The sequence below is a fragment of the Dendrobates tinctorius genome, unplaced genomic scaffold (genome assembly GCF_039654945.1).
Source record: "Dendrobates tinctorius isolate UK_male_01 unplaced genomic scaffold, ASM3965494v1 ptg000120l, whole genome shotgun sequence".
NCBI lineage: Eukaryota > Metazoa > Chordata > Amphibia > Anura > Dendrobatidae > Dendrobates > Dendrobates tinctorius.
This window is the reverse complement of record NW_027361788.1, coordinates 45,081,789-45,153,877: the sequence shown is the minus strand read 5'-3', so window position 1 is coordinate 45,153,877 and position 72,089 is coordinate 45,081,789. Positions and strand designations below refer to the sequence as shown.

At 45.5% G+C, this 72,089-nt stretch overlaps 2 protein-coding genes across 6 annotated transcripts; one reads left to right on the top strand and one right to left on the bottom strand.

Annotated features, from left to right (window-relative positions):
• Positions 1-16,198: 16,198 nt before the first annotated feature.
• LOC141046720 (methyl-CpG-binding domain protein 1-like) lies at positions 16,199-62,724 on the bottom strand. Of its 5 annotated transcripts, none has more exons than XM_073541345.1 (17): positions 62,536-62,724; positions 50,158-50,282; positions 49,697-49,808; positions 36,927-37,066; positions 36,627-36,712; positions 36,216-36,256; positions 35,963-36,106; positions 35,097-35,231; positions 34,854-34,907; positions 34,632-34,766; positions 32,576-32,620; positions 32,152-32,316; positions 31,557-31,649; positions 19,932-20,018; positions 19,743-19,841; positions 19,570-19,650; positions 16,199-18,460 (listed from the first exon to the last, which is right to left on the bottom strand). In XM_073541345.1, the coding sequence occupies exons 2-17, from the start codon at positions 50,265-50,267 to the stop codon at positions 18,014-18,016; spliced, it is 1,974 nt and encodes a 657-aa protein (XP_073397446.1). In that variant the 5' UTR covers positions 50,268-50,282; positions 62,536-62,724; the 3' UTR covers positions 16,199-18,013. The 5 variants fall into 5 exon arrangements, with proteins under 5 accessions (XP_073397446.1, XP_073397447.1, XP_073397445.1 ...); XM_073541346.1 differs by lacking the exon at positions 62,536-62,724 and adding an exon at positions 57,027-57,205; XM_073541344.1 differs by lacking the exon at positions 62,536-62,724 and adding an exon at positions 50,365-50,461 and having other exon boundaries at positions 32,152-32,313.
• A 4,040-nt stretch (positions 62,725-66,764) lies between these two features.
• LOC141046719 (uncharacterized) lies at positions 66,765-71,038 on the top strand. Its single transcript, XM_073541342.1, has 2 exons — positions 66,765-70,634; positions 70,850-71,038. Exons 1-2 carry the CDS (start codon positions 68,039-68,041, stop codon positions 70,897-70,899), a joined length of 2,646 nt encoding a protein of 881 aa, XP_073397443.1. The 5' UTR covers positions 66,765-68,038; the 3' UTR covers positions 70,900-71,038.
• Positions 71,039-72,089: the final 1,051 nt, after the last annotated feature.

Genomic DNA, 72,089 nt, shown 5'->3' with positions numbered 1-72,089 from the left:
TAGGTACTCAGGCCGCATGCAGACGTAGGCAGAGCTGACCGGTGGAGGTGCGGCAGTGGGCGGAGCTTCACGGAGGAAGTCCGCAGCCCTCCGCAGTTTGTCCAAACGCTAGTGTGAAACTAGCCTAATGGAGCCTGTGTGTTTGGCACATGTGGCAGTGCTGGCTAGTCTGAGCCAGAGGAAGGAGGGCTATGAGATACCTCCAGAGTGGACGGTCTGACAACCGTGAGTGTTACTGACCGCGGTCAGTGAGAGATGTTGTGGGATACCTCTGAGGATAAGAAGCATCCGGGAACCTGTGTGGCTGACACCAACAGGTAACGGACAGGGATCCGTGGTATGCTGACCGGGGTCAGAAAGACTGTGTTTAGGCTATAGAGCCTGCGTGCTGGACATGGCACAGCCTGTGTGCCCACAGGTCTGACGGAGCCAAGCCCTGTTTGTGGACATTGTTATTTTGTTTTGCTGGATCTAAAGGCTGTTTTACTTTGTGTTTGGGCTGCTGGGGACATGGAGCATTAAACCTAGGTAGAAAATTAGAGTCCTCCTGCATGTTATATCGCTGCTGAGCAAGTACTCCCCAACCCGCTAGTGATCACTACGTCACTATATACTGTATATGTCACACAGATACTTTGATATGAGGAAATCGCATCCTCGCATTGCACATGGATGACATATGGATCACTGTTCATGAAACATTTGTGCGATTCTTGTCCGTGAAAAACGGATCGATTTTTTTTATATACGTCTAGTGTTTACTCCGGCCTTAAAGGGATAATCATTCAAAGTTTGAAAATTGCAAATTTTTTTCACATTTCCGTGAAATTTCTGATATTTTTTATAAACACAAAACATATCGACCCAAATCTACCATTATCATAAAGTATAATGTGCCACAAAAAAACAGTCTCAAAATCACTGGGATTTAATGAAGCATTCCAAAGTCACTACTACATACAGTGACACTGTTCAGATTTTAAAAATTTGGCCCTGTCACTAAGGGCCGGGGTTAAATCTATATATATATATATATATATACAGTCATATGTAAAAGTTTGGGCACCCCTATTAATGTTAACCTTTTTTCTTTATAACAATTTTGTTTTTTGCAACAGGTATTTCCGTTTCATATATCTAATAACTGATGGACTCAGTTATATTTCTGGATTCAAATGAGGTTTATTGTACTAACAGAAAATGTGCAATCTGCATTTAAACAAAATTTGACCGGTGCAAAAGTATGGGCACCCTTATCATTTTCTTGATTTGAACAATCCTAACTACTTTTTACTGACTTCCTTAAGCACTAAATTGGTTTTGTAACCTCATTGATCTTTGAACTTCATAGCCAGGTGTATCAAATCATGAGAAAAGGTATTTAAAGTGGCCACTTGCAAGTAGTTCTCCTATTTGATTTTCCTATGAAGAGTGGCATCATGGGCTCCTCAAAACAACTCTCAAATGATCTGAAAACAAAGATTATTCAACATAGCTTTTCAGGGGAAGGATACAAAAAGTTGTCTCAGAGATTTAACCAGTCAGTTTCCACTGTGAGGAACATAGTAAGGAAATGGAAGAACACAGGTACAGTTCTTGTTAAGCCCAGAAGTGGCAGGCCAAGAAAAATATCAGAAAGGCAGAGAAGAAGAATGGTGAGAACAGTCAAGGACAATCCACAGACCACCTCCAAAGACCTGCAGCATCATCTTGCTGCAGATGGTGTCACTGTGCATCGGTCAACAATACAGCGCATGCATAACGCCTTTTTGTATGACCAAACAACTCAATCTTTGTTTCATCAGTTCACAGGACCTTCTTCCAAAATGTAACTGGCTTGTCCAAATGTGCTTTTGCATACCTCAGGCGACTCTGTTTGTGGCGTGCTTGCAGAAACGGCTTCTTTCGCATCACTCTCCCATACAGCTTCTCCTTGTGCAAAGTGCGCTGTATTGTTGACCGATGCACAGTGACACCATCTGCAGCAAGATGATGCTGCAGGTCTTTGGAGGTGGTCTGTGGATTGTCCTTGACTGTTCTCACCATTCTTCTTCTCTGCCTTTCTGATATTTTTCTTGGCCTGCCACTTCTGGGCTTAACAAGAACTGTACCTGTGTTCTTCAATTTCCTTACTATGTTCCTCACAGTGGAAACTGACTGGTTAAATCTCTGAGACAACTTTTTGTATCCTTCCCCTGAAAAGCTATGTTGAATAATCTTTGTTTTCAGATCATTTGAGAGTTGTTTTGAGGAGCCCATGATGCCACTCTTCATAGGAGAATCAAATAGGAGAACTACTTGCAAGTGGCCACTTTAAATACCTTTTCTCGTGATTTGATACACCTGGCTATGAAGTTCAAAGATCAATGAGGTTACAAAACCAATTTAGTGCTTCAGGAAGTCAGTAAAATGTAGTTAGGAGTGTTCAAATCAAGAAAATGATAAGGGTGCCCATACTTTTGCACCGGTCAAATTTTGTTTAAATGCAGATTGCACATTTTCTGTTAGTACAATAAACCTCATTTGAATCCAGAAATATAACTGAGTCCATCAGTTATTAGATATATGAAACTGAAATACCTGTTGCAAAAACCAAAATTGTGATAAAGAAAAAAGGTTAACATTAATAGGGGTGCCCAAACTTTTACATAAGACTGTACTTGCTGCTACAAGCAGAAACGGAGCTCTGCGCCTCACTACTGTGCTCTGTACTCTCCCCGCGCCTTTGCACTGGATCCACAGCAGAACCCGGGCTGGGCTGGGCAACGGGGTTTATACAGCAAGCTGACCCTGCAGCTGACTCAGGGCGTACAGGGATGGGGGCATACACGTAGCTTACCGCTTCCTGCAGCTTTGGCATGGTCTTCTTTGCCTTTTCTTCTGGCCTCTAGGTGCCTCCTCTGGTAAATCGTCACCAAGGTGGAATTTCGGAAGGCACACTGGGGACTCCAGGAGCTTGGTCTCCGCCATTAGTGCCACTCCCTGGCCACTGTTATCACTGTCTTCCCTAGAGCCAGCAGAACTGCAACCAGATGCCAATGTCGCCTGTCCTGCAGAGAGCTCACTGCACGTGGCCTGCAGGTGACTTTGCAGGCTGCCTGGTGGGGCTTTCTGCTGATCTTCATCAATCATCATCCACCTGGCACTCAGGCTGCAGCCCTATATGCCTTTGCTCTCGGTTATCAGCCATTTCTCTAAATCTGTCTTCATTCATCAGTTTTTCCTTAAAGGGACCACTCTTCTCTTTTATTAAGGTTTTCCTCACCTCCAGCTCATTAATTTCAAGCTTTAGTCTCTTTACCTCTACCTGGAGATGATTCTTTCTTGCCTTGGAGGAACCTGCAGTTTTGGCGCTTGTGCAGCGCAGCTCCTCCCAGAGCCTCCTGATGGTCTTACTCAACTCTTCATACTCACAGAGGTGGCTCATGACCCAGGAGCCATAGATGGACAAAGACTCCCAGGGTCTCTGCAGCCCCCAACTTTCCTCAGTGAGGTCAACCTCACCTCAGTGAGCATTCAGCTTTCCTCCGGAAGGGTCGCCATCTTGCACACTAGCAGGCTTCTCCTCCATGATGGAAACCTTGCAGCTTCTCTGGGTCTCTGCAGACCTGGAGGGAGTAGGAGCCACATTGCTGCGACTCCTTGTGGAGCGTCTCACCCCCAAGTCCTCTGGTGTGCAGGCAAGTAGCTGGTTTCTTCTTGTTTTGAAAAATTGTGGAGTATCTAGCCCACTATATCAGCATCCGCCGTGATTCTTCTGTGTCGTACAACTATTGGGTATTCAAGCTGGACACGTGGCAGAAACTATCCCGATACGCCTTGGAAGTGCTAACATGCCCTGACAGTAGCGTTTTGTCAGAATGTGTCAGAATGTGTTTTCAGTGCCGCTGGGGGCACAATAACTGATTAGTGCTTCAGCCTGTCAACTGAAATTGTCGACAAGCTGAACATCAAAATAGACAAGACCTGGATTGGTCCAGACTAACCAACGCTAAAAGGACGATAGCAGTGCAACATAAAACTCATTCAAATGTTCCTTTCTTTTCTGATGTAATCCCATGCACCCCTTCCCACCAAAAAAAGGGTATACGGTTCAAGATTTCTTCTTTTTATTGTCCTCCTCCTTCGCCGCCTCCATATCAACAGAGTTATCAGGCGCCCTTTCTCCAAATTTTTAGAGGGTCATCATTCAGCCTTTGCTTCAAATTTTTACATGGTCATCATGAGACCTTCACTCCAAATTTTTACAGGGTCATCATGTAGCTCTAACCACAAAATTTGAGGGTCATCAGGCGGCCCTAACTCAATTTTTATAGGGTCATCACGCGGTCATCGCTCCCAAGTTTTAGTGGGTCATTATGTGGCCCACGTTCCAAATATTTACAGGGTTAGATGGCCTCCATCGCTCCAAATTTTTACAAGGTCATCATGAGGCCCTCACTCCAAATTTTTACGTTGTCATCATGCGGCTCTTGCTCCAAATTTTACAGGGTCAGCAGGCGTTCCTCACTCCAAATTTTTACAAGGCCTTCATGCAACCCAAGCTCCAAATTTCTACAAGGTCATGTGGACCTCACTGCAAATTTTTAGAGGGTCATCATGCGGCCCATGCTCCAAATTTTTATAGGGTCAGCAGGCGGCCCTCACTCAATTTTTAAAGGGTCATCATACAGACCATACTCCAAATTTTTAGAGGGTAAACAGGCAGCCTTAGCTCATAATTTTTAGAGGGTCATCATGCGACCCTGTCTCTTAATATTTCCATGGTGTGTATGATGCCAGTATTTATAATTTTTACAAGATATGTATGAGGTCTACCTCTACAATTCTCTTGCATATACTGTATATATGTATAACCCCCAGGGTAAATGTTTTTCAGCCCTTGCACTTAGTGCATAGGTTTTATGAGTCTAGGAGTTCCACTACCTAATAATTTTAACAGAATGTGTATGAGGCCCTACTTTATGTCCAATACAAGGTATATTGGAGTCCATCTTCATTCTAATTTTTGTCAGCTCTTGCATAGTCTGCATAGGCTTTGGGAGTTTCAGAGTTCCTCCTTCATAAATTAAACAGGTGTGTCTGACCATGTCACACACACCACATGCTCAGATAAGGTAGAACAATGTTAAAATTATATTTAGTGGTGACTACCGGTATGTATAGTTTTATTTACCCCTCTACTATGTCATCTACTGTAGTCACACGCCTGGGAAATACAGTGAGAGATGGCCCAGCTATTAAGGGGTGGAGGAGGTGTTTTTCTTTTCTACTTTTAATTTTGCCTTATATACAAGTCATTATACAGGAAAAATGTTTTCTAACAGTTTTTCCATATAAGTCCATTTCATCTTCGGTTCTGTAGGTTTTATAGTCAGTCCACAAAAGTCCATAAATGAGGAATAATACTCTGAAAAGTGTTCCCAACAGCGACCTTGGAGTCAGAGATGCGTCCAGGATTCCATTTCAGCATGGTTTCCAGCCATTTTAGTGATTTTCTTCCAGCCCGCCCTCTTGTTAGAGTCTTCCAGAACAATGATTGAGTTTCCCATTGACTTCCATTATGCTTGGTACTCAAATCAAGCACCCAAGCGTGCGACCTGCTCGGTTTGAGTATCGACCATTTTAGAGCTCGCTGATCACTAGTATGTATCGTTTCTTCCATGAACTTCTTTGGGCCAAATAAGGTCCGAGAGCACTTCTGTGCCCTACCACCATTGTTTGCTTTGTCCTGCTTGGATCGGATAAGTCTCAATATGACCTGTGAAATTAAGTGTCCTGACACTAAGTTTTTAATCTCTGTGGGTCCGGAGGCAGAAGAGCTCCAGCGAAGTATTTATGTGTAACTGTGCTCGCTCTGTTAATTGTACCCTGAGCGGGCGGTTTCCCTCAAACCTAAGGACTGTGCTATGCATTGTCTTTTTGTTTCCTGGTTCTGCCAGAAAGCCCTTGTTTATTTTGTTAAATCCTGCACTGGTTTATGCCATGATTTAAATAAACCAGCAGAAGAAATGTTCCTGTGTCTACCTCTTTGAGCAGCTGAGTGAATCGACCTACCACACTTGGTGGAGAATGCGGGCAATGTTCCAGAAACACAAGTAGCTGCTATGCATAGCTTGCATGTCTTAGGTGAAATTGGCAGTGAACCAGGAAGCAAAGTAAGGCTGGTTTCACATTCGCGCTTTTTAAGCGCACGCACGGCCGGGGGTAGCTCCGCCCCCGAGCCGGCTCTCTGCCCGGCGTGCCCGCCCCTTCCTTGTAGCGCCGCCTCCTAGCGCACAGCGGCGCCTGCGATCGGCGCACCCTATCTTTAGCATAGGGTGCACAGATCGTGCGCAGGCCGTACGCTAGTTGCGCTTTGACCTGCGCTGCGCACTTTTGACGGTGCGCCGTGCGCGCCAAAATCCGAAAAGTTTGATTTTGGCGCGCACGGCGCACCGTCAAAAGTGCGCAGCGCAGGTCAAAGCGCAACTAGCGCACGGCCTGCGCACGATCTGCGCACCCTATGCTAAAGATAGGGTGCGCCGATCGCAGGCGCCGCTGTGCGCTAGGAGGCGGCGCTACAAGGAAGGGGCGGGCACGCCGGGCAGAGAGCCGGCTCGGGGGCGGAGCTACCCCCGGCCGTGCGTGCGCTTAAAAAGCGCGAATGTGAAACCAGCCTTAGACAGCATGGATGACATAATTAGGCACCTTGTAAAAGCACAGCAGCAACAGCTGACACATCAGGAGCCAAGTCAGCTGCTTATACAACAGATTCAGCAGCAGCTCCAACAACAGTGGCAGCAGACACCAGGTTCCCACTCTTTGCACTCAATGAGTTGCTATATCGGGTGACTAAACTGAGGAGAGGGTAAATTGTGGAGCAGCTGTTGGTTCCTGGTCCCCATTGGCAGAGAGTTCTAGACATGGCCCATTCACATGTTTTGAGAGGTGTAGAAAAAAAAACTCAGGAGAGGATAATATGGAGGTTCTTTTGGTGCAGATGTCACCGCAAGATCCTTTATTATTGTAGATCCTGCCCCACATGCCAAGTAATCACTCCCTCTTCTCACAAAGTCCATTAGTCCCATTACCTTTTATAGAGGTCCCATTTGAGAGAATTGTGATGGACCTAGTAGGTCCCCCAGTTAAAGTCTGCACAGGGTTGTCATGCTTGTGCGACCCGTAACCCAGAGATGGTACTACTGAGGAACTCATCACCCAACTGTATAGCCCGATAACTTATCCATATTTTTTCTAGGACCGCCTGACAAATGAGATCTTGATGAACCAAGGGACACTCTTCATGAGAAAAGTGATGAAGAAGCTGTGTAGGGTCCTCCAGATTGCGGATGATCGACGGAGATTCACAGCTGGGCAGACGGCCGGCCTAGAGGAGCGCTTCAATAAGACCTTAAAGGCTATGCTCAAGAAAGTCATTGAGAAGGATGGTCAAGACTGGGACTATCTGCTTTCGTTTCTGCTCTTCTGTCAAGGAGGTTCCTTTACCCCTTTACCCCCAAGGGTGGTTTGCACGTTCATGACCAGGCCAATTTTTCAATTCTGTGAAACAAAACACCGTGAGCACAACTAAAGGGTGGTGCTAAACTTAGGTTCCCAAACCGTGTAGTAAGTATGTAGAAACTTAGCACTCAACTTAAGTATAAACAAGGCGAACTTATTGTAGTATTCCTTCATACTACAATAAATTTGCCTTGTTTACACTTAAGTTGAGTGCTAAGTTTCTACATACTTAATTTTTACAATTCTGACCACTGTCCCTTTATGAGGTAATAACTCTGAAACGCTTCCATGGATCCCACTGATTCTGACAATGTTTTCTTGTGACATATTGTACTTCATGTTAGTGGTAAAATTTCATTCAAATAACTTGCATTTATTTGTGAAAAAAACAAATTTATTTTGCAATTTTCCAACTTTGAATTTTTATGCCCTTAAATCACAGAAATATGGCACACAAAAAACTTAATAAATAACATTTCCCACATGTTTACTTTACATCAGCACAATTTTGGAACCAACATTTTTTTTTTTGTTAGGAAGTTATAAGGGTTAAAAATTGACCAGCGATTTCTCATTTTTGCAACACCATTTTATTTTTACGGACCACATCACATTTGAAGTTACTTTGAGGGGTCTATATGATAGAAAATACCCAAAAGTGACACCATTCTAAAAACTGCACCCCTCAATGTGCTCAAAACCATATTCAAAAAGTTTATTAACCCTTCAGGTGCTTCACAGGAATTTTTGAATGTTTAAAAAAAAATGAACATCTAACTTTTTGTTCACAAAATAATTACTTCAGGTCCAATTTTTTTTATTTTACCAAGGGTAACAGGAGAAATTGGACTGCAAAAGTTATTGTGCAATTTGTCCTGAGTATGCCAATACCTGATATGTGGGGGGGAACCACTGTTTGGGCGCATGGCAGAGCTCAGAAGGAGCGCTGTTTGACTTTTTCAATGCAAAATTGGCTGGAATTCAGATCGGACGCTATGTCACATTTGGAGAGCCCCTGATGTACCTAAACAGTGGAAACCCCCCACAAGTGACCCCATTTTGGAATCTAGACCCCCGAAGGAACTTATCTAGGTATGTGGCGAGAACTTTGAACCCCCAAGGGCTTCACAGAAGTTTATAACGTACAGCTGTACAATTAAAAAATCATTTTTTCCACAAAAATGGTCTTTTCAACACCAATTTTTATTTTCCTAAGGGTAACAGGACCCTAAAAGTTATTGTGCAATTTGTCCTGAGTACGCTGATACCCCATATGTGTGCGTAAACGACTATTTGGGCGCATGGCAGAGCTCGGAAGGGAAGCAGAGTCATTTGACTTTTTTGGCTGGAATTGAGATCGGACTCCATGTCACGTTTGGAAAGCCCCTGATGTGCCAAAACAGTGGAAACCCCCAACCCAACATATGACACCATTTTCGAAACTAGACCCCCCCAAGGAACTTATCTAGATGTGTGGTGAGAACTTTAAACCCCCAAAGGCTTCACAGAAGTTTATAACGTACAGCCGTAAAATTAAAAAATCATATTTTTTCCACAAAAATGATCTTTTCACCCCCAATTTTTATGTTCCCAAGGGTAACAGGACCCTAAAAGTTATTGTGCAATTTGTCCTGAGTATGCCGATACCCCACATGTGGGGGTAAACCAATATATATGGGCGCAGAGCTCGGAAGGGAAATAGTGACGTTTTGGAATGCAGACTTTGGTCTGCGGGTGTCATGTCGCGTTTGGAGAGCCTCTGATGTGCCTAAACTGTTGAAACTCCCCACAAGTGACCCCATTTTGAAAACTAGACCCCCTAAGGAACTTATTTAAATGTGTAGTGAGAACTTTGAACCCCCAAGTACTTCACAGAAGTTTATAATGCCCGGGGTGAAAATAAAAAAAATCATTTTTTTTCCACAAAAATATTTTTGCCCCCAATTTTTTATTTTCCTAAGGGTAACAGGAGAAATTGGACCCCAAAAGTTGTTTTGCAATTTGTCCTGAGAAGACTGATACCCCATACGTGGGGGTAAAACAGTTTGGGCACATGGCAGAGCTTGGAAGAGAAGGAGCACCATTTGACTTTTTCAACGCAGAATTGGCTGGAATTGAGATCAGACGCCATGTTGCGTTTGGAGAGCACCTGATGTGCCCAAACAGTGGAAACCCCCAATTCTAACTCCAACCCTAACCCCGGCACACCCCTAACCCTAATCTCAGCCCTAACCCTAGCCCTAACCCTAATGGGAAAATGGAAATAAATACTTTAATTTTTTATTTTTCCCTAACTAAGGGGGTGACAAAGGGGGGTGTTATGATTGGGTTACCGAGGAGGAAAGCAAGACCAAGCTAAGCCACAGAAAACCAGAGAGGTTGGTAACTAAGCGGATTGCAGACCCCTGATCCTATCTACACAACTAGCAGTAGCCGTGGAGTGTGCCTACGATGATCCTAGACGCCTCGACACAGCCGGAGAACTAAATAAGCCTAAAGCAAGAAAGGGGAAATCTAAACTGCCCCAGAGCAGACCCCAAAGGAAGATAGCCCCCAAACATATATTGTCGGTGAGACAAGATGAAAACACAAACGCAGGTAGGAAAATAGACTGAGCAAACGATGGGGCCCACACTGCCTAGGCAGGACAGGAAAGACTGTCTGCAATCACGCAAAAAAAGCCTGCAAAAAAATGCCCAACACGTCTGATAGAAAAATACTGAAGTCACTAGACTTCGCCCACTATATCAGCACTCTGGTATATTCTGAAAGTAGAGCAAAAAGAGGCCAATCTAATAAGGGACATAAACAAACTGGCAGAAGCAGGAACATAAGGATGGAAATTCAGCACAGCCCCAGCCGGAGCTGGCTGAACACACAAAACTGAAATAGACAAAACCAGATCAAATGTGAACATTAGCAAAAGAACACTTAGCTGAGGATGCAGGGACTGAGCTGGAAACTAAGACCTCAGGAGGCAGGAAAAAAATCACCAGCAGCGATAGAGGGAGTCGGCTGTCTTAAATCCATTGCTCTAGATCACTGCGTTGAGAAACATGTGATGGTGTCTCCGCAGTGTTGGATGTTGATCTCCATGAGGTCACTCATCCTTATGTTCATAGCCTTTCACTAGGCATTGCTCCTACTAGCCAGTTTCCTACTCCACACTGATGAGGGGCAATACCCCGAAACAGCTGTCTGTGGATGGATACCATGTTTTGGCATAGGTGGTTTCCTTCATTGGAGACTGCCCTTCCCGTGGTTGTTCCTTCCCGGGGAAAGACCTGGCTAGTCATTGCTTGCGTGAGAAACATGTGATGGTGTCTCCGCGGCTGTTGATTTACATGCTTTTGCATATTTCCCATAAGGGATGGGGGCATTGCTCTAGATCACTGCGTTGAGAAACATGTGATGGTGTCTCCGCAGTGTTGGATGTTGATCTCCATGAGGTCACTCATCCTTATGTTCATAGCCTTTCACTAGGCATTGCTCCTACTAGCCAGTTTCCTACTCCACACTGATGAGGGGCAATACCCCGAAACAGCTGTCTGTGGATGGATACCATGTTTTGGCATAGGTGGTTTCCTTCATTGGAGACTGCCCTTCCCGTGGTTGTTCCTTCCCGGGGAAAGACCTGGCTAGTCATTGCTTGCGTTGAGAAACATGTGATGGTGTCTCCGCGGCTGTTGATTTACATGCTTTTGCATATTTCCCATAAGGGATGGGGGCATTGCTCTAGATCACTGCGTTGAGAAACATGTGATGGTGTCTCCGCAGTGTTGGATGTTGATCTCCATGAGGTCACTCATCCTTATGTTCATATATTAAATCCAGTCAGAAACTCCAGATCATCCTCCTCATTATCAGGTGGCAGGCCTCTGTTAATTAGATCAGCTCCATTACCTCCAGTAAGCACCAGAGGGAGCCCAGAAAGAGAACTCGCGACCCTTCTGTCTATATAACCAGCTCCACTACCTTCACCAGTAACCAGTGGTAGGCCAGAAAGTGAATTCACAACAGGTGGGTTTGATTTACTATTTATGGCGGGTTTTTATGTTTGGCAGCTGTCACACGCTAAATGACGCTTTTATTGTAAAAATAGTTTTTGCCTCACCACATTTTCAGAGCTATAACTTTTCCGTATTTTGACCCACCGAGTCATGTGAGGTCTTTTTTTTTGCTGGACGAGTTGATGTATTTATTGGTACCATTTTTGGGCACGTGACATTTTTTGATTGCTTTTTATTCCGATTTTTGGGACGCAGAATGAACAAAACCCAGCATTTCAAGAATTTCTTTTGGGGGGGTGCGTTTACACCGTTCCGCGTGCGGTAAAATTGATAAAGCGGTTTTATTCTTCGGGTCGGTACGGTTACAGCGATACCTCATTTATGTCTTTTTTTATGTTTTGTCGATTTTATGCAATGAAAACAATTTATATAAAAAATAATTATTTTTGCATCACTTTATTCTGCGAGCTATAACTTTATTTTTTTGCTGATGACGCTGTGTGTCAGCTCGTTTTTTGCGGGGCAAGATGACATTTTCAGCAGTGCCATGGTTATTTATATCCGTCTTTTTGATCGCGCATTATTGCACTTTTTGTTCGGCATTTTTTGCTTTTTTATTTTTTTAAGGGGTTCGCTATAGGGGTTAACTAATGGGAGTTTTATAGGGCGGGTCGTTACGGACGCGGCGATACTAAATGTGTACTTTTGTTTGTTTTTTTTTTTCCAAAATATGAATTTATTAAGGAACATATATAGATTTTTTTTTATTTTATTTGGCGATTTTTTTATAAATTAATTTTACACTTTTTTTTTTAACTTTATTACATTGTCCCCGGGGGGACATAACTGTCATATGACAGATCGCTGATCTGTCACATCACAGATCGCTGTGACAGATCAGGGATCTGTCACAGGCAGTGCAGAAGGCTTCCTCATGCCTGCGCTTTGCAGGCAGTGAGAAAGCCAGCTCCCTGCAGGCCCCCAAAGGTCCCCGCAGCCATTTTGGATCCGGGGACGGGTAGGGAAGGAGCGCAATGTGCAGCACTGCTGCGGGGTTCTCATCGCAGTGTGCCAGGGGTTAACGTGTCGGGGGCGGTCCGTGACCGCCCCTGAAACATAGTGCCGCGTGTCAGCTGTGATAATCAAGGCCCATACTGTCTTGCTACTGTAGTACAGTATAGCGTAACGTCCACCAGGGGGTGCTGGTGAGGGAAGAAGTTGCACACACACAGTGGTCAGACAAGACGAGTCAGAAACAGCCAGGAGCAGAAGTACCAGAGGTCACAGCAGTACATGTGGACAGAAACAAGCCAGTGGTCAGCAAAGGTCGGAAGCAGATAAGACAAAGACAAAACACAGAAGCAGGTCTGAATGCAAGCCAAGTCAAAACCAGGGAGTCAACAAACTTACAGGGAAACAGTGAGTCAGGACAGACAGAGGGAATAAACAGACACGGGGAAAGTCAGGGATCACAGCAGGACTAATCAGGATATACCAGAGTCAGATACACACGCCAAAGGCAGAACTATAGCTGACACCACCTGCAGGATGCAGCAGAGCTAAATAGCAAACCTGAGATCAGACTGAGGCTGGGAAAAGTTAACCCCTGAAATGACCAGACCGGGAACATGGAAAGACAGGACTCAAAACACGGTCTGGATCTTGACACATACGAGATGGTGAAAACACTGGGCAAAGTAAATTACAAGATCCACCAGCCAGTTCGAAGGAAGCTTTACCAAGTATACTACGTGACCATGGACCACTGAGGAGGTTAAGAGAAAAGAAGGTTAAGAATGCCTGGTGACTAGATGGTTCTTAGGTCTCCAGGACTTCAGCTTACACACAGAACATAGACCTGGGAAGTTGCATGGTAACGCCAATGCCCTCTCCAGAATTTCGTTTGGTATCTGAAGGTATCAAAACCCCCCCCGACTCCGGGCAGGGGGGGGGGGTATGTGACAGGGTCACTGAATGTATGCAAGGGGAGATATGTATCACAATTGTCATCTTCTGTGATGTGAAAACCCAGAAGTTTCTCTCCAGCATGTTATGTGCCGAGAAAGGATAATTGGCCATGGCAGGATTGAGTTTTTTGTGAGTAGTTGTATGAGATGGTAGGGGCAGCTACTCACCATATCTCCACACAAAGTGTGTGGTTTGACAAGTTAAATGTCCAGCTACTGAGTTTTTTTTTTCTGTCTGTGGGTCTGGAGGTGGGAAAGCTCCAGAGAAGTATTTATGTGCAACTGTGTTGGACTCTGTTGATTGTACTCTGAGTGGGCAGATTTCCACAGGCCTAAGCACTGTTCTATACGTTATCATTTTGTTTCCTGGTTATGCCAGAAAGGCCATGTTTATTTTGTTGAACCCTGCACTGGTTTATGCTAGGATTTAAATAAACCAGAAGAAACGATCCTGTGTCTACCTCTGTGTGCAGCTGAATGAGTCTACCTACCACAGACCTTTTGGGGTTTACCAAAGGCTCTATGGTCACAATGAATCAATTAGTTTTCGTAGTCTTCTCCTATTGTAGTATCCTCAAAACCATCTATGTTCATCCTCCAGAAGACACCAGGCTTTCTCCACATCTAACTTCTGTAGGAATTTTCTTTGGCATCGTCTTTTTCACATATTTCTGTTCTTCCCTGTCAAAAACAATGGAAGACAACAGATCGATGACAGTTGTGTATTCCACCCTCACTCTTCTTCTCAACCCTTTTATTTACAGTCTAAGGAACAAGCAAGTTAAGGAGTCTCTGAAGAAGACCATCGCTCCACCTGTGAGGTCCATATTTGAAGTCAAGTTGTTACGATGATTGTCACAAGTAAAACAAATTCTGGACACATAAAAATAAAGAGGGGAAACTTGCTCATTGTAAACGAAAAAAATTTATTGGAGAAAACACGAACATCCTGGAAAGGAGAAACTCAAGTTAGTTACTTATGGCAAATCAAACAAAACCTGAAGCCATAGAGTGGATCCATAACTTATGCATTCGCCGAAAGCGGACATTTTTGTTGGTAAGCTAAAAAGATAATGTTACCCATTGCATAACTGGAATAAAAAGTCTATGGTAGTTGGGAAATGTCCCAGTGACATCAGCGGTCAGTACAACAGCTGCCTCTGCGATGTGCTTATGACTAGTCCATGGTAACAATGGTTTCCCAAGCTGCTAATATATCTGTCTGGGAAGATAATACTGTACATGGGATCGGCAGTGCAAACTTTTGTTTCTTAGGTGGTGGAATTATACATCTTAAAAACAAATAAGACATTTACTCCGCTATGGACGTGCTCCAGTGTCTTATACTATGGCACCCACACAGAAGAGTGGTCCTTCAAAGACGAGTGCATGGAATGATGCAAAATACATATCTGAGCTAATACATCTAAGTTGTCAAAATGAAGGACAACTTCATCTGACATATATTAAGTATTCATGGTCTTCATTATTTGGATTATTCTGAGACTTCAAGCTACTAAGTGGCATTAAAAGGCATGTATTGCTAAGACGGTCCTCTTAAAGGGGATGCCCACCTTTAAAAAACTTAATAGTTTTATTATATGCAAACTAAATAGAATGGAACGTTTTAGGCATATTAATAATCCTGTACTGATCCTGAATAACCTCCTGTATTATACCCCAGAGCTGCACTCAATGTGTACATGCATTACTTATCCTGTACTGATCACAAGTTACATCCTGTATTATACTCCAAAGCAGCACTCAGTATTCTGCTGGGTCAGTCACTGTGTGCATACATAACTGACCCGGAGTTACATTCTGTATTATACTCCAGAGCTGCACTCACTATTCTGCTGGTGCAGTCACTGTGTACATACATTACATTACTAATCCTGTACTGATCCCGAGTTACATCCTGTATTATACTCCAGAGCTGCACTCACTATTCTGTTGGTGTAGTCACTGTGTACACACATTAAATTACTTATCCTGTACTGATCCTGAGTTACAGCCTGTATTTCACTCCAGCAGAATAGTGAGTTCAGCTCTGGTTGTCAATTTAAATAGTCAGACACCCCAACAGCTTAGTTAAGAGGAATTTGCTACATTAGAAATCAGTATAGTGCCAGGTATAAATACTAACAAGGAGATTTCAGCTCTGAAGCCTGCAACATTGTTAATGTAGCTCTGGAGTATAATACTGGATGTAACTCAGGATCAGTATAGGATAAGTAATGTAATGTAAGTACACAGTGACTGCACCAGCAGAAAATGAGTGCAGCTCTAGGGCTTAATACACTACTGATCCTGGTTTACATCCTGTATGTACACAGAGACTGCACCAGCAGAATAGTGAGTGCAGCTCTGGAGTATAATACAAGATGTAATTCAGGATCAGTGATGTAAGGTATGTACACAGTGACCGCACCAATAGTGAGTTCAGCTCTGGGATATAATACAGGATCAGTAATGTAATGTATGTGTACAGTGACTGCACCAGAAGAATAGTGAGTGGAGCTCTGGAGTATACTATAGGTTGTAATTTTATCGGGGGATCTTGTGTGTGGCCTAACTGTAGGGAGTTTGTGCAGATGGCTATTAGGCAATAACAAATAGAGGACCATTAACAAGATACTGGCGCGTGTTCACAGCTATACACCACTGTTAGGTCAACACGACATACAAATCAGACATTTCTGTACAGAATAACAAATATAAAGATATTTATCTTTTATTTAAAAAGCAGCAACTTTTTTTTGTTTATAACGAGAGCTACAGTGAGGAGAGGTCCTACTGTCAGCAAAACAAAAAAGCAGTCCGTCTCTGGAGAGGCTGAAAGGAAGACTAGTCAGACGGGTCCTGGATAAAAGATTACATGTAATGACATAAAACCAACTCTCCGAAAAACCTGAAAATTGATAAACGAAGAACTTAATATCTGCGGCCCAGCCTCAGTTACGTCCAGTGTAGAAAGAGAAAAATCAGAGTCCAAAGAGCCATTCCCCTAAAATATCATCTATTCCCTATAAATCTGAGAACGTTACAAGAAAACACAAAATCACAAAACCACTACAGGTCCAGCTTATAAGACTCCATAGGGACCCCCCCGATCCCCCACAATGACCCCCAGTAATCGTCTCGATGGAAACATCACTGAAACAAGTGGAGAGACCAATCTCATTGATGATATAACTCCCACCAGCAGTCAGGTCCTCCCCAATGCAACTTTTTGACTCCTCTCAATGTAAAAAAAATACTTAAAATGGAGAGTGCCTTAAAGAAGGACAGGTCCTGTCTTATTGGCACTAGGTGATCACCACTGGCCAAGTCTTGGCCGAATGCTTGTTTCGCCAAGTTATCCCTTCACACCTCTCCTAATATGTGCACTGTCAGTTTAGTCAAACATGCATGTGTTTTGAGTGGGAAGAACAGTGTTCGACCAGTTTCACACAGCTATGTTGCATGACTTCATTACGGACCACCTGACAGTCTCCTCACCTGAACTCTACACCCTCATCGACAGAAATGCAGCTTTTGAGTTAATAAAGTCTATACTTGGCCCATGAAACAAGGATATGTAAAACCGGCCTAATCACCTCTAGTAACCTCTTTTGACAAAGGATTGAGCATGTTAATAAAAGGGATTGGGCATGTTGAATTTAATTACAAGACAGGCAGAACAATGGTAGGTTGATTACAACACATTAAGAGGGTTGGAAGGAGAAGGTCAGACTGACCTTCGTGCTATGTATATGGCCACTTTAACCCCCCCCCCCCCGGTGATCAGCTTACAGCAGCGGGACAGCTCTGTGAAATCTTAATGAGCTCCCCGATACTATAAAGTTTCCTCATTGGAAGAAGGGAAGGGGGGGGGGGTCTTGTTAAGTTAAAGGGGTTGTATCAAGATTGCATGTCAGGATAAGTGATAATTTATTGATCATTGGGGGTCCTAATAATCACAAGAATGGGGGTCCCAGAGCAGCGTTTCAGCAAGTATACTGCCTAGACTGTTCTGCTACCTCTGTCAGACTTTGAATGCAGCAGCAGTGCACAGGCTGGATGACAAGGGGCTCAGGGTCACTGTTCTGTGATTTGTGGGGGTCCAAGAAATCTTGAGTACAGCCCGTGACCCCACATCTTACATCTAGCATCATGCCTCTAAACAAAATACATGGCTTTTATTTGGTCCCTATGACTTAAGCTGGGTGGAAGCTTTAGGCTGATGTATGCTTACATACACCTACAGCTAAAAATCGCCTACACCTCTGGGCTATCGGGAAGCCCACACTAATTACCAGAGAGCGAGATGACCCTCGCTCTCTGTTCTTTGGAGACCTACGTGTACTGTACACTGAGGTGGCAAGTTTTATTGGAAGGCGGGATGTTAAACCATCCTCCATGCTGAACCGCGGCTGCCAGATACACAGGGTTATCAATACAGGCTCCTTCCTTCCATTTCTGCTGTTCTACAGCTAGTTTCACGAGTAGTCTCTTGTCCCTGAGCGTTGGCCCACCCTTGTCCCACCGGCATCAGTGATAAATGCCTGACGGCCAGGGCACTGTGCAACATTCAGGGCACCGTTCCTCGTACACCAACACCAAACAGTTTGGAGAACGTGGCCCGCTTTTTGGAAGACCTCCACAAGGACGATAAGCTTCCAGGTCACAGATGAGCTCCACAACCTCATCCACGGTGGTGAGCCGGCTCGGATGCTTGCTGAAGAGTTCGTGGGAGGAGGGGACAGGGTAATTCCTCACTGCAATATTAAAGTGAAGTCCCGGGAGTATGTGGATGATTGTCTCTGCCATGGTGGACACCGGGGACCTCTGGATTAGATGTAGGTTGGGGCCGCTGGGAGCAAGGACTATCCAATGAGCTGGTAAGGGGATCTCATTCAGTTCGTCCATAAATTCCTGCAGGAGTGGATCCAGATCATTCCTAGTGTTGTAAGAGCCCAGGCTGTAGATCTCCATGATCTGCAGAGCAAAAGGAAGCAATGAGGGTTTAGTCAAACAGAAAAACGTCCATTAATGAAAAGCAAACGTGCTTAGATAAGGTGTTAACTGAGTGTTATCCAAGCATGCTGGGGTTCTGAGTGTTTTAGGTGTGCTCGAAAAATATGTTCAAGTCCCCGCGGCTGCATGTCTCGTGAACAGCCGTTCGACAGCCGAAACACATGCAGAGATTGCCTAACAAACAGGTTATCCCCACATATGTTGTCAAACAGCCGTGAGACATGCAGCAATAGGACTTGAACACATTTTTCGAGCACGCCGCAGACCCTCGTCTAGCACCTTAACGGAGCACGTTCGCTCATCACTAACATCCATCCTGCAAACCACCGCAGGAGATAATAATGATGTCAGATGACTGGCACTGACCCCGTGCAATATCCACAGCATCTACCATTGCCTTCAACCTAAATACTTTCCCACAGCAGCCATCCAGTTTTCATTTGTTTACGCTTTCGCTTTTTCCACCACTTCCTTCGAGAGCCATGATTTATTTATTTCTGCCATGAACCCCTGTATGAGGACTTGTTTTTATGGGGTCCATATGACTTTATAATGTTTTTTTTTTATTCCTTTTTTGGAGGGTAGGTAGGATAGAAAAAAAAAATACATCGTTTTATACTTTATTAGTTCAGACTATTACACATGCAATGATACCAAATGTGTTAATTTTTTACATCTGTTTTTTTTTTTTTTTACTTTTGGGGTACTAGGTTGTGAAAGGGAAGGATAGTTAAGTGAATTTTATTATATAAATATATTTTAACATAATATAATTTTTAATGGCTTCTACCAGTTCTCCTTGATGGACTTGGACTCCTGAGATCATTTGATCATCTCTATGGTACACTGCAATACCATAATATTGCAGTTTACTGTGTAATTACTGATCACCTATGATGCCCAGCCGCAGACACAGAGGCTTTCAACAGGACCCTGAATGCCACATTAACCCATCGGCACTCAATCACTGATGGCTGCAGCCTCCTGCCATACCGCTGGCATTGGTGATGGGAATCAACTGTGCATGTGACCACTATGGATCTTCTGCTTATAGACATGTAAAGTCTCACCACCGGAGCATTATCATCCGCCAGCATCACATCATTGTCCTCCACCATGAACTCTTCTGATTTCACCGGGCAATGGAGATCCTGTAAAACAAAGTGGGGGGGGTATAACACAGGAGGAACACAGAAAAAACTCCACATTGCAAAAATGTGAGGAATAAAAACAGAGGGCGTACCAGGGGCTGCTCGTCATCGTCGTCGTCAATGACGGAGATGATCTCTTCTTCCATCCCTTTGCCATCCATGCCACCTATGACCCAGCCACCACGTGTGCCCTGTAACAATAAATGGGGCAGTGCCAGGCTGCTGTATTGCAAGGTGGGTGCCCAGACGCTCCATGTATTTATATGTCACACAATTCTTACATCGGCAGAAGGGTATCCTCCATTTTTCAGTGCCAGTCGTATCACCGGTATCTTGGGTGGCAATAACTCCACATCTTCATCTAGACACTAAAGAAGGGGAAAATATTAAAAAAAACACAAAACAATGCATACACTTAAATGGCATGTATTCATTTCATAGATCCGCCCATTCTGTGCACGCAACTCCTACACAGAACTATGCGCCTTAACCCCTTCATCATCGCTTGATTTCTCTCTTTTACCTTTTCATTTTTTCCTCCCCTTTTACCAACATGCATAACTTTAATCTTCTTTTTGTTCTTTTCCATCCCCATTGCTGTACGTGGATTTTTTTTTTTTTTACGGAAGGAGATGAAGTTTTGAATGGCGCCATTCATAGCAATCCAGTCATTGTTTTTTTATTTTTCTAGATTTTATTTTTAAGGCATTTGTTGTGCGGTAAAATTGACCTGGTAATCCGAATCTCCAGGTCAGTGTGATTACAGAGAGGCCAAGCTGAAGGTTTTATTATATTTTAGTTATTTTACAGAATAAATACAATTCGGAAATTTGTAAAAATAAATCAATAATTCTCAGTTTGTGTCGCCATTTTCTGAGATCAGTAACTTTTTTTTTTTATTTCTCCGTCAATGTAGCGGTGTGTAGTAGTATCTACTGTCTCCCTTTTGGGGTAAATGATATTTCGATCACTTTTTATTACATTTTTAAAAAAGTGCGGCAACAGGAAAGCAACAATTGTGGTGTTTCAATTTTTCTTTTTTAAGGGAACTTGTCACCCCTCCAGGGCGTTTTTAAGTAAAAGAGCCACCTTCAGCAGCACTAAGGCTGCATTCTGTGAAGGTGGCTCTTATGTTTGTGATCCCTAGTAACGCTGAAATATAGGGATTTTTGTGTACTCACCGTAAAATCCTTTTCTCCGAGCCAATCATTGGGGAACACAGGACCATGGGGGTTATGCTGCTTGATACTAGGAGGACACTAAGTGAAACACAGAAAAGTTAACTCCTCTGCAGTATACACCCGCCCACAGGCTGAGATTGAACCAGTTCGGTAACAAAGCAGTAGGAGATCTTAAACAAATAACAATAACTATAAATTATGTCTAAACTTAAGGCGAAGCAATAAGCCAATAGGCTATAAGGGTGGGTGCTGTGTCCCCCAATGATTGGCTCGGAGAAAAGGATTTTACGGTGAGTACACAAAAATCCCTATTTCTCCTACGCCTCATTGGGGGACACAGGACCATGGGACATCCTAAAGCAGTCCCTGGGTGGGGAGCAATACAACTGCAAATACCCCATGTACCACTGGCTGATAGATGTGGTACTGTCGGTTGCAGCAAGCGCCTGCCAAGAGCTGCATCTGCTGTGACCTGAAAATGTATGCAATTGAGTTTTGAAAGGTATGCGAGCTGGACCCAGACACAGCTTTGCAGGTCTATTCTGCTGACGCCGATGTCGAATGGTCCAAGAGGCGTCTATTGACCGAGTAGAATACGCCGTAATCCCTACTGGGACAGGTGTGCCCTTGACACAGTAGGGGTCCTGAATAGCCGAGCGAATCCACTCGGCTAGTGTGGCGTTGGGAGAGGCTAGAGCCGTCCCATGCCCTTCTGAAAATCCGAACAATACATCTAGCTTGTGCAGGGAAGATGTACGCGAGATGTACTGACTAAGGGCCCTAACCACATTCAGAGTGGTAGAGGTCCTTTGATACAATGGACTGGTGCCGGAGAGAATGAAGGCAAAAAACAATGTCCTTGTGAAGATGAAAAAGGAAACAATGTTGGTAGAAAAAATGGCGACGTCCTCAAAATTGCCTTGTCTTGCTGAAAAATCAGGAACGGAGGTTGGCAGGATGGAACCACCAAGTTAGAGACTCGTCTGATTGAAGTAATTGCCACCAAGAGGAAACATGGATTTTTGTGAGTACCGTAAAATCCTTTTCTCCGAGACACTCATTGGGGGACACAGGAACTGTGGTGTATGTTACTGCCACCTGGAGGCTGACACTAAGTGAACAAAAAATAGGTTAGCTCCTCCGCCGCATACACCCTCGCCTCGATTGCAGGCGGAAACCAGTTTAGTGCAACAGCAGTAGGAGAACACAAAATAAATCAGCCTTAATGCAGAATACAATATGTCTGGAAAAGGGCCACCCTAATCTCAAAAAGGAAATATATTAAATAAACAAGAGCCAACTGGCTAATAGGGTGGGTGCTGTGTCCCCCAATGAGCGTCTCGGAAAGAAGGATTTTACGGCGAGTACTCACAAAAATCCATGTTTCTCCGTCTCATTGGGGGACACAGGTACTGTGGGACGTCCTAAAGCAGTCCCTGGGTGGTAGATTGACTCACCGATCCAAGCCACATGCACCTCCTGTCTAAAGGTGCGCCACTGCTGCTTGGAGAACTCTTCTACCCAGGCTCGCATCTGACGAAGCCTGAGTATGCACATTGTAATATTTAGAAAGTGTGTGCAGGCTGGACCAGGTTGCTGCCTTGCATACCTGCCCTGCCGAAGCCTGGTGACGAAGCGCCCAAGAGGCGCCCACTGCCCGAGTAGAGAGCGCACTGATCCCTGCTGGAATCGGCGTGCCTCTAATACGGTAAGCCTCTTGAATAGTTAGACAGATCCATCGGGCTATGGTTGACTTTGAGGTTGTGAGTCGCTTCCTGCACCGTTCGGGGAGCACAAACGGCGTGTCCGTCTGGCGAAAGGGTGCCGTCCGCGACAAGTACCTTCTGAGCGCTCTCACTAGGTCTAACGTGTGAGCGCTTTTTCCACCTGATGTACTGGCGCTGGACAAAATGAAGGCAGGACAATGTCCTCATTAATGTGAAATGAGGACACAACCTTCGGCAGAAAGGGGGGGGGGGAGCTGGCCTGACAACCACTTTTATCCTTGAAAAAAGTGAGAAACGGAGCTCGGCATGTCAGGGCCGCCAACTCCGAGACTCGCCTAATGGAAGTTATGGCTACCAATATCACCTTCCTGGAAAGGTACAACGAAATTTTTCGTAATGGCTCAAAAGGAGCCTCCTGCAGGACACACAAGACCAGGTTAAGGTCCCAGGAATCTAGAGGCGCTCTATAGGGAGGTACCAAATGTGAGACCCCCTGGATGAACGTCCTCACCTGCATATTAGTAGCGATTTTTCGCTGGAAGACGACAGACAAGGCCGATATCTGTCTCCTAAGGGAACTCGGGGCAAACCCTGCGTCTAGTCCTGACTGAAAAAAAGCCAAGATGTTGGGAACCGAAAAAAATCAGTGGAGCAAGCCCGCGATCTCGACACCAACCAAAGAAGACTTTACAAGTGTGATGGTAAATTTTTGCCGAGGTAGGCTTTCGGGCGCTAACCATCGTAGCGACCACTTCACGCCCAAACCCCGCCTGGGTCAGAATCCAAGATTCAACGGCCATGCCGTCAAACACAGGGCCCCTAAGTTCGGGTGGCAGATCGGCCCCTGAGACAATAAGTCTGGTCGTTCTGGCAGACGCCATGGAACGTCTGCGAGGAGCTGCACTAGATCCGCGTACCATGCCCGACGGGGCCAGTCTGGGGCCAGCAGAATTGCCGGAACCCCCTCTGTTTTGATTTTTCTGATGACCCTCTGAAGTAGAGGCAGCGGGGGAAACAAGTATGGAAGGCGAAACTGGTTCCATGGCAGAACCAACGCATCCACTGCAATCGCTCGCAGGTCCCGAGCGACAAACACGGGCACCTTGGCGTTCATCCGGGAGGCCATCAGATCTACATCCGGTGTTCCCCACAGTTGGCAAATCTGCTGGAAGACCTGCAGGGCCCATTCCCCGGGTACGACATCCTGCCGACTGAGGAAGTCCGCCGCCCAGTTTTCCACACCTGGTATGTGGACTGCTGAAATTACCGAGTGGTTCTACTCGGCCCAGCGAAGTACGTATTCCATCTCGCGCATGGTTGCTTTGCTGCGCATGCCCCCTTGATGATTTACATAAGCCACTGCCGTGGCGTTGTCTGATTGAATCCGGACAGGACGATCTGCTAGAAAGTGCTGGAAATGTTGCAGTGCCAACCGCACCGCTCGTATCTCCAACAAGTTGATCGGGAGGCATGCCTCCTGTTGCGACCATTGCCCCTGAGTCGTGTGATGGTGGAACACTGCTCCCCAACAGAGTAGGCTCGCATCGGTTGTGACCACCAACCACTGATCTGGGGGGGGGGGGGAAGGGTTTCCCCTGAAGGAGGGAGGAGACGAGCGTCCACCACTGCAGTGACTGTTTGACTTGAGAGGACAACCTGCACTGATGATTGAGCATGAATGGGCTTTTGTCCCAGGCTGTCAAGAGGGCGTGCTGCAGGGGACGAAGATGAAATTGGGCAAACGGGATTGCTTCCATTGCCGCCACCATCTTCCCTAGGACCCTCATCCCGAACCAAATGGTGTAAGGAACTGGTTGTTGAAGTTTCCGGACTCCCTGCCGGAGCGCTAGAGCCTTGTCCTGAGGGAGAATCACCAACCCTCGGGAGGTGTCGAAAATCATCCCCAAGAAAGAAATCCTCTGAGCTGGGACAAGGGATGACTTCTTCCCGTTGACCAACCATCCTAGGCGGGATAGGGTATCCAGCATGATGCTGACATTTTCCTTGCAAGCCCGAAATGAAAGACCTTTCACCAAGAGGTCGTCTAAGTACGGCAAGACCACTATGCGCCGAGAGTGTAGAATGGCCATGACGACCGCCATTACCTTCGTGAACACTCAGGGGGCGGTGGCCAACCCGAAAGGCAGAGCTGCAAATTGGAAATGCCGACCATCGATCACAAAACGCAGGAACCTTTGATGCGGAGGAAAAATAGGGACGTGCAGGTATGCATCCTGGACGTCGATCGAGGCCAAGTATTCTCCCTGCTCCATGGCCGATATAACTGAACGGAGGGATTCCATTCGAAAGTGTTTGATCCTGATGAACTTGTTCAGGAGCTTTAGGTCCAGTACCGGCCTTACTGTCCCGTCCTTTTTGGGGACCGCGAATAGATTGGAATAAAACCCTGAGTTCTCTCGTACGGGGACAATGACCCCGTTGCGCTGGAGTACCTCGATGGCTCCCAGCAATGCCTCTGCCCGGGACTTCGCTTTGGGAAGCCGGGAAAGAAAAAATCGTTTTGGGGGATACTCGATAAATTCTATTTTGTACCCGGAAGACACTAATTCTGCCACCCACGTGTCGCGTGCCACCGTGACCCAGACATGGCAGAACCGGAGCAGACGGCCGCCTACCCTGTCGTCTTCGGGTAACAGATGCCCCGAGTCATTTAGCTGAGGGTCTCTGGGACCCGGCTCGCCTTGACCTGGGCAGGCGGGCTCGCATCCTGCCCAGTGGGTTTGGCTCTATACGTGACCTGACGATCCTTGTCTTGGTTGTAGCGAGCTGGAGCGGAGGAACTGGCCGCTGCCATCCACCCGGGATTGCGAAATGCCCGAAAGCGTGCCTGAGGCTGACGAAACGGCAGTTTGATTTTCTGCTGCAGGAGAAAACTGCTTTTTCCCCCCGTAGCATCCGAGATGAACTTGTCTAATTTTTCCCCAAATAGGCGGTTACCCTGATAAGGCAGGGAAGTCAAAGACTTCTTGGAAATCGAATCAGCCCGCCACAACCTTAACCACAGGGCTCTCCTATTGGCGATTGCATTTGCCACCGCTAGTGCTACGCAATTAGCCGCATCTAAGGAGGCATTAAGTAGTCACCCGCCATCGCGATCTGACTTGCTATCTCTGACGCCTCCGTCGGCGGGTCCTTATCCTGCAGGACTTTATTTAATAACTCTGACCAGGACATCATGGCCTTGGCCACCCATGTTGCCACAAATGAGGGAGAGAGTGCTGATCCTGATGCTTCATATACTGAGCGGGCCAAGCTCTCTATGAAGCGATCCGTGGGATCTTTAATGGAAGAAACACTAGGCACAGATAAAGTTTGAGGCCATGCGTGATACTGGGGGATCCACGACTGGAGATTCCGCCCATTTCTTACAGAGCTCTGGTGCAAACGGATATCTTGCTTCCAGCGTCTTCTGGCCCGAAAAATGCCTGTCTGGTCGTTCCCTGTGACGCTGCACTATGTCCTCGAACTGCTAAACACTCTATGCGGTCGCTTGGCCCTCTTAAAGGACACCTTATGACCTTATGTTTTTGCATATTTCCCATAAGGGATGGGCGCATTGCTCTAGAATCACTCCGTTGAGAAACATGTGACGGTGTTTCCGCAGTGTTGGATGAGTGTTGGTTCCATGAGTTCATTCATCCTCATTTTTCACAGTTTTTTACTAGGCATTGCTCCTACTAGTCAGTTTCCTACTCCACACTGATGAGGGGCAATACCCCGAAGCAGCTGTCTGTGGATGGATACCATGTTTTGGCATAGGTGGTTTCCTTCATTGGAGACTGCCCTTCCCGTGGTTGTTCCTTCCCGGGGAAAGACCTGGCTAGTCATTGCTTGCGTTGAGAAACGTGTTTCACATAACTTTTTAGTCTACGCTCGTGGGAACACAGCCCCACAGGAAATGCATGCGGTATAAAGGAACGTATGCGGTTTTCCTTTTCCGGTCATATTGCTGCTAGGCCCAATCTGAGAGTAGAGGGAAAAGGGAGGAGGAGGACAACCCTTTGACGCACGTAGCGCGGCTCCAGGGTCGGGGGTCGCACTTACCCTGATCCTATGTCCCCCCGCGCTCCTGCTGCTGCTTCTGTGCTGCGCTCCCTTCTCCTCTGGGTAGGCCGAGACATCCTCTCCCGGTCGAGGCCTACTCCGCACTGAAGGCGGGGCCTCAATTTGTTCGGCGCCCGTCCTAGCCACGGGGACAGCGCCGGATATGACATCACACCAGGGGGCGGAACTTCCACCCGCGGCCCAGACACGCCGAAAGCCGCGGGCTAAATTTCTCACTGCCTGCCCGCCCCGCACTGGCGGCCCCACTATCCTGGCGATCCCGCCAGTACCCTTATGAGCCGCTCCCTGGGCGCTGGCGGCCCCCCGCATCAGCAGCCCACGACTGACGAACATGGAAGGTAGGGGAGCGGAAGGAGGAGGGAGGAAGGAAGGGGAAGGAGAACTGCCAGATTGCAGCCTTACCCCCATAACCGGTCTCATTTTCCTGATGGCCTGGAGCCTCCCCCAGAACGCTGCCGCAGGGCCCTCCCCAGCCCTCCATACCTGCGATCCAGCGCACCAGGTAGAGGGCATGGTAATTCTTTGGACGGTGGAGGCACCCTAACTCAGTCTGCCTTGCAGGGGCGAGGAGAGGGACCATCCGCCGCCATGCAGCACCGCCGTCTTGCGTTGGTGGAGCAGTGGGGGCCGCACAGACTAGTCTTGAGCCTCTGTGCAAGCCCATGGTTTCAATACCTAGGGGTGGAGAGGGCTAAGTCCAGCATAATGTCCCACGTCGCGGGAAAGGATATGTGGAGGGATACTCGCATGTGCTCGCCCGTTGATGGTTTGGGGAAATCGGATCCTTTCGATAGGATGCGTTGCCCCTGTCTAATCTTTGCAAAAAAGAAAAAAAAAAAAATGTGGGGAAAAGTCCGAGATATGTCCCTCGGTGCGGGAAAGGAAACGCGGAGACGATACTCAACGCGTGCTCGCCCGTTGATGGTTTGGGGAGACCGGACCCTTTCAATAGGATCCATCGCCCCTGTCTCATCTTCATAGTAAAAAAAAAAAACAGTCTGGAGAGATCCAGACGCGTGTGCCGCCATAGGACACTAAGCAAAAAACTGGTTTCCGCCCTCAATCGGGGCGAGGGTGTATGCGGCGGAGGAGCTAACCTTTTTTGTTCACTTAGTGTCAGCCTCCAGGTGGTAGTAGCATACACCACAGCACCTGTGTCCCCCAATGAGACGAAGGAGAAATTACTTTCCAAAGGAAAAAAAATTAGGGGCACAACCTGCAGTGGTTCGCAAGGAGTTCTCACAGAACTCCGAGGACCAAAACAAGGTCCCATAATTCTAACAGTACCTTATAGGGAGGTTCCACGCTGGAAACTACCTGAAAGAACGGCTTCACCTGTAACCTGGTGGTAATCTTACGTTGGAATAGAACTGACAAGGCTGTAAAATTGTCCTTTGAGCAAACTACAGTAAGTGCGAACAAACCGACTTCGATTGAAATTGCAGGAATTCCAATATGGAAGGAATGAAGAACACCAGAGGAAATCATCTATGGGCATTTGCTCCATGAAAAGAAAATTCTCTAGGTGCGACCAGGACTGTATGAGATTTGGGAACCTCTGTTCCCACATGGGGACCGTCCTGTCCCAGAAAGGAAAGGTGCAGAAGACCAACTGGGATTGTCAAGAGGTCTGTTGTTGAATCCAAAAAAGGGGCTGTGCGGCCTTTGTTGAGGAAGGCATTTACTGTTCTCTCCGGTAGCGGCAGATACACGACCCATCTAGTAAGGCAGAGAAGACAATGATCACTTGAAAGCGGAATCTGCTCGCCAATCTCGGAGCCATAGGGCTCACCCAATGGAGACTGTATGTGAAGCTACCTGTGGAGTGCAATTGACCACCTCTAAAGAGGTGTTAATTACGAAGTCCCCAGCCTGATCTGACTAGCGAGGTTGGCTGCCTCCGGGGGAAGATCTGAGCAAGCAAGGTAGTCAATTTGACGGTCAGTGGATTTCTGACTGAGGAATCGTCAGATAGGGGTATGTGAGGAGCACCGAAGGGAGCTGTAGCCAATCATTCATTAGATCTTGACCAAAGGGCCATTTAGCCTCCACAGGCCATTAACCTGCAAATCTGGCCGGTCCCTAGTCTCTGGACAAAGTCCTAGACTCAGGATGAATGGCAGCCACTTTGTGAACATGTGCCGTCTTGTTAAAGGCCACTATGTGTTCCGGGACGGAAATATTTTTCCTCGTCCACCCTCAGAGTATTGTTGACCGTCCCTATAAAAAGATGAAGTGTCTCTTGATAATTCGGGCTTGGTGGGAAATCCCAGAACCCTAGTGTTGCAAGGCTGCAGTGCTAGCCACTGAGCCACCGTGCTGCCCCCTGGGTCAAATACGTGTCAGCCTCGGAGTCAGAGTCAGGAGAGGGAGACCGAGGGATGGAACTTCCATACGCTGAAGTGTGAGCATGATCGGGGGACCCGTCATTGAGCGTCTCTTTGCCAAGTGCAATCTCTGCTGACGGACTGTCCCGACTGTTGTCATAGCCCTCTATGGGTTTCTGACCTAAAAAGAATCCCTGGAGAGGGGGTATTGCCTCGGTCATGGAATCCATAGACCTTACCAGGCACACAGACCACTTGGGAGACTAGACTCAGCGGAATCGGTGGCAGCGACGCGCACCATTTGGCAAATTCTGTGTCACAATCCATGTATAATGGAATATTGTGAGCCCGTGACAAGGGTGTAGTAAGGGTGTAGTCCTTTTTTATACCTGGAACATAGTGTACCCATAGAGACCGTAGGCAGAATATTGCTACATATTGTAGAGTAAGTGTACAGCACTGCCGAGAAGGGGTTAATGTCAACTGCTGTGCCGCAGTACAGGTTACCCAGGATCTGTTGTTGTTCCCAGGAGAGAAGTGTGCCTTCGCGATCCCTGCTCAAAACTTACTGACTCCTTCCAGTGTTACCAATTTGTTCTATCGTCAGTCATAAGGGAGCAGGCTGAGGGAAAAACATCATGGCACCCGAGAATAGAAGAGTGCTTCTCATTCAGGATGAGAAGCGCCAGCAACGTGGGCCGACACACTCGCGGTGGGCAGAGCCAAGTAACTGCGGCCTAGCGCGACTAGAATCCGGGAGATACATTTCTGACGGCCGCCGGTGATGCACGTCGGCTGAGGGGAGAACCGTGTCCGGACACCGGAACAAGCGCCGCTGGGCACCAGAACATCGCTCCCTCTGCTCCCCAGGGACCAGGACCCACTATCTCTTGCACGGACATGCCGGCACGGAGACCTGCAGTCTGCGATCAGCGCTCCCTGTCATACTCACGGAGGTGGTGTGGCAGAGCCGGAGCTGCACTGTCCTGAAAGTCCTCAATCGATCCTCCCTTTAGACAGGGAGATGGAGAGGTTGCCGACTGTACTGCATTCCACTCAGGGGGTCTGGTCCGTGAAGAAGTTGCAGCGCCATTACGTGGGGGCCTTGTTCGGCTATGTACCTGGCTCCGGGGACCTCTTGGAGATGAGGGGAAATTGGGACCGTGGAGGAACCGTTGCCCGTAGGTGAGCCCAGGCATGCCCCAGATGTCGCAAGAGAGGGTACAGGGAGGTATATTCCACGTTCTCGCCTGTTGATGGTTGGGGGGAAATCGAACCCAAGAAAGGATCTGTCGCCCCCTTTACTCCGTTAAAAAATAAAAATTTACAGAAAAATTCAAAAGATAAAATAAAAACGTTGGGGTTTGAAGCCAGACCCAAGTGCCTCCTACAGACACTAAGCAAGAACTGGTTCAATCTCAGCCTGTGGGCGGGTGTATACTGCAGAGGAGGAGTTAACTTTTCTGTGTTTCACTTACTGTCCTGTTAGTGGTAAGCAGCATAACACCCACGGTCCTGTGTCCCCCAATGAAGCGTAGGAGAAATTCACTTTTATAACTTGTTCTCCATGCCTGTATTGAGTTTCAGAGGTATGGTGTCTCACCAGGTGTCATCCACCTCCCAGCCATCCATCATCCCCCTCTTGCTTCTGTGCTCTGCCTCCTGTGTTGCTGTTACATGCCCGGCGTCTGCGCTGTGCCAATAGTTCTCAGGCATGCGCAGTGCGCGCTGCCCGGGACACATCATCAGGCTACCTCACCTGCGTGTTGCGGAGGCCCCAGATCCCGCCCCGCAGTGTGTTATAATGCGCGCAGCGCTTAGAAACCCGATGTGTACCTTAGTTACCAGCGCGCTGGTGCAGGGAGCTGGTAACCAAGGTACACATCGGGTTTCTAAGTGCCGCGAGCTGCTTAGAAACTCGATGTGTACCTTGGTTACCAGCTCCCTGCACCAGCGCGCTGGTAACTAAGGTACACAGTAGGTAACTAAGCGACATGTGTCGCTTGTTACCCACGTGTCGCTGGTGCTGATCGCTGGTGAAGCTGCCTGTTTGGCAGCTCACCAGCCATCATGTAGCGACACACCAGCGATCCTGACAAGGTAATATCGTTGTCGGGATCGCTGGTGTGTCGCTATGTGTGACGGGGCCCTTAGTGCTGCTGAAGGTGGCTCTTTTACTTAAAATCTCCCTGGGGGGTGACAAGTTCCCTTTAACCTTTACCATTATTTTCCTTTAATTATTGTATTGTTAACGTTGTTACTTATGACTTGTGTTTTGAAACTGTTCAACTGTAAAGCGCTGCGGAATATGTTGGCGTTATATAAATAAAGATTATTATTATTACCATAGTCTAAATAATTTTACATTTACATAGATCGGCCAGTGATATAGCGATCATTTTTTTTTTCTTAAAACTGGTGAAAGAGGGAGAGGCAATGTAAAGTTTCATCTTTTTAAAAAAAAAAAACAAACAAAAAAAAAAAAAAACTTTCTTTTCAGAATCCTGCAACATTTTGCCTTTTAGACACACTGGGGCGACACACCCATTGCAGAAGTATCATACTGACTGGGCCACCATACTTACCACGGCTTCGGTGGTCTCGTCTGCCTCTTTTTGTGTCCGCTCCAGTAGTAAGGGGCGATTGGACGATTTCAGGTATAGCGGTATGTTCTTCTCCTGAGATACAAAGCGGCACAAGCTCCGTTTAAAAAAAGGGGCGCAGAGTTTACTGAAAGTAGCACCCACCCTACTCACACGAACCACAGCGGGCAAAAAGAGCATGGGATGGTCGGCCATGGGTCACACAGACAACTCAAATCATGAACGCGCTAAAATGGCAACTCCTTGGAGAACTGGTAGCGAGATCCCAAAGTACTGCGGGGGTCAGGCTGTTTTATGGTGGTCTGTAGTCATATTTTATAGACCCGTCCTGAGGAATGGCTATTTAAGAGATTGCTTAGCTAAGGTAAGAAATACAGAGCTCTGTGGGGTAAATCATTGGGATTGGTGCCATTGTGGATGAGGGGCACGCTGGTACCGACTGCACCAAGGGTCCCTGCTGATCACAGAAGCTTAGGGGAAAAACATTATTACAATAGGTAAAAGTCCAGAAGATTAGAAATTTAGAAAGAATTTCCAATATAGGGGTGAAAGCTGAGGAGACAGGACATGAACCCACCACTGCAAAACGCAGGCACTGCCGCCAGCGACACTTCTGCCGCTTGAGATTGCGGCCACCGAATTTGGGCTTGTCTTGGCAGAAGTCACATTCGCCACAGTCCAAGTTCTTAAGGCAGGCCTCGCACTCCCCACATTTCCGGTTCTTGCGGCGGCCTGCCAGCTGCTGAACATAGGGGGGAGGTGGGAAGAAGAAAAGATCAGGGGCTCGGCAGAAAAGGGGGGGGGGCAGTGATGAAAGGATGGAGCAGAAGTGGAGAATGGAGGGGTCCTACGAAGACAGTGGGAAGGGCTGCGCAGTCTGCGGGGGGCATGCAGGTCATTAGAGATGGAGCTTCTGCAAGCAGCAACCAATGCAGCATGGAAGCAGTAGGAAAAAAGGGCTCGGGGGGCATCCACACCAGCTCGGCCTCCTCATCACATACCTGTCCTTTCAACCCAAATCTTGGCTTCACTTTAATTTTCTTTTTCTGGAATGAAAAAAAAAATATATATATATATATTTGTCAACTGCAACCAATCAGATCTCTGCGTCTATTGTCAAAGCCCAGTTATATAATTGGTCGAACAGTGCAGATCAGGCTTTTCTCCACATAGGATGCACTGGTACGTATGGAGCCTGCGTTGGTATGTATGGAGCCCGCAACTGCAGCGATCAAACGTGGGCAAGGCATTGCCATTAACCTCTGAAACACCACTGTCTATCTCCGACAGTGGCACTTAATGCACGCTTATTCCTGTGAACTCAGAGGCCACCCCTTGACGTGATCATGGGGTCCAACTTGGATACCATGAATGTAGGGGAGCTGCCTATAGGCTGGAGTAAAAAAAAAAATAAATAAGGGAAAGAAATGTTTTTAAAAACATTTAAAAAACTGAAAAGAATAAATGTACAGTATATTATACATATATTAACCCCTTCATGACCAGAGCTTTTTTTTTTTCCGCTCCCCTTCTTTCCAGAGCCTTAACTTTTATTTTTCTGTCAATATCGCCATGTGAGGGCTTTTGCGGGACGACTTGTACTTTTGAACGATACCATTGGTTTTACCATGTCGGATACTCGAAAACAGGAAAAAAAATTCCAAGTGCGGAGAAATTGCAAAAAAAAAAAAAAATGCAATCCCACACTTGTTTTTTGTTTGGCTTTTTTGCTAGCTTCACTGAATGCTAAAACTAACCTGCAATTATGATTCTCCAGGTCATTACGAGTTTAGAGACACCAAACATGTCTAGGTTCTTTATCTAAGTGGTGAAAAAAATTCCAACGTTTTACTAAAAAAAAAAAAAAAAAATTTGTACTATATTCCGATACCGATATAGCATCTCCATTTTTCGTGATCTGGGGTCGGGTGAGGGCTTATTTTTTGCATGCTGAGCTGACGGTTTTAATGATATCACTTTTGTGCAGATATGTTCATTTGATCGCCCGTTATTACATTTTAATGCAATGTCGTGGCGACCAAAACATCAGAATTCTGGCGTTTTTATTTTTTTTCTCACTATGCCGTTTAGCGATCGGGTTATTCCATTTATTTTTATTGATAGATCGGGCGATTCTGAATGCGGCGATACCAAATATGTGATTTTTTTTTATTGTTTTATTTTGATTGGGGAGAAAGGGGGGGTGATTGTTATGTTTTTTGTTTTTTTTTCTTTATTTTTAAACATTTTTTTTTTTTTTTTTTTACTTTTGGCATGCTTCAATAGCCTCCACAGGAGGCTAGAAGCTGCCATAGCGCGATTGGCTCTGCTACATAGAGGTGATATGTAGTTGAATTACAGCATTGTTATGAACGCCGACCTCAGGGTGGCGTTCAAAGCAATCTGCAATCAACAACCATAGAGGTCTCGAGGAGACCTCAGGTTATTATGGCAAGGCATCGCTGACCCCTGATCACATGACGGGGGTCAGCAATACACGTATTTCGGGCCGCGCGACGGGAGCTCTAGTTAAATGCCCGCTGTCAGCATTTTACAGTGGGATTTAACTAGTTAATAACAGCTGACATGTCGCGGCTTTGAGGTGGGCTCACCACCAGAGCCAACCTCAAAGCGGGGGATACTGACCGCTGACGTACTATTCTGTCAGCTGGTAGTAAGGGATTAAACGTTGCAAAAACAAAAATAATGTTGGAACTGCAGGGTTTTTTTTGGTCTGATTTTTCTATACTTTATATGAGAAAATGAACATCACTGAAAATGACAAATCATCCTGAAAAAATACTGCTGTGTGTGCACAGGAAAGAGTTATGGAAGGAGGGAAGGAAAAAACAAAAACTTTTTGAGCCCAACAGCGGCCACTACAGGAGAAATGAGGTATTACACTGCAGCTATATATATGAATGAATAAGGCATAGCTTGGCCGCGTCTGCTGGATCGAGAACTTTCTGTTAGCTCCTTCCTCCTGTATGATGTCCATATGTACTAATACCCTGCTGGGAGTTGTAGTCCATCACAGCATTAGAAATCAGCCCTCACCTTATTGTGACACCGTCTCCTTACACACTTTCCTTTAATCTTGCGACCAGGGTTCTGCATCCTTCTGATGCACAGCGAGCAGACGCCGCAGTTCTCTGCCGTGCAGCAGCCCGGACAGTGGCCGCAGTTTCCTCTCTGTGGAGCCAGATGATAAAAGCAGCCATTATTCATCTGTTCGCCCCCAGAGACTCCATCACGTTGTGCGGGTCACAGGACACTTACCAGGTTCAACGTCTTCGTAAACTTTTTGAACACGGGAGGTTTGATCTTTTGTTTCTGTGTAAAGTCGAAAACAGGAAATTCAATGCAATGATGGAGGGCAGACAGTGCTACCCTCACTCGCTGGCACTGTCTGGTATTACAGGGCCACACAACATAGAAGTGGCCGGAGCTAGCTGAGGTGGAGGTGATAATTGGCTTGTGGTCACCTAGCTTTCCCAGGAGCAGACACCGCCGGCTCCTCACCTTATTGTGGCACCAGCGCCGCAGACACTTCCTGTCGTTTGCCTCCTCTGGGTTTTCCTCCTTACTGACACACATGGGGCAGGTCCCGCAGTCATCCTTCATGTAGCAGCCCGGGCAGCGGCCGCACACCCCTCCCTGGGGGCACAACAGGACACACATTATAGGGGGGCCGTCTCCGCTATCTACACCCCTTCATTATAGCCGTAGGTTAGGCGAGTCTGCTTTTATCCTACTACAAACTTTAGTCTAGTTTATACCATTTCCAATAAATCTACTTGCTGCTATGGACTGTAAACCCATCCTGTACCAGTCCTGAGGTTTTGCTGCAGTGTATAAGTATAGGCAAAAGCCATTTGCCTGAAATCCAGAAAAAAAGAAAGGGGATTGTGTACACTGATACACTGCAACAACAGGCTCAGCTGTGGGAGCAGGAACAGGTCCTAAAGCTTTTCAGCGTCACATCACGTCGCCCTTTCCAAGAACTCTGCTTGCTTTACATCCCGCACAGCAAGCACAGATGTTAGAAATGCTGAAGTAAATTGACATCCTGCTGACACAGCTGAGCCACCCGTTGCAATGTATCTGAGCAGGTGAGCACCATTAAATCTGTAATCCAGGAGGAAAGGATTGTCTACTGATACATTGTAACGAGTCGCTCAGCTGTGAATATTTCTGGGAATTCTTTTCATTTATTAAAGCAATCAGATTTGTAGAAAACGGTAATGAATTGGATCACTGAGTATATTAGAGCAAGGCGCACTCCCCCCAACCTTCATACTTCTGTTCTGACTGAAGCCCCCACTGACTAAACCTGCCTGACTATAACCACCATCATTCATGTTCAGGCCCAGGATGATTTCTCAGACCTTCCTGATGACCTGCAGGCAGCGTCGTCTCACACACTTCCAGGAGCTTCCGAATTCGGGGTTCTGCGACCGGAGGAGACACACAGAGCAATGTCCGCAGTTCTCCGTCAGCCGGCAGGCGGTGCACGTTCCGCAGCCACTGGTCTGCAAGTCAGAGTTGAACGTGTCAGAGACAGCAGACCCTGCAGGGTCCATCACACAGGAGGTATAAAGGTCACCAGCGGAGCCCATGGACAGACACATATGGACTCACCTTCAGCAGCTTCTGTTGCTTGCTGTATGCCCAATGGGAAGCTGCACAGAACAGAAATGTCACATTGTGTCAGGACCGCGCAGAAACAATGGCGGCCCCCAAACACTCTACAGCACTAGGATGGGGGTCTACATACAGAGATCTTACACCCAACAGTAAGGTAGCCCAATCACCTCTCACTCTAGGCTCACTACAGGCCTCGACTACATAGTGTAGTTTTAGTCTGTTACCATGGCGATGCATAAGACTGTGCAGGACCTGTATACAGAATGGTTTTTCTTTTTTGTTGCAAAGTTCCCACTCCATCAACCCAGCTCGAGAAAATAAGATCCAAGGGGTCACAACATGGCAGGGTCTAACAATATTTGGGTGAGGAGGGGTCTTAGCTTATGGCCCCCACCATTATCTCACCTCTGCAGTCCCCACAGTACCACACCGTTGGCTTAGACTTGCCAAACTCAACTCCTGTAAACCATTCATGACAGCCGGAGCAGCACCTGGAAAACAAGTGGATACAGTCAGCAGGTAGGATATGGTAGGGTGGACGACTGGCTCATGATCCCTCCTGCCCTATATGCGCACACAGCGGATGCCATCCACTACAGCATCCAAACCCCCTGTCTTCCTGCGTCAAAGGAGATGATGGTAGGAAATGTGACAGGTGCCCTTACGCCATCATCTACCGCCCAGCAAATCGCCGCTGTGACTTACGCAATGTGAGATGGCTCCATATCCTTCCCATTCTGCAGGTCTTCTTCAGGGTCCGCGGGATGGGTTGGCTGCTTCTGTTTAGCCTCAGAGTCGGCTGTGCACTTTGGGTGCTTTCGGCTATACTTCCTAAGAGGTTTCCTCTATGGGGGAAAAAGAAGAATAAAGACTGACACAAAGGCAAGAGCAGCGGCACAAAGCGTATGTAAGAGACTGCCGACAACACTAAATCCAATCTTTCTGGTAAAGCGCCACACCTGTCCACAGGTCGGATCTGGTACTGCAGCTTTAGCTCAGTGACTAAAACGGAGATGCAGCACCACTTAAAGCCTGACCATAGGTGTGGCGCTGTTGTGCCTGCTCAGCTACTATTCCTACTATTGCTTGCCTTTGCTTCATTGGCAAACTCTGCTTTGCTGTGCATGATCCAGAACCTGACAACAGCGACACCATTTTCATTATATTTACAAGAGAGCATTACTCACAAAGTAATTATCCAGCGCAGCTTAATGACACACCCTCGAGGATCCTGTGAGTCTTACCCCCGAGGATAATGAGCCATGTCCCCAACGAAAATGTAACGCTCCCGAGGATAACGAGCCACGTCTCCAACAAAAATGTGAGTAACACCCCGGAGGATAATGAGTCACATCCCCAACGAAAATGTGAGTAACGCCCCGGAGGATAATGAGCCACATCTCCTACGATAATGTGAGTAACGCCCCGAAGAATAATGAGCCACGTCCCCAACAAAATGTGAGTAAAGCCCCGGAGGATAATGAGTCACATTCCCAACAAAAATGTGAGTAACGCCCCAAGGGATAATGAGCCACGTTCCCACCGAAAAAGTGAATAACACCCCCGAGGATAATGAGCCACGTCCCCAACGAAAATGTGAGTAAAGCCCCCGAGGATAACGAATCACATTCCCAACAAAAATGTGAGTAACGCCCCAGAGGATAATGAGCCACGTCCCCAACGAAAAAGTGAATAATGCCCCCCGAGAATAATGAGCCACGTCCCCAACGAAAACGTGAGCAAGGCCCCCCTCAAAGATCTTGTGAGCCACGGTCCCTTGGAGAAGACCATAAAGGTGACCACTAAAGAGAAAGTCTCCTATCTCTGGAACCATATGGAGGATTAAAAAAAAAAAAAAAAAGATAATTACTTACCGGTAATTTGATTTTCCAGAGCCATGACAGCACCGCACATGAGGAAACCTGCAGCAGAGTTAAAAGAAGGGGGCGGCACCCCTCTCAATTTGTTTTAGAGTATGCAAGGTAACCGCCTCATTAGTTTAGATGTATATTTACTTGATTAAGTCAATCTTATCCACCTTCTTTTTATACATTATATATTCTTATATATATTTTTTCATATATACATATATTTTGTGCATCACACAACCATCACCAAGATAGGGTGGGATTCAATGCGGTGCTGTCATGGCTCTGGAAAATCAAATTACCAGTAAGTAATTATCATTTTTTCCCTTCCCCATGAGAGCACCGCACATGAGAGGAAGAAATAGAAGAGACTCCTAGGGTAGGGCAACAACAGATAACACCTTTCTCCCAGAAACAAGATTCTAGAGCCATAGATCTAGCCTATAGTGACGGAAGAAAGTGAATGGTGAAGACCATACTGCTGCTTTGCAAATCTGTTCCACAGATGCATTCGTCCTTTCAGCCCACGATGTGGCTATAGCCCTTGTAGAGTGAGCCGTTACACCCAGTGGGGGAGTCTGACCTGAGGAAGAGTAAGACAGTGAAATAGCCATACGAAGCCATCGTGCCATAGTTGATTTTGAGGACTTTTTTCCCCAGTTTGTCCCCTGAATGGAGACAAAAAAGGGCTGATGACTGTCGCCATGATTTTGAGACTTCAATATTCCAAAAAAACACAGGTTATAACACGGAGGACCGTGAAACCAAATACAAAACCACAAGAGAAAAGGTCCTCCAAAGAAGGTTAAAAAGTTATATTTTTATTCAAATAAATACACAATAATCAAATGAGAAACGGCAAACCATACAGAAATGAAATAGCAAAAAAAGCAAACACACTGGGTGACACAATAAGTATCAGGTAAAAAACTACATTAGTTATAGCACATGAGAAAGCACATGAAAGGAGATTTATATATGAAAAATACATAAAGTGCTTGGTGCAGAGGTATTAAGTATTATATCTTTTTATCTCTAAAAATGTTTATATTAATCCATAATAGTACATTTTATTTTCATATATTAATACATAATACCTAAACCACAAATCATACTCATAAAAAAGTTGATCATATGCTGTCATTGCTAGTTTTTCCCCCATATCTGGTCTCCTCAGGAAGGGAAAAAAGCCCTTAAGCCTGTAATGCATGACGTAAATATAAAGAGAGGACCAGGTGTGAGGAAGTGCATCTCATGGCTGTAAATAAGAAAGCTGGTGTTTACAAATCATATTTACCAGAATAAGGTATCACCCAGGGTCCCCCTGATGTGCGTTTCGATGGATATCTTCCTCAGAAGGGCTGATGACTGTCGCCATGATTTTGAGACTTCTATATATTGGAGTAGGCAAGTCTGACATCCAAGCAATGAAAGGTCTGTTCTCCCTGGGATTTTGGGTTGGCACAAAACGAGGGCAAAATTATTTCCTGGACCCTGTGAAATTTGGAATTGACCTTCGGGAGGAAGGCCGGGTCAGTCTTTATAATTACTGTCATCCAGAAAGGTAGTATATGGGGGATTTACAGAGATAGCTTGCAGTTCGCAGACACGCCGAGCTGACGTCAGGGCAACCAGGAGCACTGTTTTCAGCGTTAAGGCTTTTACCGAAATAGAAGTAATAGGCTCGAAAGGAGGAGACGTTAGGGCATTTAATACTAAATTTAGATCCCAGGGAGCTACCTTAGGCAGTAATTTTGAGGGTCTGGGTGTGAAGGTGGCTCGAATGAACCTATAGACCCAAGGGTGATCGGCAAGTTTTTGGTCAAACAACGCACCCAGGGCAGATACTTGCACCTTTAGGGTGATCGTGGACAATCCTCTTTCTAACCCTTTTTGGAGGAATTCCAGGATCTCCTTCATTGGTACTTCCTGGCTTGTTTTGGATAACCGTCGGCCTGAGAACTCCAGGAACTTTTGCCAAATTTTTTGGTATTTGACTGAGGTTACCTTTTTCCTGCTAGCGAGCAGGGTGGCCACCAAGGGGGCTGAGAATCCCTTTGCTAAAAGGAGTCCCCTCTCAAGTTCCAAGCGGCGAGATGGAGTCTGTTCACTTGAGGATGTAGTACTGGGCCCTGGTGAAGGAGATTTGGGATATCCGGAAGGATCCATGGGTCCGAGAGACATGCGTCTGAGCCATGTGAACCATGCCCTTTTTGGCCAGACGGGCGCGAAAAAGGATTACTCGAGTTCTGTCTTCCCGAATCTTTTTCAGGACTATTGGGATTAACGGAATCGGGGGAAATGCATAGGCTAGGCGAAATTCCCAGCGGTGTAGCAGTGCATCCACCCCTTCTGGGTGTTCCCTTGGGTTTAGAGAGTAGAACCTGTTTACTTTCCGATTCCTTCTTGTGGCAAACAGATCCACTTCTGGCGTGCCCCAGACGGCACAAACATTCCCAAATATTTCCAGATTTAGGGACCACTCCCCCTGGTGTGATACATGCTGGCTTAAGAAGTCGGCCAGAAGATTGCCTGTCCCTTTCAAAAGTGTACCCGTCAGGGACAAAAGGCTGCTTTCTGCCCATATGAATAACTCCCTGGCCTCTGTCATCCTTGAGGGTTCCCATTGGCCCTGTAGAATCCGGTCCGCAAGGTGTGCTCTCTAACCTTACGGACTTGCGTCCATGGTTAGCACCACCGGGTTCTGAACAGACCAAGGTACTGCCCTGCTTAAGTTTTCGGTGCTCAGCCACCATTTTAACGAGTCTTGAACTTGTGGCGACAAGATTATCTTCCGATTCAAGTTGTAAGGGTCCTTCCCCTGCTCGGCCAAGATCAGCCACTGTAATTCTCTTTGTGTGGCTTTGTGCCCACTGGACAGCTGAGATTGTCGCTGTTAAGGTACCCAGGAGTGACATCGCCCCTCTTACCGATATGGCCTGACCGAGTTGTATTTGTTGTATCTTTTGATGAATGGTCTGAATCTCTCTCTCTCTGGGAGGACACATTGTTGCTTGACTGAATTTAATTGAATCCCGAGGAATTCTTGTGTCTGAACGGAACTAACCTTGATTTTTTTTAAGTTTATTATCCAGCCTAACCTGGTTAATAGCTCTAGTACTTTTGTGACTGCCTCTCCAGTTTTCCTTGTTGTTTGCCACGACGAGGAAATCGTCCAAATAGGGTACTAGCAGTATGTTTTCTTCTCTCACAAAGGATGCTATCTCTGAGATGATCTTTGTGAATATACGAGGGGCTACTGACACCCCCGAAGGGAAGGCATTGATATTGAAGATGAGTGGGGACCTGAGCAATCTCCACTACCAACCTTAGGTATTGCTGATGTTCTCCCCATATTAGCACATGGTAGTAAGCATTGGTTAGATCTATTACTACCATGTAGCAGCACGGGTCGAGTAACCTTACTGCCAATTTTAAAGTTTCCATCTTGAAGCTCTTCACCCAGATATATCGGTTCAATGCTTTTAAGTTGAATATTGTTCTCAGTGAACCGTCTGATTTTGGCGTGAGGAACAGAGTGCTGTAGAATCCCTTTCCTATTTGGTGGTGTGGTACTTTTATCAGTACTTCCCTTTTGTATGAGGAGTTGAACCTCCTTCTCTAGCGTGGCCTGGTTCTTTTTGGCCACATGAGTCATTTTTATTCGCTGCGGCGGGGAGCTGAGGAAATTTAGTCGCAGACCTTCGGATAACAGATTGGTTACCCAGTTTGAGGCGGGTAATGCTGCCCACTGGTGAACAAAAAACCGAAGTCTTCCCCCCACCGATGTTTTGGCGTCATTGGTGTTTGGTGCCGGACTTCGGGGTGGCCTTGCTGAAGAGGAATCCCTTTTCCTTCCTCTCTCTCCAGGGTCTGCCCCGCATGGACCTGTCATCCGAGCGGCCTCGGCTCCCTCTATACCCTGATCCACGAATGGACGAGCGAGCGTCACCCCAACGGCACCTAGAGAAGGGGGGTGGTGGGAATCGTTTTTTCTTATCTGACGCTTTCTCCAAAATTTCACCTAACGCCTTTCCAAAGAAGTACTGTCCCTCACAAGGGACTGCACAGAGGTTGACCTTTGATTGGAAATCTGCGGCCCAATTTTTTAACCATAGTGCTCTGCGACCTGAATTTGAAAGGGCGCATGCACGGGCGGCACCTCGGACGGAGTCCACTGCGGCATCTGCCAGGAATCCTGCAGCTTTCTGTAGGGAAGGTATCACTTCTAGCAGCCTTTCCCTTGGGTATTTCTTTCTTATCTGCTCAATGAGTTCCTCTAACCACTTGACCATGGCACATGCTGTGCAAGTGGCGGCTACCCCAGATTTAAATGACCATGCTGCTGATGTCTCCCAAGCAGATTTTAGAAAAGGATCAGCTTTCTTGTCAAGGGGATCTTTTAAGGCACCCATGTCTTCAAATGGCAGAGCTATCCCTCTGGAGGTACTGGCAATAGCAGCATCCAATCTAGGAGCTTTTTCCCATTTTTCACACACCTTCTCATCAAATGGGTATTTACGTTTCAAGTGTTTGTGGCAAGGACATCTTTTTGTTGTGCTTTCTCCACTCCCTCTTGATTAAATTTAGTAGATTATCGTGGAAAGGGAAACTCTGCGTTTCCTCCCCTCTAAATTACTAAACCTGGAATCCTGTACTGTCCGTGGCTCCCTAGGCGTTTCAACCCCCATGGTAGACCTGACAAGTTTGAGTAACTTTCCGATATCTTTGGATAGAAAATAAGGGTGACCTTCTTCCTTGTCCGAGAAGTCCGGGTCTGAGTCCTCAGAGGGGGCTAATTCTCCCGGTTCTTCCATCAGCTTGAATCTCTGTAGAGGGTGGGGTTGGCGGAGCTGAGCGCAGTATGCTGTTTAACTGCTCCTTCACTGTTGTCTTTACTTTGTACCGGATAATAGTTTTAACCCCTTAAAACTTTTTAAATTCTGACCAATGTCACTTTATGTGGTAATAACTCTGGAGCACTTCAACAAATCCCAGTCATTTTGAGACTGCTTTTTCGTGGCACATTATACTTTATGATAAGGGCAATATGTTTTGTGTTTATTTATAAAAAAATATCAGAAATTTGAAAAAAATATTAAAAAAATGCAATTTTCAAACTTGGAATGATTATCCATTTATTCCAGCTAATCATAGCACACAAAATCATTAATAAATAACATTTCCCTCATGTCTGCCTTACATCAGCAACATTTTTAAAACGCTAATTTTGTTAGCCTTTTAGGAGCTTTAACCCCCTCCTGACATGAGACGTACTATCCCGTCCATGGGACCCGGGCCCCTATGCCCATGGACGGGATAGTACGTCTACCGCGATCAGCGGCGCCCACGTGGTGAGCGCCGCTGATCGCGGCCGGGTGTCAGCTGATTATCACAGCTGACACCCGGCACAATGTGTCAGGGGCGGTCACGGACCGCCCCCGACACGTTAACCCCTTGCACACCGCGATCAAACATGATCGCGGTGTACCGGGGGTTAAAGGGAAGCATCGGCAGGGAGGGGGCTCCCTCCATGCTTCCCTGAGCCCCCCACGGCAGCGCAATGTGCAGCGCTGCTGCGGGGGGCTCCTTTCCTGCAGGCCCCCGAATCCAAGATGGCGACGGGGGCCTTCGGGGGCCTGCAGGAAGCTGGCTTCCTCAGTGCCTGCAAAGCGCAGGCATGAGGAAGCCTTGTGCACTGCCTGTGACAGATCGCTGATCTGTCACAGTGATCTGTGATGTGACAGATCAGCGATCTGTCACAGGACAGTGATGTCCCACCTGGGACTATTTAATAAAGTAAAAAAAAAAAGTGTTAAAATAAATTTAAAAAAAATCGCCAAATAAATTAGAAAAAAAAAAAAAATATTCCCCCAAATCCATTTTTTAGAAATAAAAAAAAAAAAAAAAAAAACAATAAAAGTACACATATTAGGTATCGCCGCGTCCTTAACGACCCGCCCTATAAAACTGTCCCATTAGTTAACCTCTTTAGCGAACCCCTTAAAAATTAAAAATAAAAAACGAAGCAAAAAATAATGATTTATTATCATACCGCCAAACAAAAAGTGTAATAACGCTCGATCAAAAAGACGAATATAAATATCCATGGTACCGCTGAAATGTCATCTTGTCCCGCAAAAAACGAGCCGCCACACAGCATCATCAGCGAAAAAATAAAAAAGTTATAGCTCGCAGAATAAAGCGATGCAAAAATAATTTTTTATATAAAATAGTTTTCATTGCATAAAACCGACAAAACATAAAAAAACGACCTAAATAAGGTATCTCTGTAAGCATACTGACCCGAAGAATAAAACCGCTTTATCAATTTTATCACACGCAGAACGGTGTAAACGCACCCCCCCAAAAGAAATTCATGAAACGCTGGTTTATGTTCATTCTGCGTCCCAAAAATCGGAATAAAAAGTGATCAAAAAATGTCACGTGCCCGAAAATGGTACCAATAAAAATGCCAACTCGTCCCACAAAAAATAAGACCTCACATGACTCGGTGGGTCAAAATACGGAAAAATTAGAGCTCTCAATATGTGGTGATGCAAAAACTATTTTTACAATAAAAAGCGTCTTTTAGCGTGTGACAGCTGCCAAACATAAAAACCGCCATAAATAGTAAATCAAACCCCCGTTATCACCCCCTTAGTTAGGGAAAAATAATAAAATAAAAAAAATGTATTTATTTCCATTTTTCCATTAGGGTTAGGGCTAGGGTTAGGGCTGAGATTAGGGTTAGGGGTGTGTTGGGGTTCGGGTTGGAGTTAGAATTGGGGGTTTCCACTGTTTGGGCACATCAGGGGCTCTCCAAATGCAACATGGCGTCTGATCTCAATTCCAGCCAATTCGGAGTTGAAAAAGTCAAATGGTGCTCCTTCCCTTCCAAGCTCTGCCATGCGCCCAAACAGTGTTTTACCCCCACATGTAGGGTATCAGCCTACTCAGGTCAAATTGCAAAACAATTTTTGGGGTCCAATTTCTCCTGTTACCCTTAGGAAAATAAAAAATTGGGAGCAAAAATATCATTTTTGTGGAAAAAAAATGATTTTTTTATTTTCACGTCCGAGCGTTATAAACTTCTGTGAAGCACTTGGGGGTACAAAGTGCTCACCACACATCTAGATAAGTTCCGTGGGGGGCCTAGTGTCCAAAATGGGGTCACTTGTGGGGAGTTTCAATAGTTTAGGTACATCAGGGGCTCTCCAAACGCACATGACACCCGCAGACCATTCCATCAAAGTCTGCATTCCAAAATGTCACTGCTTCCCTTCCGAGCCCCGACGTGTCCATACAGTAGTTTTCTCCCACATATGGGGTGTCAGCGTACTCATGACAAATTGGACAACAACTTTTGGGGTGCAATTTCTCCTGTTACCCTTGGGAAAATAAAAAAAATTGGGGACTAATTGATCATGTTTGTGGAAAAAATACGATTTTTTTTTATTTTCATGCCCGGGCATTATAAACTTCTATGAAGCCCTTGGGGGTTCAAAGTGCTCACAACACATCTAGATAAGTTCCTTAGGGGGTCTCGTTTCCAAAATGGGGTCATTTGTGGGGGTTTCCACTGTTTAGGTACATTAGGGGCTCTCCAAAGGCAACATGACACCTGCAGACCATTCCATCAAAGTCTGCATTCCAAAACGTCACTACTTCCCTTCCGAGCCCTGACGTGTGTCCATACAGTAGTTTTCTCCCACATATGGGGTATCAGCATACTCAGGACAAATTGGACAACAACTTTTGGGGCCCAATTTCTCCTGGTACCCTTGGGAAAATAAAAAAATGGTGACTAAAAGATCAAGTTTGTGGAAAAAATATGATTTTTTAATTGTACGGCTGTATGTTATAAACTTCTGTGAAGCCCTTGGGGGTTCAAAGTTCTCACCACACATCTAGATAAGTTCCTTAGGGGGTCTAGTTTCCAAAATGGTGTCATTTGTGGGGTGTTTCCACTGTTTTGGTACATCAGGGGTTTTCCAATCGCGACATGATGTCCGATCTCAATTCCAGCCAAAAACGTCAAATGGCGCTGCTTCCCTTCCGTGCTCTGCCATGCGCCCAAATAGTGGTTTACCCCCACATGTGGGGTATCAGCGTACTCAGGACAAATTGCACAATAATTTTTAGTGTCCTGTTACCCTTGGGAAAATAAAAATTGGGGTGAAAAGATCATTATTGTGGAAAAAAATATGATTTTTTAATTGTACCGCTGTACGTTATAAACTTCTGTGAAGCCCTTGTGGGTTCAAAGTTCTCACCACATATCTAGATAAGTTCCTTGGGGGGTCTAGTTTCCAAAATGGGGTCACTTGTAGGGGGTTTCCACTGTTTAGGTACATCAGGGACTCTCCAAACGTGACATGGCGTCCGATCTGAATTCCAGCCAATTTTGCATTGAAAAAGTCAAACGGCGCTCCTTCCATTCTGAGCTCTGCCCTGCGCCGAAACAGTCGTTCCCCCCCCACATATCAGGTATCAGCGTACTCAGGACAAATTGCACAATAACTTTTGCAGTCCAATTTCTCCTGTTACCCTTGGTAAAATAAAAAAAATTGAACCTGAAGTATTTTTTTTGTGAAAAAAAGTTAGATGTTCATTTTTTTTTTTAAATATTCAAAAAATTTCCTGTGATGCACCTAAAGGGTTAATAAACTTCTTGAATGTGGTTTTGAGCACCTTAAGGGGTGCAGTTTTTAGAATGGTGTCACTTTTGGGTATTGTCTATCATATAGACCCCTCAAAGTGACCTCAAATGTGATGTGGTCCTAAAAATAAAATGGTGTTGTAAAAATGAGAAATCGCTGGTCAACTTTTAACCCTTATAACTTCCTAACAAAAAAAAATTTTGGTTCCAAAATTGTGCTGATGTAAAGTAAACATGTGGGAAATGTTAGTTATCAAGTTTTTTGTGTGCTGTATCTCTGTGATTTAAGGGCATAAAAATTCAAAGTTGGAAAATTGCGAAATTTTCAAAAATTTTCGCAAAATTTCCATTTTTCCCACAAATAAACGCAAGTTATTTGAACGAAATTATACCACTAACATGAAGTACAATATGTCACGAGAAAACAATGTCAGAATCACCGGGATCCATGGAAGCGTTCCAGAGTTATGACCTCATAAAGGTACAGTGGTCAGAATTGTAAAAATTGGCCAGGTCATGAACGTGCAAACCACCCTTGGGGGTGAAGGGGTTAAAAATGTAGCAATAATTTTTCATTTTTTCTAGGAAATTTACAAAATGTATTTTTTTGAGGGACCTATCTAGGTTTGAAGTGACATTGGGGATCCTATATATGGGAAAATCCCAAACGTGATACCATTTTAAAAACAGCACCCCCTGCCAAAATTGAAAACTTCTGCCAGATAGTTTATTAACCCTTCAGGTCATTTTCAGGAATTAATGCAAAGTGGAATGATAGGAATGAAAAAGCGTTTGTTTACCACCTAAATGTCACTAACTTCTGAAACGACTTCTATAGCCGGAAGAGTCTAAGGACGCTACCTGGCCATGAACTGCTATGGCAAACATAAGGACCACACTATCATAATCTTGGTGTGTCAATTAGATTAAAGCGGAAGCCCCCACAATCTATTAACCATTTTTTTTATGTAGTCACTTTTGACAGCAGCAACTAAGGGGTTAAACAGATATGGACGGTGCCAACACTGATCATGGCTTATGCAGCAAGTTGTCAGCTATAGTGTACAGTTGACAGCTGCTGGATTGTCTCCTGTACGGGGATGATATTCTCTTATATCTCAGGTCAGTAAAAAGATGTATTGGCTGTCATTAAGGGGTTAATAGTCTGTCTCCCCTTTTTTTCCTCAGATTGTAAGCTTGCGAGCAGGGCCCTCATTCCTCTTGGTATCTGTTATCATCTATGTGATTATTGTTATGCTGTAATGTCTATTGTCTGTACAAATCCCCTCTGAAATGTAAAGTGCTGCGGAATATGTCGGCGCTATAGAAATAAAATTTATTATTATTGTTATTATTAATATTCTGGAATAGGGACGGTGATTCTTCAGCCACTGTTTTACATGAGCGACAGAGTCGCTTGTCGTATGTTTTAGGGAGAGTTTTCCTGCATAATGCACATGCTCTATTCTTTTGTTTGCAAGTGGCCTTTTTTGCCTAAGAAAGACATGTCATAGAGGGCATCATTACCCACATATTTGCCTTACAAAGGCACTCACCCAAACCCTCCAGGTACCACGGTAGCCTCCGGGTCTTCATCTGGTGTGCGCACTTCGGTTGCGGGGTCCGCCATACTTGACCAGCTGCTATCGCCACCTGAGTGCGCCCCGTTTCTTTATTTGGTGGAGCGGTGTGCACGCTCCTGGAACAGCTCCCTCCCGGAATTGTCCAGCACACCAGCTTCCCCCGGCATGTGACGTCACTTCCGGCGCAACCAGAAGCCGTCCCCCATTCAGTCGGCGCCAGCGTCATGATGGGCACGCCCCCTCCCGGCCCAGCCTCCCGACAGGAGCGGCCGCTGGGGAGTCCAGCAGGGGGATGAGCAGCAATGATAGCCCCCCGGTTGGGATTACAGGCGCGCCCAAGCTGCCTTTCCTCCCATACCCGGACCTCGGCCTCCGGACCAGATTAAATCAGAGGGAGATCCCCCCCCCCCTGGAGGTATGAGACCTGCCACAGGCATCCACCTGCAGGAACAGGAAACCAAACTGAGGAGAGGTGCCGCCCCCTTCTTTTATCTCTGCTACAGGTTTCTTGTTCCTGGGGGCGGATGCCATCTCTCATGTGCGGTGCTGTCATGGGGAAGGGAAAAACCATGGAATACTCAGGGAGCAGAGGACACATAATAAGAGCAAATAGGGGACACTTGCCCTGGCGACAGGTTCTCTTTAAAGGGATTGTCCACCTCTCGCTACAATTTTCTTTTACTTAAAGGGAAAAGGTCACCAGATTTGGCTGATATGAGATATGGCCACCACCTTTCAGGCCTGAAATACAGCATTCTATAATATCTGTCCCTAACCCGACCTGCAAGACAAGAAAGAGACCTTTTATTATACTCACCTGCGGGGCGGTCGGACAGATGTCGCTGGTCTTGGTCTGGCGCCTCCCAACCTCTTACTTTGTGTGGATGACGGTGATCGTAAGAAGAAGGGAGGCGACGGAGCAAGACCAGCAACACCCGTCCGACCGCCCGGAGTTGAATATAATAAAAGGTCTTTTTCTTGTCTTGCAGGTCGGGTTAGGGGCAGATATTATAGAATGCTGTATATCAGGCCTGGAAGACAGTGGCCATATCTCATATCGGTCAAACATGGTGACATTTTCCCTTTAAATGCATGTATTGTGGACAATAAAATATGTAATAAAACCCAATTGCAAAAATTATTTCTAGCCCAAAATACGTGCGTTTAAGTAAAAAAAGCAAGTCCCTTTATGGGGAAAAGTCTCCATATTTAATTGAGAGCCTAACACACACAAAAAAAAGTCAGATGAGAGTAGCAATAAGAAGTTCTGGAGTGGAGACCCCCCCAAAAAAAAAAATCATGATGTGCAGGTCTGTTGTAGCCTCTGTGGATTTTTGGTTTTGCTTTTTTTTTTTTTTTTACCTTCTCCGCTGGTAATAACGCCCCGCTCTTGAAATCAAAACGTGACAGGTCCACGGCTTCCCCCAGGTATTTTGCCAGCTCATTCCTGCTCCGGAAGCGTTGTCCTATGGGGCTAAAAGAGAAGGAGGATCCTCACCATCCGCCATCACTCAGCTTTCTGCAGTAATGAAGGCCTGGGCATAGCACTGGGTGATCCAAACCTGGGAAAGCTGGGTGAACACTCATTTGGCAGCCACTTACTTCCAAGGATCGGAAAGCTGCATTAACAATACAACTAATGTAGCCACAAAAATGGCTGTGCCACCCAATATTCCCAGTGTCTTGATCTGCCCGTCCATACTGTGCCACGCAAAAGCCAAGAAAGCTGGGTGACAGGGCTAATAACAGCTGCCCCGCTTTCCCCTTTTCAGGTACGACTGTAAATGGCGGTATGATTAGCTACAGTCCCCGATCCATCATACCTCTGATAGTAGGTGTCCGACTGTCCAGAAGATGCTCCGGATTTGCGGGTGACGGCCCGTCTCTTCCAGCCAGGCCCCAGAATGGGCCAATCCACCCAGCCCTCGGACATGGTGCAGGGCGACGCCTGAGACAATAAGAGGAGATGATCAATGAAGCTGGAAGTGTGGAGCAGCTGCAGTAATAAGCCATGGAGGAGGGGGACTCACGCTGGAGACACACATGGATGCTCCACGCTCTCCGGAGCCTCTGACTCACTACATTCCTGCTGCTCCAGCCCACAACACTGAGCTGCGGGAGGAAGTGAAGCAGACAGGAACACCCTGCAATGCGCTGGGAGCAAGCACTGGCCTCTAGCTGCTCATCTCTGCACGCAAGGCGAGCGCCTGCTGGGGAACCACAACTCCCTGCATGCCCGCAACCCAGCACTGGCCTCTAGCTGCTCATCTCTGCACTCAAGGCGAGCACCTGCTGGGAAACCACAACTCCCAGCTTGTCCACAACCCAGCACTGGCCTCTAGCTGCTAATCTCTGCATGCAAGGCAAGCGTATACTGGGGAACCACAACTCTCAGCATGCCCGCAACCCAGCACTGGCCTGTAGCAGCTGATCTCTGCACACAAGGCAAGCGCCTGCTGGGGAACTACAGCTCCAAGCATGCCCCACAACCCAGCACTGTTCTCTAGCTGTCCATCTCTGCATGCAAGGCAAGTGCTTACCAGGAACTATAGCTCCCAGCATAACCCGCATCCAAGCACTGACCTTAAGCAGCTCATCACTGCACGCAAGGCAGGTGCCTGCGGTGGAACTAAAACTCCTAGCATACCCAATAACCTAGCACTGTCCTCTAGCAACTCATCGCTGCATGCAAGGCAAGTGCCTGCTGGGGAACTACAACTCCCAGCATACCCAGCACTAACCTCTAGCAGCTCATCACTGCAGGCAAGGCAAGTGTCTGCCATGAACTACATCTCCCAGCATGCCTCGCCAATCAGCACTGGCCTCTAGCAGCTCAGCTCTGCAGGCAAGGAAACTGCCTGATGATAACTAAAACTCCCAGCATGCCCTGCAAACCAGCACTGGCCTCTAGCAGCTCATCTCTGAATGCAAGGCAATGGGAACTACAACTTCCAGCATTCCCAGCACTAGTAGCTCATCTCTGCATGCAAGGCAACCGCCTGATGAGAACTACAACTCCCAACATGCCCAGCAAGCTACCACTGACCTCTAGCATTCATCACTGCATGCAAGGCAACTGCCTGGTGGGAACTACAACTCCCAGCATCCCTCGCAACTCATCACTGCACAGAAGGCAGCTGATTGCTCTGTAACTTAAGGTCCCGTCACACTTAAAGATGCACCAGCAATCCCGACAACGATAGGACCTTGTCAGGATCGCTGGTGCCTCGCTACATGATCGCTGGTGAGCTGCCAAACAGGCAGACTCACCAGCAATCAGGACCAGCGAGGACGCTGGTATCTAAGGTAAATATCGGGTCACTAAGCAGCGTGCGGCGCTTAGTTACCCGATGTGTACCTTAGATACCAGCGTGCTGGCGCTGGGAGCTGCGAGCACACTGGTATCTAAGGTACACAGTGGGTAACTAAGTGACGTGCACCGCTTAGTTACCCGATATTTACCTTAGATACCAGCTCCCAGCGCCTGCTTACAGCGCTGGGAGCTTGCTGATCATTGGTCTCTCGCTGTCACACGCAGCGATTCGCGCTGGCCAGCAGGAGACCAACGATCAAAAAATGGCCCAGGACAATCAAGCATGATCAGCGATACCCGGTCGCAGATGCATGTCACACAGCGAGATCGCTGGCGAGATTGCTGTGTTGTCACAAAATCGGTGACTCATCAGCAATCTTGCTGTGTGTGACAGGGCCTTAAAACGCCCAGCATGCCACCACTGATCTCTAGCATTTCATCACTGCATGCAAGGCAACTGCCTGGTGGGAACTACAACTACAAACAAGCCCCATAAGCTAGCACTGACTTGTAGCAACTAATCACTACACACAAAGCAGCTGCCTGCTGGGAAACTACAACTCCCAGCATGCTCAGCAAGCCAGCACTGACCCCTAGGAACTAATCACTGCACGCAAGACAGCTGCCTGCTGGGGAACTACAACTCTAAGCATGGTTAGTAAACCAACAATGGCTTCTAGCAGCTCATCACTGCACACAGGACAGGGAATTGCAATTCCCAGCCAACCAGCTCATTCCTGTGATGCTGGGAGTTGCAGTTTCCCTGCAGGAAGGCAGCAGCACGTCTGCTGACACATCTGTGCTCTCAGTACATCGGCTCATCCAGATATCCAACATGGCCGCCACTGCAGCGCACTATGGGGCTTCTCACCATGATCTTAAAGGGTTTTTCCTGTTCTGTCTACAGATGACATTTTGGATCCAGACAGAGCAACAACAAGCAAAACTGAAGTGTAAAGGGGGTTTTACACATAGCGATATCACTAGCAATATCGCTATAACGTCACCGATTTTGTAACGTTACAGCGATATTGCTAGCGATATCGCTATGTGTGATACTTACCTCCTACCGGCTCCCCCGCTGGTTATCGCTGATCGCGCGAGAATGTCCGGCTCCATTTCTCGTCGGGCGCTTCCTGCTGGGCTTCCTGCTGTGTGAGACGAGCGACGCTGGACGCTGGCGGGAGGACGTCAGGATCGCTGTGTGTGAAAGGTGAGTATCGTCTGCTGCGTCGCTGCTGCATCGCTGTGAGATCTTTATGTGTGAAAGCTCACTAGCGATCATTTAGCGATGCACCAGCGATCCTGACCGCGTCGTATCGCTGGTCGGATCGCTGGTGCATCGCTAAATGTAAAAGGGCCTTAAAGGTGGAGTGACAAAAGCATGCCGACTATTACAACAGAGGAGATAAGGTGCCAGATGCATGTGGTGCCAGATATCAGCTGAGAGACAAATGACAAAAGGGTTATCTTCTGACCTCCCTGGCCTAGCATGCAGTGTGATCACCAAAGTGCTGGAGGAACTACAAATCCCAGCAAACTCCTGAGATTGCACGGTGACTTTTTTCTACACTGGAGAACAGCTATAAAAAGTCCCTTCACTTAGCAGAAGTACTACAAGTAGTAGTAATAGTAATGGTGGTGGTAATAGTAATGGTAGTAGTAATAATGGTGGTAGTAGTAATGGTAGTAGCAATAATAATGATAGTAGTAATGGTGGTGGCGGTAGGAGTGATACACAGGAGGAGAGGTATACAGTAATACACAGCAGTATATCTAATATATAAATCTCAAGTGTGTGTGTGTGTGTGTGTGTGTGTGTGTGTGTGTGTGTGTGTGGTGTCCGGGATTGGCATCCGCACCGTCGCAGCTACAGCCACAAAATTTGGCACAGTCGCACGTCTGGACCCCGAGAGTATCCTAAGCTATGTTGTGAGGCGAAATTTTAACCCCGCGCGTTCCAATTCACCAAACAATTTTGCCCCTATCTACATAATGGGGAAAAAGTGTGTGCGTATCAAGCCCCGCCCCTCATTATGATGCCACAATGGTTGCCATGGCGACGCTGATTCATCAAAGGTTGCAATGAGGACGTCTATGTCATAACGGTTGCCATGGTGATGATGATGTCATAATGGGTATATGGGCACTCGACTATGGGATGGCGAATATGTATGATGGGTATATGGGCACGGGACTATGGGATGGAGGATATGTATGATGGGTATATGGGCACGGGACTATGGGATGGAGGATATGTATGATGGGTATATGGGCACGGGACTATGGGATGGAGGATATGTATGATGGGTATATGGGCACGGGACTATGGGATGGAGGATATGTATGATGGGTATATGGGCACGGGACTATGGGATGGAGGATATGTATGATGGGTATATGGGCATGGGACTATGAGATTAAGGATGTGTGATGGGTATATGGGCACTCGACTATGGGATGGCGAATATGTATGATGGGTATATGGGCATGGGATGGAGAATATGTATGATGGGTATATGGGCATGGGACGGCGAATATGTATGATGGGTATATGGGCACGGGACTATGGGATGGAGGATGTGTGATGGGTATATGGGCACTGGACTATGGGATGGAGGATATGTATGATGGGTATATGGGCACGGGCCTATGGGATGGCGGATATGTATGATGGGTATATCGGCACTCGACTATGGGATGGCGAATATGTATGATGGGTGTATGGGCATGGGACTATGGGATGGAGGATGTGTGATGGGTATATGGGCACTCGACTATGGGATGGAGGATATGTATGACGGGTATATGGGCACGGGACTATGGGATGGAGGATATGTATGATGGGTATATGGGCACGGGCCTATGGGATTGTGGATATGTATGACGGGTATATGGGCACGGGACTATGGGATGAAGGATAATTATAACTTGCCATAACTAACCACAGTTAGTTACTATTCCCGGGCAGCGCCGGGCTCTTCGGCTAATAAATATATATATATATATATATATATATATATATATATATATACACACACACACACACACACATATCTATAAACTGTATATACAGGAGGAGGGGTATACAGTGATACACAGCAGTATATAAACACAAGAGTATATAGTGACACACAGTGTATATATATATATATATATATATATATATATATATATATATATTATACAGTGCCTTGCAAAAGTATTCGGCCCTCTGGAACTTTTCAACCTTTTCCCTCATATCATGCTTCAAACATAAAGATACCAAATGTAAATTTTTGGTGAAGAATCAACAAGTGGGACACAATTGTGAAGTTGAACGAAATTAATTGGTTGTTTTAAATTTTTGTGGAAATTCAAAAACTGAGAAGTGGGGCGTGCAATATTATTCAGCCCCTTTAACTTAATACTTTGTTGCGCCACCTTTTGCTGCCATTATAGCTGCCAGTCGCTTGGGGTATGTATCAGTTTTGTACATTGAGAGACTGAAATTCTTGCCCATTCTTCCTTGGCAAACAGCTCGAGCTCAGTGTGGTTTGATGGAGATCGTTTGTGAACAGCAGTTTTCAGCTTTTTCCACAGATTCTCGATTGGATTCAGGTCTGGACTTTGACTTGGCCATTCTAACACCTGGATACGCATATTTGTGAACCATTCCATTGTACATTTTGCTTTATGTTTGGGATCATTGTCTTGTTGGAAGACAAATCTCCGTCCCAGTCTCAGGTCTTTTGCAGACTCCAACAGGTTTTCTTCAAGAATGGTCCTCTATTTGGCTCCATCCATCTTCCCATCAATTCTAACCATCTTCCCTGTCCCTGCTGAAAAAAGCAGGCCCAAACCATGATGCTGCCACCACCATGTTTGACAGTGAGGATGGTGTGTTCAGGGTGATGAGCTGTGTTGCCTTTACGGCAAACATATAGTTTGGCATTGTTGCCAAAAAGTTCGATTTTGGTTTCATCTGACCAGAGCACCTTCATCCACATGTTTGGTGTGTCTCCCAGGTGGCTTGTTGCAAACTTTAAACGACACTTTTTATGGATATCTTTGAGAAATGGCTTTCTTCTTGCCACTCTTCCATAAAGGCCAGATTTGTACAGTGCACGACTGATTGTTGTCCTATGGGCAGACTGTCCCACCTCAGCTGTAGATCTCTGCAGTTCATGCAGAGTAATCATGAGCCTCTTAGGCCTGGATCACACTTCTGTTTTTTAAAATCCGTTGTTTTCCGTTAAAAAACGGATCCGCCATTTTTTGGAGGATCCGTTTTTTGGTCCCATAGACTTCCATTAGCTGTTACTGAGGATCCGTCAAAAAAACGGATCCGTTTGCGGTAAAACAGAAACAGATCCGTTTTTGGATGCAAAAAACGGATGGCGGATGACAAAAAACGGATGTGTGAAACAGGCCTTAGCTGCATCTCTGATCAGTCTTCTCCTTGTGTGAGATGAAAGTTTGGAGGGACGGCCGGGTCTTGGTAGATTTGCAGTTGTATGATACTCCATTTCAATATCATCGCTTGCACAGTGCTCCTTGGGATGTTTAAAGTTTTGGAAATCATTTTGTACCCAAATCCAGCTTTAAACTTCTCCACAACAGTATCACGGACCTGCCTGTTGTGTTCTTTGGTCTTCATGATGCTCTCTGAGCATCAAACAGAACCCTGAGACTATCGCAGAGCAGGTGCATTTACACGGAGACTTGATTACACACAGGTGGATTATATTTATCATCATTAGTCATATAGGACAACATTGGATCATTCAGAGATCCACAATGAACTTCTGGGGCAAGTTTGCTGCACTGAAAGTAAAGGGTCCGAATAATATTGCACGCCCCACTTTTCAGTTATTGAATTTCCACAAAAATTTAAAATAACCAATAAATTTTATTCAACTTCACAATTGTGTCCCACTTGTTGATTCTTCACCAAAAATTAACATTTGGTATCTTTATGTTTGAAGCATGATATGTGGGAAAAGGTTGAAAAGTTCCAGGGGGCCGAATACTTTCGCAAGGCACTGTATATACAGGAAGAGGGGTATACAGTGACACACAGCTGTATATATACATAGGAGGAGGGTTATACAGTGACATACAGCAATATACATATCTAGGATGAGGGGTATACAGTGACACCCAGCAGTATATATACAGGAGGAGGGGTATACAGTGATACACAGCAGTATATATACACAGTAGGAGGGGTATGCAGTGACACGCAGCAGTATATATACACAGTAGGAGGGGTATGCAGTGACATGCAGCAGTATATATATATAGAGGAGGAGAGGTATACAGTGACACACAGCAGTATAATATATATACACAGGAGGAGGAGTATACAGTGACACACGAGCTTCAAGAGGTAGTCACCGGAAATGGTCTTCCAACAGTCTTGAAGGCGTTCCCAGAGATGCTTAGCACTTGTTGGCCCTTTTGCCTTCACTCTGTGGTCCAGCTCACCACAAACCATCTCGATTGGGTTCAGGTCTTGTGACCGTGGAGGCCAGGTCATCTGGCGTAGCACCCCATCACTCTCCTTCTTGGTCAAATAGCCCTTACACAGCCTGGAGGTGTGTTTGGGGTCACTGTCCTGTTGAAAAATAAATGATGGTCCAACTAAACACAAACCGGATGGAACAGCATGCCGCTGCAAGATGCTGGGTAGCCATGCTGGTTTAGTATGCCTTCAATTTTGAATAAATCCCCAACAGTGTCACCAGCAAAGCAACCCCACATCATCACACCTCCTCCTCCATGATTCACGATGGGAACCAGGCATGTAGAGTCCATCCGTTCACCTTTTCTGCGTCGCACAAAGACACGGTGGTTGGAACCAAAGATCTCAAATTTGGACTCATCAGACCAAAGCACAGATTTCCACTGGTCTAATGTCCATTCCTTGTGTTCTTTAGCCCAAACAAGTCTCTTCTGCTTGTTGCCTGTCCTTAGCAGTGGTTTCCTAGCAGCTATTTTACAATGAAGGCCTGCTGCACAAAGTCTCCTCTTAACAGTTGTTGTAGAGATGTGTCTGCTGCTAGAACTCTGTGTGGCATTAACCTGGTCTCTAATCTGAGCTGCTGTTAACCTGCAATTTCTGAGGCTGGTGACTAGGATGAACTTATCCTCCGCAGCAGAGGTGACTCTTGGTCTTCCTTTCCTGGGGCGGTCCTCATGTGAGCCAATTTCTTCGTAGCGCTTGATGGTTTTTGCCACTGCACTTGGGGACACATTCAAAGTTTTCCCAATTTTTCGGACTGACTGACCTTCATTTCTTAAAGTAATGATGGCCACTCGTTTTTCTTTACTTAGAATTTGTATTATGGCAAGAAAAAAGCAGCTAACAGTATATTCAGTAGGACTATCAGCTGTGTATCCACCAGACTTCTGCACAACACAACTGATGGTCCCAACCCCATTCATAAGGCAATAAATCCCACTTATTAAACCTGACAGGGCACACCTGTGAAGTGAAAACCATTTCCAGTGACTACCTCTTGAAGCTCATCAAGAGAATGCCAAGAGTGTGCAAAGCAGAAATCAAAGCAAAAGGTGGCTACTTTGAAGAACCTAGAATATAAAGGTACTGTCACACTTAGCGATGTACCAGCGATCTCGACCAGCGATATGACGCGGTCAGGATCGCTGGTGCATGGATAAGTGGTCGCTAGTGAGCTGCCACACAGGCAGATCCCATCAGCGACATAGCAGGGGTCGGGGGTCGCTACTTACCTGTCAGACGAGGCGATCCTGACGTCCTCCTGCCCGCGTCCACGCGTTGCTCGTCGGCGCCACAGGAGGCTGACGACGAGAAACGGTCCAGGACGTTCTCGCGCAATCAGCTATAATCAGCGGGGGAGCACACATAGCGATATCGCTGCTGCGTCACAAAACTAGTGATGTTACAGCGATATTGCTTGACAGGCCCTTAAGACATATTTTCAGTTGTTTCACACTTTTTCGATAATTATATAATTTTACATGTGTATGTGTTAATTCATAGTTTTGCTGCCTTCAGAGTGAATCTACAATTCAATTGTGTCCAAACTTTTGGTCTGTACTGTGTATGTGTGTATATATATATATAGGTATACAGTGATACACAGCAGTATATACACAGGAGGAGGGGTATACAGTGACACGGCAGTGTGTATATATATATATATATATATATATATATATATATATATATACACACACACACACACACACAGGAGTATACAGTGATACACAGCAGTATATAAACAGGAGGGGGAGTATACAGTGATACACAGCAGTATATAAACAGGAGGGGGAGTATACAGTGATACACAGCAGTATATAAACAGGAGGGGGAGTATACAGTGATACACAGCAGTATATAAACAGGAGGGGGAGTATACAGTGATACACAGCAGTATATAAACAGGAGGGGGAGTATACAGTGATACACAGCAGGATATATACAGGAGGAGGAGTATACAGTGATACACAGCAGGATATATACAGGAGGGGGAGTATACAGTGATACACAGCAGGATATATACAGGAGGAGGAGTATACAGTGATACACAGCAGTATATAAACAGGAGGAGGAGTATACAGTGATACACAGCAGGATATATACAGGAGGGGGAGTATACAGTGATACACAGCAGTATATAAACAGGAGGGGGAGTATACAGTGATACACAGCAGTATATAAACAGGAGGGGGAGTATACAGTGATACACAGCAGTATATAAACAGGAGGGGGAGTATACAGTGATACACAGCAGGATATATACAGGAGGAGGAGTATACAGTGAAACACAGCAGTATATATACAGGAGGGGGAGTATACAGTGATACACAGTATATAGACAGGAGGGGGAGTATACAGTGATACACAGCAGTATATATACAGGAGGGGGGAGTATACAGTGATACACAGCAGGATATATACAGGAGGAGTATACAGTGATACACAGCAGGATATATACAGGAGTAGGAGGAGTATACAGTGATACACAGCAGTATATAAACAGGAGGGGGAGTATACAGTGATACACAGCAGTATATAGACAGGAGGAGTATACAGTGATACACAGCAGAATATATACAGGAGGAGGAGGAGGAGGAGTATACAGTGATACACAGCAGTATATAAACAGGAGGGGGAGTATACAGTGATACACAGGAGGAGGAGTACACAGTGATACACAGCAGTATATATACAGGAGGAGGAGTATACAGTGATACACAGCAGTATACATACAGGAGGGGGAGTATACAGTGATACACAGCAGTATACATACAGGAGGAGGAGTATACAGTGATACACAGCAGTATACATACAGGAGGGGGAGTATACAGTGATACACAGCAGGATACATACAGGAGGAGTATACAGTGATACACAGCAGGATACATACAGGAGGAGGAGTATACAGTGATACACAGCAGTATACATACAGGAGGGGGAGTATACAGTGATACACAGCAGGATATATACAGGAGGGGGAGTATACAGTGATACACAGCAGGATATATACAGGAGGGGGAGTATACAGTGATACACAGCAGGATATATACAGGAGGGGGAGTATACAGTGATACACAGCAGGATATATACAGGAGGGGGAGTATACAGTGATACACAGCAGGATATATACAGGAGGAGTATACAGTGATACACAGCAGGATATATACAGGAGGGGGAGTATACAGTGATACACAGCAGTATATATACAGGAGGGGGAGTATACAGTGATACACAGTATATAGACAGGAGGGGGAGTATACAGTGATACACAGCAGGATATATACAGGAGGGGGAGTATACAGTGATACACAGCAGGATATATACAGGAGGAGTATACAGTGATACACAGCAGGATATATACAGGAGGGGGAGTATACAGTGATACACAGCAGTATATATACAGGAGGGGGAGTATACAGTGATACACAGTATATAGACAGGAGGGGGAGTATACAGTGATACACAGCAGTATATATACAGGAGGGGGGAGTATACAGTGATACACAGCAGGATATATACAGGAGGAGTATACAGTGATACACAGCAGGATATATACAGGAGTAGGAGGAGTATACAGTGATACACAGCAGTATATAAACAGGAGGGGGAGTATACAGTGATACACAGCAGTATATAGACAGGAGGAGTATACAGTGATACACAGCAGAATATATACAGGAGGAGGAGGAGGAGGAGTATACAGTGATACACAGCAGTATATAAACAGGAGGGGGAGTATACAGTGATACACAGGAGGAGGAGTACACAGTGATACACAGCAGTATATATACAGGAGGAGGAGTATACAGTGATACACAGCAGTATACATACAGGAGGGGGAGTATACAGTGATACACAGCAGTATACATACAGGAGGAGGAGTATACAGTGATACACAGCAGTATACATACAGGAGGGGGAGTATACAGTGATACACAGCAGTATACATACAGGAGGAGTATACAGTGATACACAGCAGGATACATACAGGAGGAGGAGTATACAGTGATACACAGCAGTATACATACAGGAGGGGGAGTATACAGTGATACACAGCAGGATATATACAGGAGGGGGAGTATACAGTGATACACAGCAGGATATATACAGGAGGGGGAGTATACAGTGATACACAGCAGGATATATACAGGAGGGGGAGTATACAGTGATACACAGCAGGATATATACAGGAGGGGGAGTATACAGTGATACACAGCAGGATATATACAGGAGGAGTATACAGTGATACACAGCAGGATATATACAGGAGGGGGAGTATACAGTGATACACAGCAGTATATATACAGGAGGGGGAGTATACAGTGATACACAGCAGTATATATACAGGAGGAGGAGTATACAGTGATACACAGCAGGATATATACAGGAGGAGGAGTATACAGTGATACACAGCAGGATATATACAGGAGGGGGAGTATACAGTGATACACAGCAGTATATAAACAGGAGGAGGAGTATACAGTGATACACAGCAGTATATAGACAGGAGGGGGAGTATACAGTGATACACAGCAGTATATATACAGGAGGGGGAGTATACAGTGATACACAGCAGTATATATACAGGAGGAGGAGTATACAGTGATACACAGCAGGATATATACAGGAGGAGGAGTATACAGTGATACACAGCAGGATATATACAGGAGGGGGAGTATACAGTGATACACAGCAGGATATATACAGGAGGAGGAGTATACAGTGATACACAGCAGGATATATACAGGAGGAGGAGTATACAGTGATACACAGCAGGATATATACAGGAGGAGGAGTATACAGTGATACACAGCAGGATATATACAGGAGGAGGAGTATACAGTGATACACAGCAGTATATAAACAGGAGGAGGAGTATACAGTGATACACAGCAGTATATAGACAGGAGGGGGAGTATACAGTGACACACAGCAGGATATATACAGGAGGAGGAGTATACAGTGATACACAGCAGTATATATATACAGGAGGAGGAGTATACAGTGATACACAGCAGTATATATACAGGAGGAGGAGTATACAGTGATACACAGCAGTATACATACAGGAGGGGGAGTATACAGTGATACACAGCAGTATATATACAGGAGGAGGAGTATACAGTGATACACAGCAGTATATAGACAGGAGGGGGAGTATACAGTGACACACAGCAGTATACATACAGGAGGGGGAGTATACAGTGATACACAGCAGGATATATACAGGATATACAGGAGGAGAAGTATACAGCACATTATATATGCGGGGAAGGTCTGCGTCTACACAGCAGTCGCAGTCATGTGACAGTGTGATTGACAGCTGCACACAGATTCCCTCCCTCAAAACTATGCAGTGACCACCGCTGATGCACTCACCTATCCACCTACGACTCCTCTGTTGATAACGGGCGGGAGCGCTGCAGGAAACGGAACCAAACTTCCTTCCTCTTCCGGTCAAACGGGGAACACCCCGAGCCTCAGCACGACAACTACAGCCCGGACTACAGGAAAGAGGTGTGCAACGCAGGGTCGGGGCTCCGCCCACATCCCTAGTTCCGGCCTGCAAGACACACCCCAAGAATGCTATTGGTGGGTTTAGTTGATAAACAAGAGGAGAGAAATGGCGGCCAGAGTAGGGGGCGGGGCAACTGGGGCGGAGCTTTCATCAAGACCACATTATAGCACTGGGCAGTAGCGTAGTAGTTATAGTCCTATCGATAGGGTGCAGCATTATAGTAGTTATATTCTTGTACATAGGAGCAGTATTATAGTAGTTATATTCTTGTACATAGGAGCAGTATTATAGTAGTTATATTCTTGTACATAGGAGCAGTATTATAGTAGTTATATTCTTGTACATAAGGGCAGTATTATAGTAGTTATATTCTTGTACATAGGGGGCAGTATTATAGTAGTTATATTCTTGTACATAGGAGCAGTATTATAGTAGTTATATTCTTGTACATAGGGATCAGTATTATAGTAGCTATATTCTTGTACATGGGGCAGTATTATAGTAGTTATATTCTTGTACATAGGAGCAGTATTATAGTAGTTATATTCTTGTACATAGGGAGCAGTATTATAGTAGTTATATTCTTGTACATGGGGCAGTATTATAGTAGTTATATTCTTGTACATAGGGATCAGTATTATAGTAGTTATAGTCTTGTACATAGGGGCAGTATTATAGTAGTTATATTCTTGTACATAGGGATCAGTATTATAGTAGTTATAGTCTTGTACATAGGGGCAGTATTATAGTAGTTATATTCTTGTACATAGGAGCAGTATTATAGTAGTTATATTCTTGTACATAGGGAGCAGTATTATAGTAGTTACATTCTTGTACATGGGGCAGTATTATAGTAGTTATATTCTTGTACATAGGGATCAGTATTATAGTAGTTATAGTCTTGTACATAGGGGCAGTATTATAGTAGTTATATTCTTGTACATAGGGATCAGTATTATAGTAGTTATAGTCTTGTACATAGGGGCAGTATTATAGCAGTTATATTCTTGTACATAGGGATCAGTATTATAGTAGTTATAGTCTTGTACATAGGGGCAGTATTATAGTAGTTATATTCTTGTACATAGGAGCAGTATTATAGTAGTTATATTCTTGTACATAGGAGCAGTATTATAGTAGTTATATTCTTGTACATGGGGCAGTATTATAGTAGTTATATTCTTGTACATAGGGATCAGTATTATAGTAGTTATAGTCTTGTACATAGGGGCAGTATTATAGTAGTTATATTCTTGTACATAGGGATCAGTATTATAGTAGTTATAGTCTTGTACATAGGGGCAGTATTATAGCAGTTATATTCTTGTACATAGGGATCAGTATTATAGTAGTTATAGTCTTGTACATAGGGGCAGTATTATAGTAGTTATATTCTTGTACATAGGAGCAGTATTATAGTAGTTATATTCTTGTACATAGGGAGCAGTATTATAGTAGTTATATTCTTGTACATGGGGCAGTATTATAGCAGTTATATTCTTGTACATAGGGGCAGTATTATAGTAGTTATATTCTTGTACATAGGGGGCAGTATTATAGTAGTTATAGTCTTGTACAGAGCGGTATTATAGTAGTTATATTCTTGTACATAGGGGCAGTATTATAGTAGTTATATTCTTGTACATAGGGACAGTGTTATAGTAGTTATATTCTTGTACATAGGAGGCAGTATTATAATAGTTATATTCTTGTACAAAGGGGCAGTATTATAGTAGTTATATTCTTGTACATAGGGGGCAGTATTATAGTAGTTATATTCTTGTACATGGAGCAGTATTATAGTAGTTATATTCTTGTACATCGGGGGCAGTATTATAGCAGTTATATTCTTGTACAGAGCGGTATTATAGTAGTTATATTCTTGTACATATGGAGCAGTATTATAGTAGTTATATTCTTGTACATAGGGGGCAGTATTATAGTAGTTATATTCTTGTACATGGGGACAGTGTTATAGTAGTTATATTCTTGTACATAGGGGGCAGTATTATAATAGTTATATTCTTGGACATAGGGGCAGTATTATAGTAATATTCTTGTACATAGGAGCAGTATTATAGTAGTTATATTCTTGTACATAGGGTGCAGCATTATAGTAGTTATATTCTTGTACATAGGAGCAGTATTATAGTAGTTATATTCTTGTACATAGGGAGCAGTATTATAGTAGTTATATTCTTGTACATGGGGCAGTATTATAGCAGTTATATTCTTGTACATAGGGGCAGTATTATAGTAGTTATATTCTTGTACATAGGGAGCAGTATTATAGTAGTTATATTCTTGTACATGGGGCAGTATTATAGCAGTTATATTCTTGTACATAGGGGCAGTATTATAGTAGTTATATTCTTGTACATAGGGATCAGTATTATAGTAGTTATAGTCTTGTACATAGGGGCAGTATTATAGTGGTTATATTCTTGTACGTAGGGGGCAGTATTATAGTAGTTATAGTCTTGTACATAGGGGCAGTATTATAGTAGTTATATTCTTGTACATAGGAGCAGTATTATAGTAGTTATATTCTTGTACATAGGGAGCAGTATTATAGTAGTTATATTCTTGTACATGGGGCAGTATTATAGTAGTTATATTCTTGTACATAGGGATCAGTATTATAGTAGTTATAGTCTTGTACATAGGGGCAGTATTATAGTAGTTATATTCTTGTATATAGGGATCAGTATTATAGTAGTTATAGTCTTGTACATAGGGGCAGTATTATAGCAGTTATATTCTTGTACATAGGGATCAGTATTATAGTAGTTATAGTCTTGTACATAGGGGCAGTATTATAGTAGTTATATTCTTGTACATAGGAGCAGTATTATAGTAGTTATATTCTTGTACATAGGGAGCAGTATTATAGTAGTTATATTCTTGTACATGGGGCAGTATTATAGCAGTTATATTCTTGTACATAGGGGGCAGTATTATAGTAGTTATAGTCTTGTACAGAGCGGTATTATAGTAGTTATATTCTTGTACATAGGGGCAGTATTATAGTAGTTATATTCTTGTACATAGGGACAGTGTTATAGTAGTTATATTCTTGTACATAGGAGGCAGTATTATAATAGTTATATTCTTGTACAAAGGGGCAGTATTATAGTAGTTATATTCTTGTACATAGGGGGCAGTATTATAGTAGTTATATTCTTGTACATGGAGCAGTATTATAGTAGTTATATTCTTGTACATCGGGGGCAGTATTATAGCAGTTATATTCTAGTACAGAGCGGTATTATAGTAGTTATATTCTTGTACATATGGAGCAGTATTATAGTAGTTATATTCTTGTACATAGGGGCAGTATTATAGTAGTTATATTCTTGTACATAGGGACAGTGTTATAGTAGTTATATTCTTGTACATAGGGGGCAGTATTATAATAGTTATATTCTTGGACATAGGGGCAGTATTATAGTAGTTATATTCTTGTACATAGGAGCAGTATTATAGTAGTTATATTCTTGTACATAGGGAGCAGTATTATAGTAGTTATATTCTTGTACATAGGAGCAGTATTATAGTAGTTATATTCTTGTACATAGGAGGCAGTATTATAGTAGTTATATTCTTGTACATAGGGTGCAGCATTATAGTAGTTATATTCTTGTACATAGGAGCAGTATTATAGTAGTTATATTCTTGTACATAGGAGGCAGTATTATAGTAGTTATATTCTTGTACATAGGAGCAGTATTATAGTAGTTATATTCTTGTACATAGGGAGCAGTATTATAGTAGTTATATTCTTGTACATGGGGCAGTATTATAGCAGTTATATTCTTGTACATAGGGGCAGTATTATAGTAGTTATATTCTTGTACATAGGGATCAGTATTATAGTAGTTATAGTCTTGTACATAGGGGCAGTATTATAGTGGTTATATTCTTGTACGTAGGGGGCAGTATTATAGTAGTTATAGTCTTGTACATAGGGGCAGTATTATAGTAGTTATATTCTTGTACATAGGAGCAGTATTATAGTAGTTATATTCTTGTACATAGTGTGGTGTGACAGGTGATCGCGTGGTTAATGGGAGATATGTCACATGGAGGGATGCTCCCTGCGATGCAACCCGGAGTATTTTGCCTATAGTGTACATGAGCCCTAAAGATGTCATTTAGTGCACTGGGTGCGGAATGTACTCCGTTTTGCCTGAAGATATGTGTATGTTCAGGACATGTGGTGAAGTCCTGACCATGTGACCAGCTCATGTGATCCATACCTCACCTATGGGTGTGATTACAGGGCTATGTAATTAAGGTGTTTGGCACATGTGAGGGAGACTGTGAGGAAGTCTGGCAGAGTGTGGACAGACTTCCATGTGTCCAGGTGGGACACTACAGAGAGTGGTCTGTGTTCCAAGGAAGGAGAAGCCTTCCTGTGTCTGCGGCTGCAGATAGAGCGCTGCTCTGGACATTGCCCTGACCTGTGTGCACAGGACCTGAGGGAACACAGCCCAGCTAAGGACTGTTTATGTGCTGTCTATGGTTTATGGAGTAATAAACCCTGTGAAATTTTAAAGGAACGTGCCTCATGTTTGACTCCCGCCGCACCTAAGCGAGTCGAATCCTTACAATTGGTGACAGACTGCGGGCAGCGATTCCCAGGAGCACAAACGGTCAGGAAAATCGTGAGTAATACTGACCGAGGTCAGAGGAAATGACTGTATGGAGATTTGTGGGATGCCTATGAGGAGAAGAGGTACCCGAGAACCTGTGTGGCTGACACCAGCAGGTAACGGACAGGAATCCGTGTTGCACTGACCAGAGTCAGTGAGAGACTGTGCTTGTGTTTTTTTTTCCCTTTTCCTCGCTTCTCTGCAAAAAAAAAAAAAAAATCCTGAAAGTGCTTGCTGTGGCTCAGTACGCTCACAAAGGTCTCGCAATGCGGGGACCTGATGTTTTTTCTTTTTGGGATCTCCTATTTGAGCATTGGTAGCAGACGCTGTCTGTCTACACCATCCTGCTGCAGCTTTATGGCATATGACTAAGCGGATACAGTAGTTGTGGCTTTACACAACTATTAAGGGTGAGTACCCTGTATTATGTCCTTATACCCATTATACCTGCACTGGTAAGGCCCTATGGGCGCGCTTTTGTGGTTTTTTTCTTCCTTTTGAGGGCAACAAGTGGCTTCCGGTGGATCGGCGGGTCCACGAAGACGACGCAGCAGGAGCTGCAGAGACACCAGCAGCTGCTTGTGAGCGACGGCAGGAGCTGAGGCAGTGCCAGAAAGAAGTGGTGTCGTGCTTAAAGGGCCAGTACCAGCCTGAAGGAAAAAAAAAACTACTGTGTGAACTGTGGCCTAAGAGGTTCCGCAGGACAGACATGGGGAGATCCCGAAAAGGGGTGGAGTCCCAAAAGGGGGCGGTGGCCCAAATCGGGGTGGTAGCCCGTAAAGGGGTGGAGTCCCGGGAGGGGGTGGAAACCCAAAGCGGGGTGGTGGTCCAGAAAGGGGCCAAGTTTGAAGAAGTGACAGCACTGGGTGACTCAGTAGGTACGTCTGGAGTACCGCAGTGTATGTGCAGGTCTTTTTCAGAATGTGGAATATCCTTTCCAGGTAGTAATGACGGGCCACAGATGTGTACAGTGATGCTGCACCGGGAAGGAGCCTTTGGTCGGCTGGAATCAGAGAATCAGGTGACTCTGACAGGAACTCCTCTCACTTTCTCTCTGTCCGAGAAAAACGTCAGGGTTCGCTGTAAACACGGGGTCACGGTGAACTACGCAGTAGACAGAGTAGTGTTTGAGGGGACCAAGGGTGGTGAGTGCCAAGGTGGAGGGATACCACGGGACTTAGACTATGCCTGGGAGAGGGGCCGGGACTTTGTTCTGTTTGATGATGTTTTGTCGGACGATGGAGATGCTTCGACTGTGGGGCCAGCGGACACTGAGATAGTGATGGCTCCTGACATGGACAGGTCAGAGGTAGAACTGACCAGAAGAAAAAGTACAACTGCCCAACTTAAGGACCTGACGTCTCGTGATATGACGGATGGTGGGCTGGGAGATGAGACGATTGTGAGTAGCTCGGTCAGTGAACCGACACTACAGTGCCCCTTCTGGCTGGATGGAGAACGGGTGATGGGATTGTTAGACCCTGGGAGTCCGGTATCTGTGCTAAAAACCACTCCTGGACGTTCTGTGTTGCCTGGGACGGTGACGAGAGTGAATGGCTTTGGTGGGGACGATAAAGAACTTTTGACAGCATACCTCTACATTGACACGACTGAGAGTTCCACGTACCATGTAGTGACAGTAGACCCAGACTTACAGTATACTATGGTAATAGGGCGGGACTTAGAAGCCCTGTGGGACTGGTGGACAAAAGGAGAAGTGTCTGTTGATATAATGTGTATGGGAGGTAATGGTGTGAAAAGTCCGCCTCCTAAAGTTGACAGGCCTAAGTTAAGCATGACCAGAGAGAACAGTGCGTCGGCCCCACTTACGGACATGTCACCTGACGGGTACCAGGGAGAGACTGATAGTGGTGTGGTAATTAAAAAGAGTGGACCTGACACCCGAACAGAGAGCAACATGAACATTTCCCATGCGGTGGGGTGTGACACAGGTACCAGGCGTGACTGTAATATGTTATTGCCAGTAGCAACCACTAGGGCTGAAGACAGTCTTTGTCAGACAGAAGCACGAATCCAGTGTAATGACAGTTTGCCCCAGGTAGAAGCGCACCTACGAGACTTGGAGCAAGGGCGCGAAGAGATGTGTCAGCAGCTGGCGAGGGTGTGTCTGAAGGTGGCGAGTCTGGAAGTCGCCAACTCCGCGCAGGTGGAGCGGTTGCACCACCTAGAGTCCGAGCTCTTGGCAGGCAAAGCACTGAGACAAGTGACTGAGCACAGAGTGGATGAGCTGGAGAAGGAAGTCTCTGAGCTCAGAGGTCACCTGTCAGCGTGTAAAACCATGAACAAGACCCTGTTGGAAGATATGGAGGTGCTCAGAGAGGCCCAAGAGAAGTATCAACAGGAGATTCTCAGGAGAGAGGATGAGCGTCGCTACCTGGCAGAGGAGCGAGATAAAGTTCTGCAAGAACTCAGTGGAGTAGGAAAAGGTCTTCTACGGGAGAAGTGGATTGGCGAAGACGTACAGCAGCCGTGCCCGCCTGATAGCAAGGCAGAACTGCCAAAGCCCATCTTGGAAAAGGGTCCTGAAGACTGTAAATCTCAGGAAGATGGTGAGCCAAGGGCTGCACAAGACAGTCATCCAATCGTGACAGATATCTTGAGGGAAGTGTCCGTAGGGAACCCAGAGCCATCTGTTCAGGATGAGAGCAAGTCCACGACCTTCAAGGTTGTAATTGAAGTACCAGAAGACATGCAGGAAGCCTGTGCTGAGGAAGGTGTGCATGAGGCCTTTAGGAAGGCTATAGAAGCATGTAGTGTGATCTGGGCACCAGAGACGAAGCAGCTGGTCATACTGTCATCTAAGGAAGTCACAAGGAAGCGGGTTACTATCCTGAGGGATATGCATCTACAATGCCTCCGCACAAGGCAGATGATCCTGTTGGGAAAAAAAGAAGCCGCTCGATGTCTACAGTGTACGAAGAAAGTTCAAAGTCAGCAGGGCATTGCAGAAGACATCATTCAAGTGCCCGGAGGTCTGGTGAGGAAAGTCATCGGAAGGTTTGGGAAAGTGATGCAGGACATGGTGAACAGGTCTGGCGTGATGAGAGTGAGGATTCCGGCTGATGACGAAGCCCAGGACAAGGATGAAGATGGGATGGTTCCATTCCTCATTGTTGGGTCCATGGAGAGCCTTGGGAATATCCGGATGCTCCTGGAGTATCGCGTGTCATACCTGAAAGAAGTAGAGCAGCTAAGACTTGAGAGGAAGCAGATCAGTAGAGAGCTGGAGGAAATGGAAAGAAGATGGCCGCCTCCTTCAACTCGCGGTATAGAAAGACAAAGAGGTTCACTTAAGACTGGAAGTCCTAAAGATGGAGATAAGAGAGTACATAGAGATAAATGGAAGGGCTGCTCTCGGGACCTTATAGACCTTAGGAGAAATGGCCAGCAGAGAGAGGACAGTAGGTGGCCTGATGGAAGAGGAAGTAGTGATGCCTCAGTTAGCTCAGAGCTGAGTGACCTAGGCAGGAGACCCTGTAGAAGACGTGGTGACAAAGAGTCAGTCCAGACAAGAGGTATGGGGGCAAGGGAGTCGCAACACCATACTGACCGCCAGGGATGCGGGTGGTCTGACGTGGGCCCATCTTTATCAAAGAACAAGACAGAGTCGGATAAGGGACGCCTACTGAAGAGTTCACTAGCAGGGCCTGACTTTGATAGACGATTTGACTGGCAGAGACGACCGAGAAGGATCTCTGGTCGAGTAATAGAAAGTGCCAAGCCCCACGGCTTTAGGCAGAGGAGGGGGATATGTGGTGTGACAGGTGATCGCGTGGTTAATGGGAGATATGTCACATGGAGGGATGCTCCCTGCGATGCAACCCGGAGTATTTTGCCTATAGTGTACATGAGCACTAAAGATGTCATTTAGTGCACTGGGTGCGAAATGTACTCCGTTTTGCCTGAAGATATGTGTATGTTCAGGACATGTGGTGAAGTCCTGACCATGTGACCAGCTCATGTGATCCATACCTCACCTATGGGTGTGATTACAGGGCTATGTAATTAAGGTGTTTGGCACATGTGAGAGAGACTGTGAGGAAGTCTGGCAGAGTGTGGACAGACTTCCATGTGTCCAGGTGGGACACTACAGAGAGTGGTCTGTGTTCCAAGGAAGGAGAAGCCTTCCTGTGTCTGCGGCTGCAGATAGAGCGCTGCTCTGGACATTGCCCTGACCTGTGTGCACAGGACCTGAGGGAACACAGCCCAGCTAAGGACTGTTTAAGTGCTGTCTATGGTTTATGGAGTAATAAACCCTGTGAAATTGTAAAGGAACGTGCCTCATGTTTGACTCCCGCCGCACCTAAGCGAGTCGAATCCTTACAATAGGGAGCAGTATTATAGTAGTTATATTCTTGTACATGGGGCAGTATTATAGTAGTTATATTCTTGTACATAGGGATCAGTATTATAGTAGTTATAGTCTTGTACATAGGGGCAGTATTATAGTAGTTATATTCCTGTACATAGGAGCAGTATTATATTAGTTACTGCTCCCTATGTACAAGAATATAACTACTATAATACTGCCCCTATGTACAAGAATATAACTGCTATAATACTGCCCCATGTACAAGAATATAACTACTATAATACTGCTCCCTATGTACAAGAATATATTATAGTAGTTATATTCTTGTACATGGGGCAGTATTATAGCAGTTATATTCTTGTACATAGGGGCAGTATTATAGTAGTTATATTCTTGTACATAGGGGGCAGTATTATAGTAGTTATAG

Coding starts and splice junctions, on each gene's coding strand:
- LOC141046720 (XM_073541343.1), bottom strand. Junction 36,713..36,926: donor ATGGAGCCATCTCACATTGC/GTAAGTCACAGC, acceptor CTTGTTTTCCAG/GTGCTGCTCCGGCTGTCATG. Junction 32,621..34,631: donor GGAGACGGTGTCACAATAAG/GTGAGGGCTGAT, acceptor TTTTCATTCCAG/AAAAAGAAAATTAAAGTGAA.
- LOC141046719 (XM_073541342.1), top strand. CDS start 68,039: ATGGGGAGATCCCGAAAAGGGGTGGAGTCCCAAAAGGGGGCGGTGGCC. Junction 70,635..70,849: donor CGGTATAGAAAGACAAAGAG/GTTCACTTAAGA, acceptor GGTGACAAAGAG/TCAGTCCAGACAAGAGGTAT.